Genomic DNA, 72,089 nt, shown 5'->3' on the forward strand with positions numbered 1-72,089 from the left:
GCACTTTCGGAGTGCGGTCCGATAAGTTGCTGGGGTTTATTGTAAGTGAAAAAGGAATCGAGGTTGATCCTGCCAAAGTAAAAGCGATACAAGAAATGCCTGAACCGAGAACAGAGAAGGAGGTTCGTGGTTTCTTAGGGAGGTTGAACTACATTTCATGGTTCATATCTCATCTAACAGCCACGTGTGAACCTATATTCAAGTTGTTGAGAAAAGATCAAACGGTCAGGTGGAATGACGATTGCCAAGCGGCATTTGAAAAAATAAAAGAATATTTGCAGGAGCCTCCGATTCTGATGCCTCCTGTGGAGGGACGACCTTTAATTCTGTACTTGACAGTCCTCGAGGGGTCTATGGGGTGTGTACTGGGGCAGCATGACGATTCTGGTCGAAAAGAGCATGCAATTTACTACCTTAGCAAAAAGTTTACCGACTATGAAACAAGATATTCACTGCTCGAGAAAACTTGTTGTGCTTTGGTATGGGCTGCTCGCCGACTGAGACAGTATATGCTGGTTCATACCACTTTGTTGATTTCTAAGATGGATCCGATCAAGTATATATTTGAGAAGCCAGCATTGACCGGACGGGTTGCGAGATGGCAAATGATTTTGACTGAGTACGATATCCAGTACACTTCCCAGAAAACAATAAAGGGGAGTGTATTGTCGGATTACCTCGCCCAGCAACCCATTGAGGATTATCAACCGATGAAGTTTGAATTCCCTGATGAGGACATCATGTTTCTCAAATCAAAAGATTGTGAGGAACCTATCCCGGAGGAGGGGCCTGACCCTGAGTCCGAATGGATTCTGATGTTTGATGGGGCCATTAACGTGAATGGTAGTGGAGTTGGTGTTGTTTTGGTTACGCCGAAGGGATCCCACATTCCTTTTGCCACCTGACTAACGTTTGAATGCACCAACAATGTGGCTGAATATGAAGCTTGTATCTTGGGTGTCGAAGAGGCGATTGATTTGCGGATCAAGAACCTTGTCATTTATGGAGATTCAGCTTTGGTTGTGAACCAGGTTAACGGGAAATGGTATACGCATCAATCCCACTTAATTCCACACCGGGATTATACGAGGAGATTGTTGACGTTCTTCACCAAGGTGGAATTACACCATGTGCCGAGAGAAGAAAATCCTTTGGCAGATGCTTTGGCTACTCTGGCCGCTTTGATTAAAGTGCAGTGGTGGAATCAATTCCCTAGTGTTAAGGTGGGGCGACTGGATAAATCGGCTTATGTGTTTGTTGTTGAGGCAGCGCCTGATGATGAAAAGTCGTGGTATTATGACATCAAACGTTATCTGGAAACCCAAGAGTATCCCGAGGGAGCATCTAAAAAGGACCGAAAGACTCTGAGGAGGTTGGCCATGGTGTTCTATTTGAATAAAGATGGGGTTTTGTACAAAAGGAATTTTGATTGGGTTTTGCTTAGATGTGTCGATGACAAAGAAGCAAGCCAATTGATGAAAGAGGTGCATGAGGGGTCGTTTGGTACCCATGCCAGCGGGAATGCGATGGTGAAAAAGTTGTTAAGAGTTGGTTATTACTGGATGACAATGGAGGCTCAGTGTTTCAACTTTGTGCGGAAATGTCATAAATTCCAGATTTATGCTGATAAGGTGCACGTACCTCCAAATCCGTTGAGTTTAATGTCGTCTCCGTGGCCGTTTGCTATGTGGGGCATTGATATGATCGGAAAGATCGAGCCTACGGATTCGAATGGGCACCGGTTCATATTAGTGGCTATTGATTACTTCACCAAGTGGGTGGAAGCGGCATCTTATGCGAACGTGACGAAACAGGTCGTGGCCAGGTTCCTCAAAATAGATATCATTTGCAGATATGCGGTTCCCGAAAGAATCATTACGGATAATGGTTCTAATCTCAATAATAAGATGATGGCAGAACTGTGCCGGGAGTTCAAGATTGAGCATCACAATTCTTCTCCTTATCGTCCAAAGATGAATGAGGTGGTCGAGGCGGCTAATAAGAATATTAAGAAGATTGTGCAAAAGATGGTCGTGACCTATAAGGATTGGCACGAGATGTTTCCGTTTGCATTGCATGGGTATCGAACCTCAGTGCGTACGTCTACTGGGGCAACGCCTTTCTCGCTGGTGTATGGGATGGAAGTTGTGCTACCGATTGAGGTCCAGATTCCATCGTTGAGAGTCCTGATGGATTTGAAATTGGAAGAGGCTGAATGGGTAAGGACTCGGTATGAAGAGCTGAGCTTGATTGAGGAAAAGAGGCTGGCGGCCATTTGTCATGGGCAATTGTACCAGCAACGAATGAAGCGTGCTTTTGACCAAAAGGTACGACCTCGTGTGTATCATGTGGGAGATATGGTGTTGGAAAGGATCCTTCCTCCTCAGAACGATCGTCGGGGCAAGTGGGCACCCAATTATGAGGGTCCATTCGTGGTTAAGAAGGTTTTCTATGGCGGAGCCTTGTTGTTGACGACCATGGATGGCGAGGATTTTCCATCCCCTGTGAATGCGGACGCAGTTAAAAAATACTTCGTATAAGAGACCCGCTGGACGAAAAGAATAAAATAGTCCAGGCAAAAATGGGCATCCCAGCGAACCAAAAAAAAATGGAAAAAGGTTCGAGCAAAAATTAGGGATAAAAAGGGAAAAAAACTGTACACCCGGCAAGTCGAAAACCCCACAAGGGCGGCTTGGGCAAAAAAGGGTATCCCGGTGGACTGAAAACCCGAAAGGGCGGTCCAGGCAAAAGAGGGAATGAAACGAACAACTGCGTCTAGCATGATCGTTTGTACTTTGGATATGACACATGGATAATCCCCGGCAGAGATCGGTCGGAAGCGTCTTGTTCAGAAGGCAGAAAGCGCGGAGAGTCTTGAGGACATATGGGTTGTAACCGGGTTGGAACTCGATGAGATCACGGTTTCACATTGCCATTAGGATAGATTTTCCTTTTGTGTGCAATTAATTCTTTTCAGGGATTGCTTCCTGTGTATTGCTCAGTTACGAGCCACCCTTTTTTTCAATCAATAAAATGCATATTCAATCAAATAATTTTGTTTTTGTTTTCATTTACCGCTTTGATTGCAAAAACATCAGTTTATTTTGATAAAGAATCTTTGCATTTTGAGACATAGGGGTCCCTTCCGATGCATGTTTATAAGATTGAAAACCTGAAATCTTATTTGGAAGGTTGAGTGACCTAGGTGTTGAAATTTTGGCACGCCTGGGGCACGTTTTTATCTAACGATCTCTTTTGCAGGTGCTGTTGGTTATTTTCACTCACTTGCAGGTTGTGACGTGAAGCGTTGTTGACAAAAGAATCCTTTGAGTCCAATCAGGGACGAGGAGTTGAAGAATGGTGTAGAGACGACGAGAGAATTACGACGATCCTAGAAGGTTAATCAAGAAGACTCTTCAAAGTCTGAAGAAAGGGAAAATTGACACCATGGTTAGATGGTGAATGCCAGTGTTCGACGAGTCGACAAGTGTTCCGCGTCAAATATTCTGTATCTCCCCAGCGGGTTCGAGGTCGGTGTTTCCTCGGCAGGCAGGTCTGAAGTTTGCTGTTTCCCCTAGCAGGGTGAGATTGTTATTTCCCCAGCAGGTCCGAAGGTTGTTGTTTCCCCGGCAGGGGTGTGTGTTGGAAGTTTTCCCCAGTGAAGTCCCCAAGCGGATCAAGTTCAGTGGAGTTCATCCCCAGTGAGGATTGTCCTTTCCCCAGCAGCAGTGTTATCCCAAGCAGGATTGGAGATTGGAGTGTTGTCGAGTTTCTCAGCAGAGTGGCTCGTGTCGTCCCCTGAGGGGGATACTTTTTATGCATTCATCATTTAGGGAATCATATTGCATTGCATCCTCCCAAATTGCGTAGCAATTCCATGGTTTTGGAGCATTACGCCATTGAAAAATTCAAACATACGCATATAAAGCATAAACTAGTCCCGAGCCGTGGTTACCGTTTGAGAATTGGTTTTGCTGGTTGGTGAAGATGTTACTCTGAGGAGTTCGGCATCGTGATTTTGAATCCACAGTATTCCCCAGTAGTGCGATATTGGGGGAAAATTTTCCGTCGTGCGGAGATGGAAATGAAGGTTGAAGAACGTTACGCGATCAGCGCGGAGATTGGGGTCCATCGGGAGAAAAGGAGACGCAGAGTGTCTTTTGGAGAGCGGGGTTCAAATGGAGAACGGGGTCCACTGTTCGGCAGTAAAAGCAAAGAATTTTTGGGGGGTTCAAGAAAGGCAAAAATAATAATAACAAGGAGAAAATCCCCCGCAGAAGTGGCATTCAGGCCAATTTTCCCGATGTTCAGATCGAAGAAGTTTCCGACGTTCGGGTAGAAGCACTTGTGGCATTCAGGCCAATTTTCTCGATGTTCAGATCGAAGAAGTTTCCGACGTTCAGGTCGAAGCACTTGTGGCATTCAGGCCAGTTTCCCGGGTATTCAGACCGAAGTGGCATTCAGGCCAGTCTCTCGGTGTTCAGGCCGGTATTAATCATCTCATATCTTCCGATACTCAGATCGAAGTCATTTCCAGTATTCAGACTGATGAGCGGCATTCAGGCCATGGTTATTTCTGTGTTACCATTTATTTTGGTATCCATGTTAACATTCTCTTTCGGTATTCAAACCGACTCTTACCGTACCATACGGATTCTTCTTTCAAGACCACCTCTTTGCCGATTCTGACAGGCATTGTTACTTAATTCCCAGCGGAGCGCAAATTGTTCGTCTGTTCTTTGTATTCAACCACTCTTCACCCTGATCATCTGAAAGCCGAGGCTGTTCATATCGACAGATTCACAGTGGATTGAATAGGGGCAACTGTAACACCTCAAAATTTGCCCTCCTCTTCTTGAGACTAGTTTGACACATTGCATTTCATGTTTTAGGACATTAGGCATTGCATTTTGCATATCATATGAAAATAAGAAGGTCATCCTCCAAAGTCTTTTCAAAAGATGGAGAAGTTACATGATTCAAGCCTGAGGGTTTCTATGAATTGATGATCAACCATCTGAAGGCATGGGCTTCAGTCAGGGTTTCTTGATTCTTCAAAGGTTTTGAGTATTATCTTGTTTGCAAGGGTATATCACCATCATCATGGTTCTATCATCATGGTTCTATCATCATCAAGGGTTTCATGATTCATCCTCAAGTTCCTTTCGATTAGGGTTGTGACCTCTGGTCAACCCTAATCAATGCCATTCTTCCACCTAGGGTTGCTCAAGGAGATGAGTATTTTCTTGGGATGAGGATCATATGATTGTTATGAAGAGCTTACATGAGCTAGGGTTTCATTTTTTAGCAATTTCCCCCAAGTGGTAGAGGCTCAAGCTGATCAGGCAATTTCAAGGTCATTTGAGGACAAAAAAGTCAACTGTGAAGTCAATTAAGGGCTATGAGGTGGGGAAATGAGTTGAGACACCTCAATCATGTTCAAAAGAGGTCCATTTGTCATTCTAAACATCTAGCTTGAAGATTTTGAACTCATGGCAAAAGTTTCCAAAAATGGAAAGTGACCTGTAATTTCAAGTTTCTGGTCCAGATTCAACTTAACTTATCAATATCAAAGAAGTTTTAAATGTATTTTTGGTGAACATGAAAGTTGAAGATCTTTGTCTCCCCTTTCCAAAAAGTCCTAATTCAGGTCCATATGATGAATGGTTGAGAAGTTATGGCCAAATGATCACAAGGTGTGCATGGAAGTTCAAAGTGACATAACTTTTGATACAAAACTCCAAATTGGTCCATTCTTTTTGCAAAGTACTCCTCATGACCAATACTTCTCAAAACAAGCCTTGCCATGCATGGAAAAAGTGTGTATGATCATCATTCCTCAAGTGTGCATTTTGGAGGGAAATTTCATAATTCAAAATTGGCTTAAGCTACAAGCAATTTAACCATTCCATCATGAGTATTGGTTAATTTTAAGTGAATTTCAGCCATTGCATGAGAAAGGTCACGTGCTACATGGCCATGCTAAGCTCACTTTGCATTTTTGCACTTCACTTCAATTCTCTCTAATTATGATTAGTACAAGCTTAATTGGATTAGCAGCATGATTAGTGCATCATATAAAAGCCAAACCCTAACTGCAATTGCACATAACAGAAAATTCAGATCGAAAATCTCAAATTCCCTCCATTTTTCTCTCTCTTCGAAACTCAAATTTCTTCACACAATTCCTCAAAACTCTTGCATATTCTTGATCGTGGAGCATCACTGAGCAAGATCCATCCCTTACTTTGAAGAATTCAGTCCAGTTTCGAGCAGAACAAGTGCATGAACATGTTAATGGATTTCTGAAATTGAAGTGAATCTAGGTGGTTTCAGCTGATGTTTCTTGCACAAAGCTTCTAGTCAAGCATAGAGGAGTAGATCTGGAGATTGTGAGAGCTTGATCACGCATAAACAGAAGCTTCCATTTCAAGTAAGTGAAATTTTCGATCTCTCCTTTTGATGATTAAAGGCCATAGAACCGTAGATCTCATTGTGTAGAACACGTAGATATGATTAGATCTTGATTTGGATGAGAAATGAGCATGTTATGTTGATTTAAAGTTTGGTTCTCAATTATATTCTTGTTCGATCTGGATAATCTAGAAGGTTTTAGGATGTTTCATCATGATATTTGTGATCTACGTGGCCTGGAGGTTCCAATGATATATGGCTCGATGATTTCTGGAAAAAAATCATGAATCTCCGCCGGAGACGGCCGGAGAAGACGACCGGAGCTACAGCTCCGGCGTCTGGTTTTATTTAGGGTTTATGCTGTGTTGGCATCCACGTATTGCCTTGCATGTGTGTTTGGTTGGTCCTCAGTTGTTTGACCGTGCTTATGTGTTGCGAAGAATGCTGATTATGCTGCCAAATCATTAGTGAAACGTTGCGTTTCACTTATGCCTCGCTGTATGCTGATGTGTTCGCCTATGTGTGCAATTGATTGACTTGTGTGTGTTTGACCATGCTTGCGTGCACCTTGACCAATGACATGGCTGCTGATTGTGTTTAGTGAAGTGATGCATTTTGATCATTCAAATAGGAGCCGTTGATGTGCTTTTCGCGCTAGATCTTATGGCTGAGATTAATGCTGATTTAATTTCAAACATTATTTTCCCTCCATTTCATTTTATTATTTCATATTATTTTGCTTATCTTTGAAAATTCATAGAAAATAGTAAAATGCTCCAAATTGAGTCCAATTTTTTTTCATAGTCTTGTTTTAATGTCTAGGCTTTTATAGCATTATTTTCATGAATTGTTGTTTGCTGGATTTATAATTGTGAATTTTTGATTGAACATGGTGCCAATTTGATATGTCATGATAAATGCTTTGTGAAATGCTATGTGTTGATCCAATTGATCTGATTTTTTTTGTGCTTAATCTTCACTTGTGATATGATTTTTTGAGCCTTGGTTTGGAATTTTTATCATATGCCATCATTATTTTTGACACATGAAGATGTATGTGACAATTTATGTCACATATTTGGCATTGCATTTGTGCATTTTTATTCATCTATCATTTGAACTCTTCTGGATTTGATATTTTGCATGTTGAACATTCATGACATGAGTAGCTTACATAAAAAATTTCATACCATTGCATGCTTTTCTGTTTTGATTTGGATTTTCTAATTTGGATGTCCATTTTGTGCTCATTTGTTGGTCTTTGCATAGCATGAGTCATTTGAGCTACTTGCCTTGTGAATTGATATTGGTCCTTTTGAGGTCATTTTCTTGATTGTTTGAATGTGCAATATGTGAAAGATTGACTTTTGTTTTGATCATTTGGTTTGGTTTTGGACTTAGTCTTTGCACTAATGTTTTGTACATGAATTAACCTTGACTTGTGTTTCAGGTTTGGACCTTTAGCATTAATGGTTGAGTTACTCACCTTTTGAGATGCAAATTGGATTGTGTTCTGACTTATTTGTGTTTTGTAGGGATTTAAGTTGATGTGTTGAGCTCACTGCTTCATTTGAATGCTTGACCATTGTACATTGAGTTGTGTGCAGTTGGATGGTTTCACTGTTTGTTTTCTGATTGGTTGTCTGAGATACTAACTGGTTAGCTTTTGTACAGGTACATTAGTTGCTTTCTTTTAGCTCTTGCTTGAGCTTTGGATTGTGGTTGATACACCACTTAGGTAGTTTTCTTCTTACTCCATGTAGTCTGGAAGTCCTGTCACCTTTTTGGTAGGCATTTTGCTGGTAAGTCCTCCTTAAGAGGCTCTGTTTGTGTTTGTTTACATTTGTGCCAAAGACCTCTAAGTGAGGAATGTTACTTGATAAGTCCTCCTAAGTGAAGAGGCAATTGACGAATAGAAGGTATTAGTAGCCAATCCCCCGTTATTTAGTGAGTCGTTCATTATGCTCGCACTACGTGTTGATGCTTCTGAACATGTACCCAAGATCTTTGTCCAGTGTCTGTCAAGTGGAATAGGATCCCTCTTTCTGGATCCCCACGCTTTCTTTGTCATGAGCTCACCCTGGCCAGGGTTAAGAGCTATGAGATCTCATCCTCATTACCATTTTGATCTGCTCACCCTGACGTTCAATGTCAGTGGTTAAGAGCCCAGTTAATCACCTTTACAATTTGGCTTGTTTGTCGAGGTTGATATGACCCCTCTTGACTAAAGCCTACCCATTGTTTGGGCCTCTTGTGTGGATATAGTGAGTGATGCTTGTTCACTTGTGTTGGTGTGGTTATTTGCTTTCCTCTGAACTGACTTGCTTCCTGTGTGAGTTAGGATTCTGATTAGAGACCTCAACTTAGTGATGTTTGATTGCATGACAACTATTAGGCTCGAGTTCCAGTCTCCCTATTAGTTTGTTCTTTCTCCTGTTAAGGGGAACTACGTCGCCCTGATTCTCATACCAGATGCGATACGTAGGCAGGAGATTGAGCGAAATCTCTCCGGGCAACCTTTTTGTTTCTTTTGACGTCTCAGCGTCTCTTTTTGTTTGTGTGACAACTATTAGGCTCGAGTCAGTCTCCCTATTAGTTTGTTCCTTCCTCTTTTAAGGGGAACTACGTCACCCTGATTCTCATACCAGATGAGATACGTAGGCAGGAGATTGAGCGAAATCTCTTCGGGCAACCTTTTTGTTGCTTTTGACGTCTCAGCATCTCTTTTTGTTTGTGTGACAACTATTAGGCTCAAGTCAGTCTCCCTATTAGTTTGTTCCTTCCCCTGTTAAGGGGAACTACGTCGCCCTGATTCTCATACCAGATGAGATACGTAGGCAGGAGATTGAGAAAAATCTCTCCGGGCAACCTTTTTTTTCTTTTGACGTCTCAGCGTCTCTTTTTGTTCGTGTGACAACTATTAGGCTCGAGCCAGACTCCCTATTAGTTTGTTGTTTCCCGTGTTAAGGGGAACTACGTCGCTCTGATTCTCATACCAGATGAGATACGTAGGCAGGAGGTTGTGAGCAATCTCTCCAGGCACCCTTTTTCTTTTTCACCCTTTTGTTTTGTGTGTGTTCATCCTTTCCTTTGTTTCTTTGGTGTGAGTACTTGTTTGTCCCGCGTGGGCGTGTGTGGTATGTTCATACCTTGGGGATTTTTTCTGTCATCTTTGGGGTTCATTTGTGATGATGGTTATCATCTTGGGGTTCATTTGTGACGGTTGTCACTCATTTGGGGTTCATCTTCGGGGTTCATTTGTGATGATGGTTATCATCTTTGGGGTTCATTTGTGACGGTTGTTACTCACTTGGGGTTCATTTGGGACGTTTGTGGTGACTGGCTGGATAGTTAGTTACTTTGTTGGGGTTCATTCTGATAACCTTTTTCTTTGGTGTTCACTGGTTAGCGTTTGTTATTGTTTGGAGTCGGATGTAAGTCCATGTATTGGCATTCTGTTTCCTTGTTATTGTTTGAAGTCGGATGTAAGTCCATGTATTAGCATTCTGTTTCCTTTTTGTTGCCAGGAGTCGGGTGTAAGTCCATGTATTGGCATTCTGTTTCTTGTTGAGTGTTTCTTTTGACGTCTCAACGTCCCCTTTTGGTGTTGTTTCGGCGTGCGTTAGCCAAGCTACGAGTGCTCTGATTCTTCTCTGGATAGAGAAGATACGTAGGCATAGGATGCGATATCCTAGCGAGCATGCCCCCTTTCCCCGAACTACGTTGACTCTGATGTTTGTTTCTGACAAACTACCTAGGCCCAGGATGTGACATCCTGCCGAGTCCACTTCCTCCATCTTCTTTCACCTGTTTATCATTCTAGTTTATGCATTTTCTTTGAGCAGTTTATTAGCAACCTTTTCCTATTCTTTTGAGTGTGGATCCCGTCGAGTACGGCGGATGTGAGGGGTGCTAATACCTTCCCCTTGCGTAACCGACTCCCGTACCTTGTAATCTCTAGTCGTAAGACCGTTCCTTTCCCTTTCTTAGGTTAGTCCCGCACTTCCTTTCCGTCATAGGATGAATAGTGTCGGTGGCGGCTCTGTATTTTCCCGCCGGTTGTTTTTCGCGTTGCGACAGCCTCAAAGCATCTCAATCTTCTTGCCTACATTGGTAGGACTTTGGACAACCAAAGAATCAATAGAATTGAGCAAGAATTTGAGAGAATCGAAGAGATCAAAATTTATGGAAAATACCTTCAATGGAAGTCTGGATTCAACTGATCTTGCTCTTGCTCGTGCTTGATCTCACTCCAAATGCTTGCAGCGGAAGGATTGAATGCTCAAAAGGTTGTGGATTCCTGGAGATTTGAATTTCAAAATAGTGGAAATTCAACCTCAAATTCAAATGAATTTCTCAGGTTTATCCTTTGCAACATGAGGGTTAGAGATGAAGGATCAAAGTTGGCGCGAATGTGTGTTGATTGCTGAGCATATGAGGCTCTATTTATAGCTGAATCCATTGCTTTTTGCACACTTGCATTCACTTTCCAAATTTGGTCATTGATGATGCATGGGTGCATGGGCGCGCATAGGCCCATAAAATCATTGCCATAAGTCCACAAATGAGTGTGAGATGATTTGAATTTAGCTTGGATTGCAAGGCAAGTGTACATTTTGATTTGAAGTTTGATCCTTTCCAAGTGATGACACCATGTTCATGCCATGCGCAACCTATGCATTCCTTGTCCAAAATGAATGAATTTGAGCTCTTTGGAAAGGTGAGATCAAGAGGAATAACTTTAATGTTCAACACTTTTCCATTTGGAGTTTGTAACTTGAAGAAATTTGAGGTAGAAGTTTGGAAATTTTGGATATATCAAAATTTTTCTAAGTGTCAAGCCATATGTCTCAATATTCCACCTTGCTTAACTTTTTATATGAGCTTCAAATGAGAAACGTGTATTCATCAAAGTTGTAGATCTCTCAAAGAAATTCAAAATTGTCACCAATTTCATGTCATTTGGATTTTAAACGATAGAGTTAATAATTTTTGAAGTTTGAAAAAATCACTTGATCAATGGTATAGGTCAAAAGTGACCTATAATGTAACCTCATATCACATGCTCAAAAAAGTTGAATTAGCTCCCACTCCAAACATAAACGTTGAAGTAGACACATTGAATTTGATTGTGCAACTTGGAAATATTTCATATCATAAAAATTGAGCAAGTTATGGCCTCGGGAAGTTGACTTTCAAATTAGGGTTTAGACAAAATGACCTATAATGTTTCAACATAGACAATGATTTTCCAAGAACAACTAGCTCTAGGTATCAACATGAAAGTTGTTTGGAATGTCATTTAGAGTAAGTTTTCTCTTGGAATCATTTTCATATGGTGAAAATTGTAGGAGATAGGGTCTAGGGAGGCCCAGTTTTGATCGGATGAATCCATCTGGCCAACCACCATCAACCAACTTGCTAACTTACAATTATCTTGACTTTCTTGGCTCATGGTAGATCATATATGCATAAGATTATGAATTTTGAAGTGTCCCTTGATAAATTTTATCAATTGGTGAGATAGCTTGTTGGAGAAGTTACTAAAGATACCTAGTCAAACTAGGGTTTCCAAGGCAAATCACCCTCAAACTCTTGAAGAAAACTTGATCAATATAACATGTAGAGAACATTGAGACTCATATATGATGCTCATAACCATTCTTGGATCAATTATTAGTTGTGCTCTTTGTTCATGGGGGTCTCAAACCCTAGATGTGAACTTGATGAATCAATGGAATCATGCCCTTCCTACAAAAGAGTTAGACAAATGCAAAGACATATTTTTGGTATTTTGGTTAGTGAAATGATAAAATACAAGTATGATATAATCACAAATTGCTTGGTGATCTCTCCCAAAACAAACCCAATAAAAGAGGGGTAAGGAGGATGCCAAGGTATGATCCCAATACTAATGCTTATGATGGAATTACATTAGGGATCTTAGGGTCAAAATTGGGGTCTTACAACTTCATGCTACAGATGAAACAACCATCATGGTCATGTTCACAGTTACTGATTAAACATAAAGTCTTATGCATCTCCACCAGAGATCTTCAGATACGTCTTACATCAAAAACTCGGAAATTCCCTAGACAACCGTCCACCATGTTGACATAAGCGTTACCATGAGCAGGCAACTGATTGGCTTTTACATTTGGCGCTCTATCCTCAAAGGATACCATACCACTCTTCACAAGCTTTTTAACTGCATATTTCAATAGATAGTAGTTCTATATATCACGACTAGGGGCTCCCCGGTGAAAAGCACAATGAAGATCAGGCTTGAACCACCATGGTAGTGGCTCAGGGATTTGCAGAGGATTTCTTGGCTGGATGAGGTTCTTCAGAACTATTGATGGGTATAACTCTGCATAAGTCATAGTAATAGGGTCAAAATAAACCTTCTTCCTCTCAAAATTTTGTTGGTGATGATTGGTGTTGTTGTAGTTGGTTCTTTGTAGCGGTTGTTGATGTTGTTGTTGCTGAATTGGAACTGATTGATTAGAATTGTTGGAAAAAACCGGAATTACTGAGGAAACTTGATGTTGATGTTGACGAGGTTGAGAACTCTTCCTGACACGAGGCCTCCTCTGCCTCCCTACCAACACTGAGTTAGCTTCTCCTTCCTTCCTTTTAGAGAAACTACCACCGTACTTCTTGTTGGATGATGCCTCTTCTTTAGACAAACATCCTTCACAGACTCCTTCTTCTAGACTTATCCTCATGTTTACCATTTTGATAAAACCATTGGGGGAACTTGCAATCATACATTCGTAATAAAACGAACTCAGCGTCTTCAAGAAGATCTTCATCACCTCTTTCTCTTTAAGAGGTGGACTTATCTGGGCAACCAGTTCTCCCTATCTCTGGGCATATTCTTTGAATGTATCTTTATCCTTCTGACACATAGACCTCAACTGGTATCTATCAGGCACCATATCCACATTGTACTTATACTGCTTGATAAAGGCGTCGCCTAAGTCATTGAAAGTACGTATGCTTACATTATCCAGACCCATATACCATCTCAAGGCAACTCCAGTTAAACTGTCTTGGAAATAATGAATCAACAACTAATCATTATCAGTTTGAGTAGACATTTCTATGGCTTACATCACAAGATGGCTTAGCGGGCAAGTATTCCCTTTGTACTTTTCAAAATACGGGACCTTGAATTTTACTGGGATCTTAACATTAGGGACCAAGCAGAGTTCAATAACACTCTTCCCAAACAAGTCTTTCCCTCTCAGAGTCTTCAACTCTTTGCACAGCTCGAGGAATTAATCGTTCATTTCATCCATCTTCTCATACACTTCTAGACCCTCAGACGGCTCAGAGTCGTAGATAGTGTCCGCAACACGAGGAAGAGTGTTAACAACTAGAGGTGGCACTGACATGACCGAGCTAGATTCCGAAAGAGAAACAAATGTGGGTGCATACCCTTTTGGCATAAAATTAGGTGGCATTCCCCAAGGGCATCCAGCAGGCATATAAGGAATGGATTGATTGGCACCAGCAACAGGAACAATTGAGGTAGCAACCTCAGAAATTACAGTCCTTTGAGGATGAGGAGTTGCAGGAGTTGGTGAAGACTGATTTTGGGACGCAATCATAGATTCCATCAGCGTCGTTAATCTGGAAATCTCGTCCTTCATCTCTCGGTTCTCTAGCTCTAAATGCTCCATGATCTTTGGTTAATTAGCATGAGTATTATAGTGGTGAGTCAGCTTAGCTGATGCACAGAAGAAGAATTGATAAGACATCTAGCGACAGAAACCTGTTATGCAAATGATGCATGAAATGCGATTTTTTTATTGTTTAATTTCAAAGAACATATGAAGTCCTGTTTGCAAATATATATATATATATATATATATATATATATATATATATATATATATATATATATATATATATATATATATATATATATATATATATATATATATATATATATATATATATATATATATATTCAAATAATAATAATAACAGTTGGATAAAATCCCTTTTTATTCATAATTTTTTTGGAAGGATTACACTGGGTACAATTTCAGAAACCAAAATACAAATACAAGAGAAAAGGAAACTATCTTCCTAAGGATCCCTAGAAAATGCATCAGATGATCTGGTTATGGGTGCATACTTCCTTTGGATGCTTCGAATCTCGGACTCAAAGGATGTGTTCATCTGAGCCTTCTCAAGAACAACTTGATCAACAATCTTCTTCCAAGCACCGGAAGGCTGAGGCATACTAGAGGAAGGTAGACCCTTTGGCTCTCTTTGTCTCTTCACTGCTCGGTCTTCAAGAATCTCAATAAGTGCATCCTTTTCTCTTGACTCAAGCTACAACTCTTCATGCTTTCGGCTCAAAGCATGGAACCGCTCTTCCCACGTATCTTTCTCTTGCATCATCTTCGCAAGTGCGTCTTCCAACTCTTCTAAATCTTGGTTATGGAAAGTTGATGGCTCAGCGACAACCATAGATATAGGTCTTTAATAGGTGTACGACATCTTCAGCTCTAGAGCTCTCTTCTTCACTCAAATGGTGTAAGCTTCTAAAGCTACACAGTTGCGTGGACCAAGCTCGGATCTTCCTTTCCTATGCACATTATGCCAATCATGTATCATCCTATGCTTCAAATGTTGGGTATCTTTACCCTCTTGATAGAATAAACCTTCTAACTGAGTGATATTAGTTTTATCTCTAAAGGGGAACCCAAGTTGATGACAGGCCAAAACAGAGTTGTAGTTGATTCCTCCTTGTGCACCATTGAGAGGCACATTAGAGAACTCACCACAACTATCAATAATGTCCAAGCTACTCAATACAGAATCATACCAAACAATATCATCATTAGTGATAGACATAAGTCTCTGAGACCACCGTAGACATTGCTTGTTCTCCAAAAAAGCATGCGTCTAAGGCACGTGCGAAATAAACCACTTGTACAAAAGAGGAACGCAACACACAATAGTCCCACCACCTTTAGAATTCCTTAAATGCAAAGAGAAATACATGTCACCCAATAGAGTAGGAACATGATTTCCAATCAAGAAGATTCTAATGGAGTTAACATCAACAAAACCGTCAATGTTAGGGAAAAAAGCTAGACCATATATGAGCAATACAAAGATGGCTTCAAAAGCATCAAAGCTACCAGCTTGAGAAAAAACAGTAGCTTTACCAATGAGAAACTCAGAAGTCAGCCCAAGACTTCCTCCCTTCTTCACCAAATGCGCATCAATCTCATATTTCTTCAAATGAAGAGCTTCAACCATGATATGAGATCTGGGAATCTCCTCCAATCCACTAAAAGATATCTTATCCAATACGGCTATTCCCAAGAGATGGGCATACTCCTCTAACGTAGGTACAAGCTAATAATCGGGAAAAGTGAAACACCAGTAGAAAGGAGCATAAAATTAAACCAAAACACTCAAAAGTCCCCCAACCACATCAGTAGATAACATAGACAAAAGGTTCTCATAATGTTGCTTGAAGTCCAAGGGATCTAATACAAAAGATGACAACTTCCTTAGCTCTTTCAAATCATGACATCTAAAATTGTATTTCTTAGTGTTCCTTCGTCCACAATCCATGGTCTGAAAATATTTGCAAACAAGACCTCAAGTTCTTTGAAATTTACTTTTCTGTTATGAATGTTATGATGCGCATGTATGCATGAATGCAATAATCATACACGGGGGATCACACACAAGGAAAACACAAACAAAGGTCAAGCGATAGATCAAGGCATCATCAAGATCAATCATCATTTTGGTGGATTATGGTTTTCACCTTATCAATACCCAAGTTCCATTAATATTGATGATACTTGATCGGATCAAAATCGAGAATCAAAGGGTTTGTTGTGAGTCATGAGCATAGATTCAGGTTAATAACCCTCTCAAAGGAGTCTGCTAAGGATAAAAAAACATGTAGGTCATGTTCTAAAAAGTTCCCAGAGTCTTAATTCCATCTATCAGATATTATAGGTTAGGATGACTGACTCATCAACCCATAATATTCTCAAGAGAAACTCGTTTGAGTGTAGTATCACGTAACAACTGTTATCAGGTCTACACCTGAACAGTCTCCGTAATACATCATAAATATGCCAAGTTGGGTTAAATGTTCTACGTTCCTCAACTTCTCGGACCCCAGATCAGAGAAAGTAATGCCAATCCACAAATAACTTGTGTGACATCAGTAACTCCAAAGAGGTTTCCACTAAGTAGATGGATCTCAAGTCAACTTGTTAAGGACTACTCCACACAAGTTGAACATGACTATACCATCCTCCTATCTTAATTGCATTCAAGTTCGGGTCTGAACTCATCTCACCACTCATAGATCACCAAGCACAACAGACAGATTATATCACACAAACAATATACAAACATCAAATATACAAATATATACACATATAAAAACTAGGCTAAACCCACTGAGGACTTTTCCCCAGTAGAGTCGCCACTTAATTTTTGTAGCGGTAAATTCATGATCATCAAACTATGGATAAGCTTAATATCAATAAACCCAAAGTCGCCACCGCACTTTTATTGTTTCCAAAGGAAAAGGGAAAAGTACGAACAGAATCCAAAGATAAGAAGTTTTCAAATCAAAACTAATATAATGCCAGAGATTTTAGGTAAGGGGGTTGGTTACACAGAGGGAAGGTGTTAGCACCTAAAGTGTCTCAAGTACTCCTAATGAGCCTTTTTTTATGTGTTCATCTGTTTTTGGTACAAAAGATGTTTGATAAAAATAGAGTGTGGGGGTGAGAAAAGAACTCATTGATTATATTTTTGTGTTTGACAAGACCTTCGGACTTGTGCCTACGTACCAACATAAAAATGAGGGATCAAAATGTCGTAGTTCGTGGTAAAATTTTTAAATAAGTTGGTGAATTGTTTTTAACAAAAGTTTAAATGAAAAGGCAAAAAGGGCCAAAAATTTGAGTGAAGTTGTTAGTTCTTTTTGTATTTTGAAATTTTAAGTCAATATGATTAAGTTTATTTACAAATTTGATTTAAGAAAAGAAGTTTAAAAATTCAATGGCATAAGGCCAAAGTTTCTAATCATTAAAACAAAGTCTAACTTTGAAATCACAAGTAAAGAAGTTTTTAAAAAAGGGGATAGATTTTTAAATTTAAGAAAGTGGGAGGAGATGAAAAGGCTATCCTAAGCACACATTTAAAAGTTGAGAGTTGAAAAGATCTGATCAATGGGACGCAATCCAACAGACAAGAATGTCATATAGAAACTCATTTTCCTTTGGAATTTTCAATAAGCAATGAGCAATATCCAATAAGCAATGAGCAATATCTAGACATCATGAAGATCAAGGCATCAAATAAAGATAACCACATCCAAGCAAGCAATTCCAATAGCTAACAGACTTCATTATCTTCCCATGTATCATATGAAATATCCCTTGATCAACTTAGAGCAAAGCATCAAACACAATATCAAAATAACAATTAAGCATAAAGACGTAGTAGCAAATGAATTCCAATAAATCCCAAGACTTGTATCATATGAAGGCTCAGTTCACAATGACTCGGTCTCGGAATGTTGGCATTGGCCAAGTCCTCTTTACATAGGGAATGTTACCTAATCCTAAGTCCAAAAGTTCAGTTCAAGTTCAATAGTCCACCAGATTTTTTTTAAGGTTTTTATTGTTATTAGATATTTTAAGGTCCTCAGACCACAAATAAAACCAAAACACACAAAATATATATACAACCACAAGATATGGCTCAGATGAGCAAAGTGAAAATGACATAAACATAAACAAGTTATATGAAACGTAAATGGCAATGAATGATAAATGACTGAAATTTAAATTGCATAAAGTAAATGACTTGAAAGTAAAGCAATATTAACAAGAGTTAGTCAAATGTTAGTCAAGAGTTAGTCAAGTGTTAATGGTGATTTTTAATTGATTAATTCATTCTTTGGAGAACACTTAACCATTCATTCACAAGTATGAATACTTAAACCAATACATCTTCCATGAGAAGGGCTCCAACTTGGATAATTCAACAAGTATGCCACTAGCTCCCATGAAAGGAAAAAAGGTCAAGTCTCCACACAATGCCATGAAGAATGGGAGACTTACAATCTCACTTACTAGAATGCTATGCCTTGAGGGTCAAATTTAACTCTATGTTAAGCAATCGTAATTAGACTTATGTAGAAGTCACAATTATCTGATGTCGGGCAATAAAAATACAGGTGTTAATGGATGTTAGAAATTTGGTATGAAGAACCAAACTCCTAAAACATACCACATACTAAAAGAAAATTCAAGAGGGAGTGAACTATCTCAGTCATACTTGTATTGATTCATCTGACACAAAGTCATTGATGAATCAATTAGCCTTTAGACATTAGATACTTCATTGGTCAAATGAGGGAATGAGAAAGAATGGGGATGAATATGAAGAGGGAAGGGAAGATAGAAACACAAATTATCATGGGAGGAATTTCATCAAATCAAAACCATTCATTCATTTTGGGAGATGAAATGTACATTTCATCAATCCCCTAAATCCAATGGTTTTGATTCAACAAAAGTCAAATCAACCTTGACCAAGGCCCAAACAGAAAGTCAAACATCACAAGACCATAAAAATGGCTCAATAACATTTTTAAACATTTAATCAATTAAACAATCAATTTAAAAATGAATTAAAATACATTTAAATTTGGTCAAAACCTAATATCCCTTCAAAACACCAAATAAATGGCCAAGGTATTTATCCTGGGTCAAACAAGGTCAAAGGACCTTAGACAAAAAATTTCACTATTTTTAAAAAGTCAGAAGTATTTTCAAACAATTAAAAATATGCATAAAAACATTTAATTCATGAAAAATATCAAAATTAATCCAAAAAATAATTTTAATTCAGAATATGGAATAAAAAAATATTTAAAGATTTTTTGTGAAAGTCCCATATTTTTTGGATTAAAAATGAAATTTCTATGAATTAAACAAAATAAATGGATTAAATGAAAAATCATAAATAAAAAAGAAAATAGAAAAAACAAGGGCCATCAGATCTCCCTCATTAATTGAGGTGGCATATCTGGTGGCCACGCGCACACTTCACACCATACACCTCAGTCAACGCGTCATAGGGATGGTATGCAAAAGCAAGGGTTCTGATTAAAATATTTTAAATGAATCTGAAGGTTGGAAGGGTGCTAACGCACCACCGGAGCCCTAACTCCAGTCTTCTTCTCTGGTGGACCTCACCGGACTGGTCCACCACAAACCTTCACCAAAATGAAAAACAAGGATATGGTTTTAAAGAAAAAATGCCCATGAGCTCGAATTTGACCTCAATTTCTTCCAATTCCATGTATATTGAAAGATTCAGAGATTTGAATTTTGAGGATCATGAATTGAGTTGCTTCGATTTGACCTCAAAGCAACTCAATCTTGTCGCCTACATTGTTAGGACTTCAGCCAACCAAAAATCAAAGAGAATGGTGAAGAATTGAGAGAGAATCGAAGAGAGAAAGTTTTTGAAAAATCACCTTCGAGTAGCTTGAGTCTGGCTTGAGTCTGGCTTGATCTTGCTTCCTACTGACCTTGGCTTGACTCCAGAAGCTTGCAGGAAGTGAATTAGATCAAAGAAGGGTTTGGATTCTTGGAGTTCAATCTCAAAACAGAAAGAGATTTTAAACTCGATTTCGAGTGAAATCTTCAATTTTATCCTTTAATGGAGGTTAGGGAGACAATGGTTCAAAGCTTGGGCAAACATGCATCCCTTTTCTGATCACAATGGCCTTGTATTTATAGTGTATCAAGTTGCTTTTCACACACTTCCATTTTTTTTTCAAATTTAGCAACTCTTGCTTGCATGGATGTTGGATGTGTACAAGACCCAATTCATGATGCCAAATGATCCAATATCCTGTGCTAATCAACCTGAAATGATGTCACATGACCATGCATAATGGAAATGAATTTTGAACATAAATCTTGCCAAATGAAGCCCTGTGAAGAACCCACGTGCAAATCCTTCAAATCTTATCTAAATAAGGTGATCTTAGACTTTTTGGAAAGGTGAGATCAAGGGGAACAACTTTCATGTTGGACACCTTTCTATTTGGAGCTTGGATCATGATGAATTTTGAGGCGGATGTTTGGAAAATTAAACATAATTGAAAATTTTCTAAGTACCAAGTCAAATGTTCACTTCTTCCGCCTTGAATAACTTTTGCTATGGGATTCAAATGGAAAGAGTTCCTTCATCAAAGTTGTACCTCTTTCAAGCCTATTCAATTTTGTCATAAATTTGACCTCATTTGGATTTGACATGTAGGAGTTATACATTTTAGAAGTTGAGAAAAATTGCTTGTTCAATGGTAATGACCCAAAATGACCTATAATATTTCCTCTTGGCACATGCCCTTGCAAGTTAAATTTGAAGTTTCTCAAAGAATAAAAGTTAGATAATACATATTTAATTTGATCATTAAACTTGGATGTCATTCATCTCATAATAATTGAGCAAGTTATGATCCTTGGAAGTTGACCTCTTAACTAGGGCAGAAACAAAATAACCTATAATATTTCACCATAAAATATGACTTTATAAGCAAACATAGCTCTTGACCTCAACATGAAAGTTGTTTGGAATTTCATAAGGAGTAACGTTTCTCTTGCAATCATTTTCATATGACAAACATTATAGAAGATGGGGTCTAGTGAACCCCAGTTTTGACCTGTTGACTTTCTCTGATCAACCACCATGAACCAACTCGCAAACTTGAAGTTCTCTTGATCTTTTGGACTCATGGAGGATCATATATGAATAAGTTGATGTATAATGAAGTATATCTTTATAGATTTGATCAAATGTTGAAGAAACTTGCTGAGGAAGTCACACAAAATACCTAGATGAATTTGGGCCTCCAAGGCAAACAAGCTTCAAACTCTTGATGAATTCTTGATCAAAATGAAAAATGAAGATCATGGGGACCCATATATGATGTATAGAACCAATGTGAACCATCTCTTTATTGATCTCCTTGCACTGAGGGTTTCAAACCCTAGTTGTGAGCTTGATGAGGCCTTGGTGGATGCACAAACTACCTACAAAAGAAACAAAGCTACATATAGACATATTTTTGGTATTTTGGTTAGTAAATAATGAAAAACAAAGTATGATACAATCAAATGTGCTTGGTGATCTCTCCCAATGCAAACCCAATGAATGAGGGGTAAGAAGGACGTCAAGGTGTGATCCCAAAGCCAATGCAAATGATGAGATAACATAAGGGATATTAGGGTCAAAATTGGGGTCTTATAGAGTGATCGACCGTGAGGATAATACGATAAACCCTTGCCATTCTACGTAAAAGAAAGGGCTTAGGGGAAATTGTTATGGGCTGACCACATGGATCCCCGACTGACCACTAGAAAGGAGTTGTAATCCTTCCAGATACATCCAACGACTCTTCGCAATTCACGCATAAAAAACATCAGGTTGTTATTTCTTCTCCACTTTATTTAGAGAGCATGCCAATTCAGATACTTAATTTCAAATTCATTGTCAATTCACTCTTCTCTTCACATACTGACTTGAGCATTGAAGTGTTAAACTTGCAGGTCAGTCCTCTCTCCGTCTTATTGGAACCTCAGATCCCCAATTATTTTCGATTCTCAATCTATTTATGGTTCCACAATAGAACAAATGTCAATAAATTCAAGATCTCGTTGATATGAATAATTTTATTATGCTAATCCAAAATGTTATGAAATTCTGGTCTGATTAATAAAAAGTTATTGAAACATTTTAATCACAGTTAACCAATCTGGTCTGATCTAGTCCCTTAACAAACTTTAAGGCTTCCCTTTAATTTTTTAACTAATTCATGTTCACATATTTTAGTGCCTTAACTAACACAGTTTAATCCAAAATGTTATGTCATACCATTTTAATCAACACAATTTGTTTAAATAACATAGCTTAAACAAGTTTGTTTTATCAATACAATAAGTAATGCCATTTGAATCAACGTAGTTTGTTTAAATCAGATTTTGTTTAATCAAAATTGTTTATAATAGTGTTTTATAGCAAACTTTTATAAAAACTTGTTTATAGGAGAGGTTTATAGCAGATTTTTGGAACATAGTCTATTTTAATTAACCACTTTCATTAAACTAACACAACATTTACATAATTTGCTCATGAAATTAAACAAACACAACTTATACTTAATTATCTCATTATATTAAATTAATACATAGAATAAACTAATCCTATTTAAAATACATTGTTAAAATAATTAGATTTATCCCTGAACTAAGAATCTCAGATATTATTGTTATTTTCAACCATCCTTTTATGTAGAAAATCTCATTATTCAATTTGATTTTGTTTTTCAATCTTGATATCTCTTTCATCAATAATTTTATCATCTAATCATTTTAAAAAATTACAACCCTTTTTCATGCAATTTCTATAATCACTACAACTACAATTTTTTTTCCAAAGTTCAAACTCTTCATATCCGTTATAATACGGAGAACACATTCATCTTTTTAAAAAGACTCTCTCATCTTATTTCTTCTAAGTGTAGATCCAACAGTCCAAAATTCTTTGTTATTTGACATTGAAGAATTTTTTTTGATGAAGATGAAAGATGAAGAAGATGAAATTGGAACCCTAGAGAATGAAGGCCAACATGATTTTCTCCTGAATGAAAGATGATTATACATTTATAAAATGTTTGTTGACTCACTATTTTGATTTTACTTTTGTCATACTAACATGCCACATCATCATAACTTAACATTTTTTTTCTCAATATTTAATATAAAGAATTAATTTGATTGACATAAAGGTTTTTAATGGACTAATATGTTACTTTATTAGATAAGAGACTAAAGCAAAACCTTAAGGTAAAGAACTTCGTGACTAATTAAGTTCTATAACTGAGATGAGAGTGTTATATAATTCGTAACTCGTTATATGTTATGTTTTGCTGTTATGAAAATTAATTTTTTAAATAATTAACTTTAATTAAAAGTGAGTTGAAAATAAATTAATTTATATTTAAATAAAATATGTAAAAATAAGTTAAGTAATAAATATATGTATAAAAATTAATATAAAAAATTACAAATTATAACTAATAACTTCAAATAAAATGAATTCTTGAAAAAGGATGAATTCTACTTTTAATAAACTAAACAAATCAAAATTAATTCTTGTCTTTTTCAAATTTAAAACCAAACCTACACTCAATATATTTTATAAATAAAATGTTCTGAATAGTCATTAATAATCATTTTTTAAAAGTAGCCTTTATTATATTCGATTCTATCTATCAATACACAATACATTTGATATATTGTCTAAAACAATACCTAACAATATCTAGGTAGGTTCTATAGGGGGACCTCTGGTCATTTATATACCCTCCTTGTCTATTGTTTTTCTCATTTTATTTCATACATTTTTTCTAGGGTTTGCTTCCTTGAAAGTTGAGTTGGTATAACAAAAGATTCTATTGTTTGCTTCGAAATATTTGTCAGATTTGATTACTTTCTTTCAGTACTAACTTTCTATAATTGGAAAACAACAATAGTTTTCTCCCATTTGTATTCTAATCTTTGGTGAACTAGATCTCATTTTCTGTCTCTTTCAATTTTCAACTCAGATCTTTTCCCTAAAGAGTTGATATCAGAATGGTGAGGGGAAAAACTCAAATGAAGAGAATCGAAAGTGAGTCAAACAGACAAGTAACTTTCTCAAAGAGAAGAAATGGGTTGCTTAAAAAGGCTTTTGAACTCTCAGTGCTTTGTGATGCTGAAGTAGCACTCATTGTCTTCTCTGCCACAGGGAAACTCCATGAGTTCTCCAGTTCAAGGTATGTCACAAACAAAATTAATCAATTTTTGTTTATTTCTATACTATTTTATTTTGTACTTCTACTACTACTTGCTTGAAAATGAATGTACTATTGTTTATTTTAATATTTGAAGAACCCTTTTATGGAAAAGATAGATGATATATACACACAAAGAAATCAATCATATCAACCTGTAAGTATAGGACCGTATTCGTACCAAAATTAAGCTCAGTTCTTACATTGAAGAGAGAAAATATGTTCCTATAATTTAATAGAATATTTTGTAAATAAAGAAGATAAGTTTAATGGGTTAAATGGAGTTATTAATGACTTAACAGAAGAGAAAATTTATTGCATGTTAAGAAAAATTATAAGTTTGTCAAAGTTGTTGCAGATTCAAACACACTTAAGAATCTTTAAATGAACATCAAAATAAGAGCCTATTCTTGATTTATAAGAAAGTACTTGTACTATATTAATTATTTATATTTTTTAATTACATTTTTAAAGCACGGCTTCTCTTTCTTGAGCACGAGCATAACCTGTTGGAAAAAGTTAATCTTGTGGAAGTGTCAATAGTACTTATATTTTTTGTTCAATCGATGATCTTCATGTTTCTGAACTATTTGTACTATAAATCCTACCCAATATGATCTTAGCTGTAAGTTTTCATTCTCTTTCATACACACTCTTTGGTTTGTTAAGAATCAGATTGACGTATTTAGTTACCGACATAACCTTTACGGAAACAATTTAGTTATGGCATGTATATAAGGTTCTAATAGATTTTTTAGATTAGCGCATGAGAATAATTTAAGTAAGCTAAATCTCTCTATTGACATAAACTTGAATTTAAATTAGATTTTATTTGATTTTGCATTTGAATTTCATCTATCTTGAGCTTGTGTATATAAGCTAAAATTTAGTTTAGTTTGTAATAGAATAATGTAATATTGTTCTATCTCTCTCATAATCATCGTCATCTTCTTCTTCATTCTTGTGCACCAATAATTGCTATCTAGAGCTCCGGTTCAGATTCAGGAACGGGAAACACGAGTTTACGTGAGACGTGTGTTATTGATTTCGTTTATAAAATTCACAGTGAATTGAAGTTCAAAATCGAAATAGAATCACATTTCTTGATTCTGAGGGATCGGAAAACACGAATGTTAGTGGGATTTGAGTGAATTTGCATAAGAACGAAGATGAACGGTAGCCTGAACACAAAACTTCCAGTATTTGATGGAAAGAATTGGAATTGATGGATTATTCAGATACACGTACTGTTTGGAGCTGAAGATGTTCTTGATCTTGTCAATGACGGTTGCAACTGGAGCACAAAGAAACACGCATAGAGAAACAAGGAAGAAAGATCAGAAGGCGTTGTTTTATATTCATCCGTGTGTGGATATGAATGTCTTTGAGTAGATCGTTGATTCAATGACGACGAAGGCTGCGTGGGACACACTGGTACGGTGTTACAACAATGATGTATAAGTGAAGCAGGTGAAACTTAAATCTCTACGTAAGCAGTGTGAAAATCTCAACATGAAGAATAATGAAAAGGTACCTAATTACATCTCTAGAGTGATTCTAATCACAAACGAGATGAAATCTTGTGGAGAGACTTTTTTTGAACAAGTAATCATTGAAAAGATACTGAGATCACTTACTCTCTAGTTTGATTACGTTGTTGTAGCAATTAAACGCTCCAACGACCTTAGCACCGTGAGAATTGAAGAGTTGTAGAGTAGTATAAAGGCACAAGAGTTGTGTCTGACTGAGAGAAACTCTGTGAGAGAGGCAGAGCAGGCTCTTAAAGCATCTTCAGGTATAAAAAGTTAGAAGCATTCTTGGTCATAGGTCAAGAAGAGACATGGTGATGGTTATCAGAAGTCAGAAGCTTCCAACTCTGATGAGAAGAAGCCTCAAAAGGGAAATGAGAAGTTTGACAAGAAGAATGTTCAATGCTACTGTTGTAAGAAGTTTGACCACTTTGCTACTGACTGTTGGTCGAACAATGAAAGGAAATCAGAAGAAGCAAACATCTAGAGGAGATTCTGATGATGAACATGTGTTATTGATGGCTTCTGAATCTGATGATGGATATTTGGTAGACTGGTGGTATATGGACATTGACTTCTCAAATCACCTAACTATAAATAAACAATGGCTGATTATTTTTGAATCTAGAAAGAGGACAAAGATCAGATATGCTGATGATAAGTATCTGAATGTTGAAGGAATGAGAAATGTCAAAGACAGAGTGAAGAATGGAAAAATTATTATGATCAAGGATGTTTGCATGTCCTGGGCGTGAAGAGTAATCTGATGATCCTATAGGTTAGCTAATTGAGAAAGATTTCTTAGTTAGTATGAAGGACATATCTTGAAGTTGTATGATTCTGATCAGAAGCTGATTATGAAATCTGAACAGGGAAGCAACAAAACATTCAAAGTTAATGTGTAAACAACTGAAACTAAATGCCTTAGTGCAGAAGGTGCTGAAGGTGACAATGAGATGTGGGCACAAGACATTGGGGCATCTGAACTTTAAAAGCTTCAGGCATATTAGTTATAAGAAGATTGTAAATGGCATTCCTAAGGTTGTAAAGCCTGAGAAGTCATGTGAGATATGCATGAAGGGCAAGCAACCTAGATTTCCATTTGCATCAGAAGTAGCTCCAAGAGCAAAACATGCTTTAAAAGTAGTGCATTTTGATGTATGTGGACAATTTGAAGTACCTTTACTTGGAGAAAACAAGTATATTATGTCATTTGTGGATGAGTTCACAAGAATGACACGGGTAGCACTCATCAAGTTTAAGCATGAGGTATTTGTTGAGTTTCATAAGTTTAAGGTGAATGCTGAAAAACAGAGTGGTAAGAAGCTGAAGGTTCTCAAAACTGATGGTGGAGGTGAGTACAACTCATAAGAGTTCAAAAGGTTTTGTGAAGAGAATGGAGTTGAACATGAAGTGACTACCCCATATACTCTACAACACAATGGTCTTGCTGAAAGAAGAAACAATAATTTACTTGATATGACAAGGAGCATGCTGAAGAAGAAGAATCTCCAACCAAGAAGCTGAAGGAAACTGTTCTATTTTTTACAAACATGTTCCATGTGCTACTAGAAATAAGTTGGATGATAGAAGTACAATGTTACTGATTGGATACCACAGTACATGTGCTTATAAGCTTTATTGTCTAGTCACTAATAAGGCGGAAGTCAGCAGAGATGTCATTGTGAAGGAAATAGAAGCCTGGGATTATACCAAGTCTCAATCCAACTCTAATTCGGTGTTAACATTTGAGTTAACTTCTGAACATATTTCAGACTCTGAAGGAGATTCTGCCTCTGAAGATGAGTCAGAGTCTGAATGTGACTCTGATGGTGAAGTAGAGTTTGACTCTGAAGGTTAACCTGATTCTGATCCAGATTCTGATGATGATTCGAACTCTGGTGATAATCATGCCTCTAAAGGTGGTCCAACCTCTGAAGGTAGTCCAACATTTGATATTGTTCCAACATCTGAAGAAGATTCTGAACAAGTTTAGAATCCACAAAGAATCAGACAAATACCAAGAAGATTTGCAGAGTTTGATATGTTGCAAGATACTAAGATAGACTCTGAAAGGGAAGTCTTTCAGTGTGCCATATTGGTAGAATTTGAACCAGTTAGTATTGAAGAAGCTCTCAAGAAGAAAGTGTGACTAACGGCCATGAAAGAAGAACTTGAGGCTAGAGAAAGAAACAAGACTTGGTAGTTGACTGGGCTTCCAAAGAACAAAAAAGTCATTAGTGTGAGATGGGTTTACAAGTTAAAACTGAAGCCAGATTGATCAATTGGCAAACCCAAAACAAGGTTAGTAGCTAGAGGATTTCTACAAAAATCTGGATTAAATTGCTTTGAGGTGTTTGCACATGTAGCTAGGCATGAAACAATCAGATTGGTGGTTGCAATAATTGCTAATAGAAATTGGCCTCTGATGCATTTAGATGTAAAATCTACCTTTCTGAATGTTCCTTTACAAAAGGAAGTTTATGTATCACATCCTCCTGGATTTATGAAAAATAATCAGGAAACGGTGGTATACAAGTTGCATAAAGCCTTGTATGGGCTGAAACAAGATCTTAGAGCTTGGAATCTAAAATTTGATTCACTTTTTAAGCTCCAAGGATTTAGAAAATGTGATATGGAGTATGGTGTTTATGTTCCGCATACATCTGATAGAAATATGATTTTGGTGTGCCTCTATGTTTATGATATATTTCTAACAGGGAGTTGTTCAGATGAGATAGCTAAGTTCAAGAAAGTGTTGATGAATAAGTTTGAGATGACTGATATATGAAATATGTTATATTTTATAGGGATGAAGATTTTGTACTCTGATAAGGGTATAACTTTGCATCAGCTGAAGTATGAACGTGAGCCTCTGAAGATATTTGAGCTAAAAATTGCAAGTCAGTAATCACACTTGCTGAAACAAATCAAAAGTAGGATTTTGATGTTAAGGGTGATGATTTATATGCTACAACTTTTAAGCAGTTGGTGGACGCATTGGGATATCTCTATAACACCAGACTTGACATTTGTTATGCATTTGGAATAATGAGTAGGTTTATGAACAAACAAATGTGGTCACATTATCAAGTTGTTGTCAGAATACTGAGGTGTATTAAGGGGACTCTAGGGTATGGAGTTTTGTCCCTTTCTGGTGCTAAATCTGATTCAAAGCTGATATGATATTCAGACTCTGATTAGTGTGGAGACAGAGTTAACATAAGCAGTACTTCTGGATATTTCTTCAAGTATCTAGGAGGTTCGATTTCTTGTTGCTCCAAGAAGCAACCAATGCTTGCATTGTCAATCTGTGAAGCTGAGTACATTGCAGGTGCTTTGTCTCTGTGTCAAGCTGTTTGAATTATGAACTTATTGCAAGATCTGAAGATCAAGGTAATCAAGCATGTGAGGTTGATGATTGACAACAAATCATCTATAAGCCTTGCCAAGAATCTAGTGCTTCATGGAAGGATCAAGCACATTGACATGAAGTTCCATTTTCCGCGCCATCAGGTTCAGAATGGAGTGCTTGAAGTTGTTCACTGTAGCACTCAGAAGCAACTTGCAGATGTGCTGAACAAAGCAATCAAGACTGAACACTTTATCCATTTGAGAGATGGAATTGATGTTTTAATCTTGAATTTGGATTAATGGATGGTGTTAAAGTGTAATCCAGATTCACATTTGAGTTAGATTTCATTGGTTTTGCATTTGAATTTCATCTAGCTTGAGCTTGTGTATATAAACTAAAGCTTAGTTCAATTTGTAATAGAATATTGTAACTCTTTTTCATTTTGTGATCAATAAGTTAGTTACAACATTTTCACTCTCTCTTCCATCACCATCATTCTTTATCGAAGAATATATAAATATTAATAACTATTTTTTAATAGTAATTCATTTTTAAGTCATTATTTTATGTTCGAAAAATAATCAATATGTACCAACCGACAACAAAGCATACATTAAGGGAGCATTAAAAACGGTAAGTCAAAACCACCACCACTAACTCATCAATGGGAAGAAACAACTACATTCTAGCACCAAAAAACCACCATTGACATAATTGAATTGTCAACCGCATCAAGAACGCTCATCCTCGAAAATAAGAATGAAAACGTTACTGCCATTATTAACTCGAGCAGAGATAAGGTTCTTAAGCCAATCAGATAAAAGATATGAGCAACCCAAAGACCTCCCAAGATATCATTTATAAGAGGTGAAAATATTTTTAACCTCTAACTCATCCACATTTATAGACGATCTAGAAAAAAATACATCATTTCAGAATTTCCATAATGACCACATTACTGAATGTCAAATCAAAGTTAGATCACCTCTAGTCCTATACAAATTCCCCCTTTTTTTTTTAAAAAGAGTAGACAAATTCCTTCAGAGCACAAGCTTCCATCCAAGTCACCTAAAAAATTTATACACTCTAAAGACCGAACAAACATCCCATAAGAAGTAACCCGTTAGTAGATAAGACACATATCTTACTAAGATTTTCTCTCGTAGGAATTTTATTTTGGAAGAGTTGCCAACATAAGACAATCACTATCAAGAGGGTCTAACTATCACAAATTAGGGGGACGATCGAGTCTTCTTTATACATAGAAGCACCGACATCAATATCATCTTTTAGAAGAACATTATAAGTAGAGACAATTGAGAAATCACCCTTCTTCCCATGTATCCACTATAAAGTGTCGACATCTAGGGATAAGGTAATACATTGAATTTCATGTAAAAGGTCATAAACCAATGACAGCTCTAAATTTAAAATGGTTCACCTCCATTCAAGATCTCAAAGAAAAACCCCATTAACTCAACAACCAACCCCACCCACTTTCCTACTACCATTTTGGTTAAAGATCAGATAAAACCTAGTTGTGTTCGATCCTAGTTTTATGATATTTACCGACCAACCGATCACATTTAAAATCTGGTGCTTGACTACATTGAATTAGCTCTTTTAGATGGTTGTCGATTTTAATTTTTGAGTGTTGTTGCTTAGAGTTGGGGTCTTTTGGGGCCTTGACAGAGTTCTGGTGATGTTGCTTGTTGTTGTTGTTTTTTCTTTGTCTAGATTTGTTCGTGTTTGTTGTGCTCCCTTCTCTTTAGTGTTTTTGTTTATGTTTTTGGCTTTCTTTGACAATTAATGGATACTTTTACATTAGTTTTTGCCTCTTTTACCTTTCCTTTATTGAACATTTATTATATCTTCTTTATTTGATTTATATATAAAACAATAATCAATCCTTGTCCCGTTTAAAGTGAGAGTAAAACTCTATATGTACCTCACCCAATACTGAAGTTGTTTATATTTAGTGAAATTCTAACCTATAACCTTGAGAGAAACATACTTTCAAAACTCAAACTTTTACCACTAGACTAAACCCTAGAGGTTTACATACATATTCCATTAAAAAGACCCTATTTCTAAAGTGTGACTTTGCAAGTATATTTGTCACAGTCCTACTTCAGGATTGTATTTTTTTAATGGGAAATAGATAGATTAAGAAATTAAGAAAAAGTTAATCACTTACAAGGAGTATCAAAAGTGCTCAGGAAAGTTAAGCGAGATCATCCGACTAAAGGATTAGGAGGGACTGTAGTTAATTTAGCATTCAGTGTTTTGGAGGATATGAGAACACGGGTACGGGAATAGTTTTGCAGAACATGAGGATTATAAAGACCAACTCCTTGATTGAATCCTTGTAATTTCTTGGAAGTCGTACTTGAGTTTTAGAATAGGTTAAGTGTAACCTATCTATTTTGTTCTAAGTTACATAAAATCATCCTGGTGGAATCATTAATTAGATGTTTTAATTTGTTGTTTGCTTTGGTCTATGGAAATGCTTCAGTGTAAACAAAACAGTGGAACGCTATCAACGGAGAGTCAAGGACTTGGCTCTCAGCACCAAAGAAATCCAAGAAAATACACAGGTTATTCCTCCATCAAGTTTCAATTAAATTTCTTTTCTTATAAAAAAAAGTTGGATATCATATATGCATTTTTTAAATTAATTTTTGATGATATGTAGATCCTAATGGAATGTGATATCAACACAACAAAGAAGTTGGAGCAACTAGAACTTTACAAAAGGTTTTCATAACCAACTTTCTTTAATTTGAGATTTTCATGAATCATTAGTCTTAGCATTGGTGATTTTCATGTATCATAGGAAGCTGCTGGGATATGAATTGGATACATGTGGTATTGAAGAATTACAACGGATTGAAAATCAACTTGAATACAGCTTAGGCAAAGTTAGGGCAAGAAAGGTACCCTTCCTTTCAATAAAGTTTTCCTGAGTTTTAATTTATGTAAAACCAACACACCTAATTGAAGAACTTGGCATTGTCTATACTCAGGATCAACTGTTGAGGGAACAAATTGAAAAGCTAAAGAAACAGGTAATTGATAATAATGTTACTACAATGATTGTACCCTTGTTCTTTCATTCAATTTATTCTTTGCTTCCACTTTAGGAAAGGTGCCTACTTGAAGAAAATAGACGCTTACGTGAACAAGTTAGTCCCTTTAACCACAAACACGTCACACTAAAACTGATTTGTGCTGCATATTTCGTTTCTTGAATATTTCAAGGTTAATTTTCACTTTACTTCTAACATTTTTTCATTTTTTTAGTGTGGAATTATACAACAAGATATAGAACTCTTAACAGAAGGTGAGCTCGGTGAGGAGGTGGAGACGGAATTGTTCATAGGGCGACCTCATAAACAAATGATTTGAGAGCTGAAACTAGCAAATATACGTGAGGAAGCATAATCTTATGGAAAAGAAGATCTTCTGCGTTTCGAGAAAGTATGTGTGGGAATATTAGAAGCTTGAATAAATTTTTGATAGGTAAGAAAATTATTTATGGAAGAAAAAACTTTGTATTTTTACTTGAAACAAAAATGTATGATTACATATCTATTTATTGTTGGAAATAGACCCTTTTGTGTTTAGAAAAAGTGTGTGGGAATATTAGAGGCTTGAATAAAAATTTGGTAGATAGGAGAATTATTTATGGAAGAGAGAACTTTGTATTTTTGCTTGATTCAAAAGTGTTGGATTACATCTCTATTTATAGTACTCTAAGGAGAACTCTATACACACTAATTCTAGAGAGTTCTCAACTCTAGATATTCAAAGAGTATTCTAGAAAGTATTACAATCTTAAGAAATATCTAGATACTCTAAATACTACAAGACTTTTCTAGAAACATTATCTAATATAAACTAAGCCCAAATAACTAAGTCCAAAATCAAATAATAAAATTAGACCCAAATCAAGTTTAATATTTCAACATCCCCCTTAAACTTGATTTGTGACCCCAAGCATATTCCTTAGCTTCACGAATGTTTCCAATTTGAGTGGCTTGGTGAAAATGTCGGCAGCTTGATCTCTAGACATCACATACTTCAATTTCACCTTGTACACCCATCTTATTCCGATTTCTTTATGTCCTCGTGGAAGTGTAGTAAGTTCCCATGTATCATTCTTCGTGATTGACTTGACTTCTTCTTCCATGGCGTCTCTCCACTTTACGTTTTCAACTGCTTCTTGATAGCTTAGAGGCTCGCAATTACCCAAAAGGCAAAAAAGGTTAATGTCATTTATGTTTTCGGTTACCTCATAAAGCTCTTCAATACTCCTTAGTCGTGGTGTCCTCTCACTTGAGCTTGTTTCATCCAACCTTGGTGTCGGTGAGACCGGTGGTGTAATATTTTCTTCTATCATTGGTTGTTCCATTTCGTCTTCTTCTTCAAAGTAAGGAAGAAAATCGTACCTGTCTTCTTAAAGACTCCAATCCCAACAATCTTCTTCTTCGAACTCCACGTCACGACTTATGACGATCTTTCCACTATTTGGATTATAGAGCTTGTACTTTTTGGAGCTTGAGTCGTAACCAACGAATACATACTTCTCACTTTTATCATCGAGCTTTGTTTTCATCAGGAACGTGAGTATAGGCAATGCTTCCAAACACTTTGAGGTGAGAGATCCCAGGCTTCCTTCCACTTCATGCTTCTTGTGGTGTCTTCTCATGCACGTTTCTTGTTGGGGAACGATTTGTCAGATAAACCGCACATGCCACTGCTTCGGCCCAAAACTCTCTTGGCATCTTCTTGCTCTTAAGCATGCTTCGCACCATGTTTAGTATGGTCCGATTCTTTCTCTCTGCTACTCCATTTTGTTGTGGTGATCTTGGCACTGTTAGTGGGTGGAGGATTCCATGGTCTTCACAATATTTTTGAAACTCATTTGAAATGAACTCTCCTCCTCGGTCAGATCTCATGGCCTTAATGGAAAGACCACTTTCTTTCTCCACAAGGGCTTTGAACTTCTTGAAGTTTTCAAACACTTCTGACTTCTCCTTCAAGAAATAAACCCATGTTTTTCTAGAATAATCATCAATAAAGAGGAGAAAGTATTTACTCTTACCAAAAGAGTTTGGATTGATTGGTCCACATACATCAGTGTGTATGAGCTCTAGCGATTTTGTCGCTCTTGACGTTGATTCCTTTGGAAAGCTTTTTCGAAATTGCTTCCCAACTAGACATCCTTCACATAGTTGGTCTGGGTGGTTTATACTAGGCAAGCCTCTCACCATTTCCTTCTTTGACAAACATTTTAGACTATCGAAGTTGAGATGTCTGAATCGTAGATGCCATAGCCACGAAGAGTCAGTATAACAAGTCTTGAGACACTTTGCAACATCATTTTGAATGTTCAAGAGGAACATTCTATTATTTGACATAGGCACCTTAGCAATCAAGTTATGTCTACAATCTCTTAAGAAAAGACTATGTTCTTTCAAGTGGATGTCATAGCCTTTCTCTAATAATTGTCCCAAGCTCAAAATATTATTCTTCATGTTAGGAACATAATAGACATTGGATATGAATTGACGACTCCCATTCTTTAAGAGTATAAGAATTTTACCTTTGCCTTTGACCGGTATCTTTGAGTCATCTCCAAATGAGACATTTCCAGTTGTCGCTTCATTGATCTCTACGAACATGCTTTGATCGCCACACATGTGATTGCTTGCGCCGGTGTCGAGGTACCATTTGTTTCTTCTTCTCTGCCTTTTTCTTCTACAAAGTTAGCTTTCTCCACAACTTTCTTCGAGAGTCTACACTCAGATGCATAGTGACCGATCTTGTTGCAGTTGAATCACTTGATTTGTGATTTGTCACACCTCGACCATGAATTTCCTCTTCCACGACCTCTTGTTGCTTGTGGATTCCAACTTCTTTCTCCATTATTAGAGTAGTTGTTGTAACTGCCTCTTCCTTCTCCTCCATGTCCTCGTCCACGCCCACGATCTTGGCCACGACCTCGTCCTCTTTGGCTCTTGTAATTCGTATAATTTGCTTCCTTTATGTTGAGTTGTAGTAGTTGCTCCATAGCCTCCTTTTGTTTAATTTTTCTCTTTTGTTTTTCTTCGTATGCTTGTAAGGAACCCATGAGTTGCTCAATAGTCATGGTCTTTAAATCCTTGTTTTCTTCAATGTTGGTAACAATGAAGTCAAAACTTGGATTTAAAGTGCGAAGTATTTTCTCCATGACTTTTACCTCATCAACATATTCACCATTTCTTTTAAGTTGATTGACTACGGTCAATACTCGAGAAAAATAATCAGAAATCGACTCGGACTCTTCCATAAATAAATGTTCAAAATCACCTCTAAGAGTTTGAAGACGAATCTTTTTCACCTGTTCCACTCCTTTGTTGCAAGTTTGAAGTTTGTCCCATGCTTCTTTGGCCGTCGTTGCGTTGGAGATCTTCTCAAATGTATCTTCATCCACCGATTGATAAATGAGGAAGAGAGCTTTCTTGTCTCTCTTTCTTGACTCCCTCGATGTCTCCTTTACACCTTGGCTTAGCGAGGCTTCATCTTGCTCATTGAAGTCTTTCTCAACGATATCCCACACATCTTGAGCTCCTAGTAGCGCCTTCATCTTGATACTCCAATTGTCATAGTTGTTCTTTGTGAGCATCGGCATTTGAAAAGGGAAACCTCCATTTACCATTTTTTAGGACCTTGAAGCTCTGATGCCACTTTGTTGGAAATAGACCCTTTTGTGTTTAGGAAAAGTGTGTGGGAATATTAGAGGCTTGAATAAAAACTTGGTAGGTAGGAGAATTATTTATGGAAGAGAGAACTTTGTACTTTTTGCTTGATTCAAAAGTGTTGGATTACATCTCTATTTATAGCACTCTAAGGAGAACTCTAGACACACTAATTCTAGAGAGTTCTCAACTCTAGATATTCAAAGAGTATTCTAGAAAATATTACAATCTTAAGAAATACCTAGATACTCTAAATACTACAAGACTTTTCTAGAAACATTATCTAATATAAACTAAGCCCAAATAACTAAGTCCAAAATCAAATAATAAAATTAGGCCCAAATCAAGTTTAATATTTCAACATTTATAGTATTTTAAGGAGAACTCTAAACATTCTAGTTATAAATAATTCTCAACGTTAAATATTTTGTGATTGTAATTACTACTATTTGTTTCAATTATTAGTAGTATGACTTGGTATATAGTCTCTACATAATAAAGAGTTGTAACATGGTGGCTTCTATTTTTAAGTTTTCTATATTTAAGTCAAATGTAATGCTATATATATATATATATATATATATATATATATATATATATATATATATATATATATATATATATATATATATATATATATATATATATATAGTAATTTCTTATTCTTAATAATAACAAGGCATTCTCTCTTATATTTAGTAGAGTAGTTATTAGTTTATAACAATTGGTAACAAAGCTTCGTTATTGGGGTTGGATCCATAGTGTGTGTAAGAGAAACCATTGGAGTGAAAAAGAAGTGTATCAAGAAAGAAATTGCAATTTTCTTTAAAGCAGAAGGAGTTTAGGAGAATGGCGGAAGGTGATAGTAATAGTTTTGTGTAGTCCGTAATTTTCTCCGTTCAAAAGAATATTGGGATCTCATTGAGAATGAGATATTGGTTATGGTAACAGGAGTAGAGCCAATAGAGGAGCAACACAAATTGATTGAAGAGCAAAAGTTAAAGGACTCGAAGGCAAAAAATTATCTTTTTCAAGCAACTTCTCATGATGTGCTTGAAATAATCCCCAATAAGGACACATCGAAAAGTATATGGGATTCATTGAAGCAAAAATTGCAGGGTTCAAACTGAGTCAGAAGGGCACAACTCCAAGCTTTACGAAAGGATTTTAAGATTCTTCGTATGAAAGAAGGAGAAACCATTAATGCTTATTTCTCTCACACTCTAACCATTGCTAAAAAAATGAAAGCTCATGGTGAAAGTATGAGTCAAATAATCATCACCGAGAAGATTTTGAAATCAATGGTCTCAAAATTTAATTGTGTGGTATGCTCAATTGAAGAATCCGACAACTTGGATACAATGACTATTGATGAATTGCAAAGTAGTCTTCTTGTTCATGAACAAAGGATGACAAGTCATAGAGAAGAAAAACAAGTTCTTAATATATCTCATGAAGATAGAACTGTAAGAGGAAGAGGTAGAGGCGTGTTTTGAGGAGGTTGAGGAAGGGGGCGAAAAACCTATAATGAAGTTGTTGTAGAGTGTTTTCGGTGTCATCGGTTAGGACACTATCAATATGAGTGTCCTAATTGGGAGCAAAAGGCCAACTATGTTGAACTTGAAGAGAAAGAAAAAGAAGAGATATTATTGATGTCCTATGTTGAAATCAAACATGGCGAGAAGGAAGAAATATGGTTTCTTGACTCTGGTTGCAACAATCATATGAGTGGAAACAAAAAGTGGTTCTCAAATTTAGACGAAGGCTTTAGAAATACTATCAAACTTGGAAATCAAAGTTGTCATACCCTCAAATTTACCATATCCTCATACAATGTCCATAACCCTAATTCATGAGCATACATCTCACATATATCATCTCATATGTATTTACACCCACAATGATCCACAAACCTAAACTCAAGGCATGGAGTTCATCTATCAAGCTTCAAAATCTAATCATGTTGAGGTGTGCACAAGCCACCTTAATCCTAATCTCCATCCTCAAGGTATCCTTGGACTTTGTATGATCATTCAAGTCATCTCACTCACTCTCCAAAACCCTAATTAGATTACGAGTCCTCATTGAAGACATGTGAAAATTCATTTGGTCATCCAAGGACCTCAACCCTAGTTCTTACCCTTAGTGGCTTGTACAAGTCATGGTTTACTTTGTGCCTTTACCATACCATTGAAGACCCCTAATATCCAAATATTTGTTCATGCCACAACCCTTTGAATCACCTCAATACATCTCTTGCACCACAAAACCCTATTTTGACTGGCCTTGGTTCTTGATGAAACTTTTGTCCAAGAATTCTTAGTTTTAGCAATCTCTTGATTCTATGCCCTGCCTCACTTGATCATCCCATGATTCATCTCTTCATTTACCTTCAACTCAAGTCATTTACAACCATTTTCTCATCAAACAAACATCCATTTCACCATGGGACAATGCATTTGTTTTGGTTTTGATTCATCATTTCCAATGCATTGATTTCACCCATGGACTTGACGTAAAATCATCCCACAAAGCTCTAAGCCTCATTTGCCATCATGATATGATCATATGAGCTCCAAAACATCCATCATCATGCCTTAAAAAGCAAGAAATCTCAAAATGGCATTTCTAGGTCATGTTGGTTGGTCACATTTTGGTAAGAATGACCTACCAATTGGTCAAAAGCTCATAACATTTTCACCTTTCAATATTTTCAAGATCTTCTTTAAGCCAAATGTCCTAATTTAATCCCTCTTCAACTTTGTTTCAAGGTCCAATACCTAATTCATTGAGCAAGGACTTTAATTTTTGGATTGGACAAGCTGGTCAAGATGCCTAGCCAGACCTAGAATCATACTCATGATCCCCACTTTACCTCATTTCCATTTCCAAACCACAACTCTTTTTGACCTGGTTCTTTTTGCATTTTATCAAGGACGTGAAAAAGAACATTTGTCATAAGTTTCATGCAAAATGCACGAGCCAATTTCATTTGTCCCAGGCTCAAAGTTGTTGACTTGCCATGTTGCACAAACTAGACCAGACATGACAAAAATTTGCATTTTGATGCACCAAGCCCCCCAAACACATTGTTTTGATTCCTTTTGACCCATAACATATTTCATAATATTGTGTGACATGCTTAGAAGTCAACTTGGTTTCAACAAGAGCTCATGTGATCAAACTCGAAGCCATGTGCAAAAGTCAAAGTTTCCCCAAAACGGATAAAAGACAAAGCCATAACAATTCAAAGCAAAGCCCTTCGTTGCACCTATCTGATGCTAAGGAGAAAAACCAACTGGGTTGGAGTGCAAACAAGGTCATAAACAACTAACTCTTGTCCCAAAAATTCCACCTTCGAGCATGCTTTGAGTCTCATCCCATTTCTGAGAAAACTTCCCTCTTTCTCTCACCAAACACTTCCATCACCTTCTCTATATATAGGGGACGGTATGCCATACATTTCCCAAGCTTTTCAAGCCAAAATCACCATGCCTTGAAACCAACTTCCTCCATTGAAAACATAGTTGCACTTTTTGAGTTATGAACCATTTCAATCCATACTAAGCACCCAAAAACCTTCCCTCAACATCACTTGAGCTTTCTGAAACACTAACTCACCTTGCAAACACTTCCCCTAAGTTGCCCATAGTCATCGGAGTTCCTATCTAAAACTAATTTTGATCAGGTAGTTCCACTCATGTCCTTCACTCATACAAGTTAACCTCTTGCTCGAAACCACTCACTGATGCTTAACCCCATGGTCTAAACCTTGATTACTTTGTATCCACCATTTAATTTAATTTTTAGGTCAAATCATTTTTATGAGTTCTTGAGAAATTCTCCACACTCAAAGGCAATCAATGGCTCATGAGTGTAAAGATGATAACGATGAAGTGTGGGGAGGTTGAATCCATGGGTGATTCCCTCTAAAAACACGAGTTTTGGAAGTTGGTTTTGGATGGTATGAGGTTGAAGATGACTCTGTGTTCGTTGCTTCGCGCATTTTTTGAATTCAAATATTTACCGTGTCTTCCTCTGATGGACGGATGCGCGCGCATGTTTCATTTAATGATTTTAATTAATATTTTATTTGTTGAAGTGTGTTCTTTAACACCAAAGGGCGCTTGGCCCAGTGGATGGGGGTTGACCCCATGACTCCAAGGTAAGGGGTTAAAACCCTAGTGCGCCCATTATTTCTAGCCTATTTTCTTTCTTTTTCTCTTTATTTTAAACTTATTTTTCTCACCCTTTATTTTTATTCTGATCAAATTATTTTCAACACACATTTGACTTATTTTTGTCCCTTTAAATTAACCCAACTTAACCAATTATCCTAACTGTAAGACCCCAATTTTGACCCTAAGATCCCTCATGATATCTCATCATATGCATTAGCTTTGAGATCACACATTGGCATCCTCCTTACCCCTCATTCTTTGGGTTTGCATTGGGAGAGATTACCAAGAACTTTTGATTGTATCATACTTTATTTTTCATTATTTACTAACCAAAATATAGAAAATATGTCAAAGTAAAGTTTGTTGCTTTTGTAGGTAGTGTGTATGCTCACCCATGCTCCATCAAGCTCATATCTAGGGTTTGAGACCCTCAATGCAAGGAGTTAAATTAAGAAATATTTCACTTTGGCTCTAAGCATCATATTTGGATCCCCATTATCTTCACATTTCATTTTGATCAAGAAATCACCAAGACTTTGAAGCTTGTTTGCCTTGGAAGCCCTAATTAATCTGAGTATCTTGTGTGACTTCCTCAACAAGTTTCTTCAACATTTGATCAAATATTTAAAGTTATACTTCATATTACGTAATCCTACACATTTATGATCCTCCATGAGTCCCAAAAGTCAAGATAATATCAAGCTAGCAAGATGGTTCATGGTGGTTGACCAAAGAAAGTCAACTGGTCAAAACTGGGGTTCCCTAGACCCTATCTCCTATAATTTTTGTCATATGAAAATGATTCCAAGAGAAACGTTACTCAAAGTGAAATTCCAAACAACCTTCATGTTTAGGTCAAGAGCTAGTTTTGCTTGGAAAGTCATTTTTTATAGTGAAAGATTATAGGCCATTTTGTCTGAACCCTAGTTTGGAGGTCAACTTCCCAAGACCATAACTTGCTCAATTCTCATGATATGGAAGCCATTAAAATTCAATGATCAAATTCAAGATATCTACTTCAACTTTTATGTTTGGAGGAAGTTCAAATTCAACTTTCAAATTCATGTGCCAAGGGGAAACATTATATATAGGTCATTTTGGGCCAATACCATTGAACAAGTGATTTTCCTCAACTTCTAAAATGCATAAATCCTTCATGCCAAATCCAAATGAGGTCAAATTTGTGACCAAATTGAAGATGATTGAAAGAGATACAACTTTTATGTAGGGACGTTTTTCATTTCAAGTCCATAGAAAAAGTTATTCAAGGTGGAAGAAGTGAACATTTGACTTGGGACTTAGAAACTTTTCAAATATGTTTGATTTCCCAAACTTCCAACTCAAACTTTATCATGATCTAAGATTCAAATGAAAAAGTGTTTAACATGAAATTTGTTCCCCTTGATCTCACTTTTCCAAAAAGTCCAAGATCATCTCATTTGGATCAAAATTGAAGGACTTGCATATGGGTGCAATGTGAAGTACCATTTGGAAGAATTTCATGATCCAATTCAGTTCAACAATATGGTTTAATGCAACACCTTCAGCATGACGTGTGCAGACTCTTGGACCTTTTCCAATCATTCTTTGGGATTTGTACACGCCCATGCAAGCTCATGATGAAGGTTGCTATTTTTGAACATTAAAATGAAAGTGTGTAGAAATCAATTGCATTGGCTATAAATACAAGACCAATGAGATCAGAACTTCATGAACACCCCGCCCAAGCTTTGCTAGACTGATCCAAACCCTCATTTCGATAGAATTTCTGAAGATTTCTCTTGAAATCGAGCTTGAACTTCATCTTCTGTTTGGAAGTTCAAACTCCACAAATTCACTTCCCTTTTCATCTCAATTGGTTTCTGCAAGTAAGAGGAAGAGAAAGCAAGCAAATCCAGATCAAGATCAAGTGAAATTGGATCAACTCGAAGGTGATTTTTCAGAAACTTCATCTCTTCGATTCTCTCTCAATTCTTCACCATTCTTTGTGATTTTTGGTTGGCTGAAGTCCTACCAATGTAGGCAACAAGATTGAGTTGCTTTGATGTCAAATCAAAGCCACTCAGTTCATGATCCTCAAAATTCAAATCCCTATATCTTTTTATATACTTGGAATTGGAGAAAATTGAGGCCAGATTCGAGCTCCTGAGCATTTTTTCTTTAAATCCATGTCTTTGTTTTTCATTTTGGTGATGGTTGATGGTGGACCAGTCCGGTGAGGTCCACCAGAGAAGAAGATCGTGACCCTAGCTCCGGTGATGTGTTGTCACACCTCTCAACCACAGGATCTATTCAAAATGTTTTAATCTTTGCCCTTAGTTCTGATTACCACGCGTACATCGCATTTGACTTGGTGCATGGTGGAACGCACGCGTGTGGCCATCAGATCAGCCACCTCAATATATGAGGGATATCTAATGGCCCCTGATTTTCCATATTTTCTGATTTTTTATTTAATTATGTTATTTTGATTAATTCATATTAATTTCATTTTTAATCAAAAAAATATGGGACTTTCACCAAAAATCTTTAAATATTTTTCTCTTTCATTTTCTAAATTAAAATTATTTTTTGGATTAATTTTGATATTTTTCATGAATTAATTGCTTTTGTGCATATTTTAAATTGTTTAAAAATACTTCTGACTTTTCAAAAATCATGAAATTTTTTCTCTAAGGTCCTTTGACCTTGTTTGACCTAGGATAAATCTCTTGGCGATTTATTTGGTGTTTTGAAGAGGTTTTAGGTTTTGACCAAACTAAATTTAATTTAAATGCATTTTTAATTTTATTTTGAATTGATTAAATGTTTTGAAGCCATTTTTATTGACTTGTGATGTTTGACTATTTGTTTGGACCTTGTTCAAGGTTGATTTGACTTTTGTTAAGTTAAAATCATTAGATTTAGGGGATTGATGAAATGTACATTCCATCTCCCAAAATGAATGAATAATTTTAATTTGATAAAATTCCTCTCATGACCAATTTGTGTTTCTCTCCTCTCCCTTCCCTCTTTATCTTCAATCTCATTCTAGCCCGTCCTTTTCATTGACCAATGAAATCTCAATATCCTAAGGCTAATTGGTTCATCAATAACCTTGTGTAAGATAAACCAATACAAGTATGGATGAGATAGGTCCATCCCTTTGATCTTTTTCTTTTAGTGTGTGGTATATTTTAGGAGTTTGGTTCATTATACCAAATCTCTAACATGCATTAGCACCTAAATTTTTATTTCCTGACCTCAGATAGTTGTGACTTCTACATAAGTCCAATTATGATTGCTTAATATAGAGCTAAATTTGACCCTAAAGGCATAACATTCTAGTAAGTGATATTGTAAGTCTCCCATCTTTCATGGTATTATATGGAAACTTGGCATTTTTTCCTTCCTTTGGAAGATGTCTTGGTTCAAGGATCCATGCTTGTGAATAGATGGTTGAGTGTTCTCCAAAGAATGACTTAATCAATTGAAAAGCAAAACTCCACTAACATCTAATTTAACTTTGACTAACACTAACTATTATTAACTTTGATTTACTTCCAAGTCCTTTACTTTATGCAATTTAATTTCAAGTCATTTACCATTCATTTGTCATTTACATATCATTTAACTTGTTTATATTTATGTCATTTTCACTTTGCTCATTTGAGCCATATATTGTGATTGTATATATTTGTTTGTGTATTTTGCTTGTGTTTGTGGTCTTAGGACCTTAAAATACTTAATAAACAACAAAAACCCTAAAAAATGTTTGTGTGGACTGTTGGGTTTGATCTGAGCTTTTGGACTTAGAATCAGGTAACATTCCATATGCAAAAAGAACTTGGCCAATGCCAACATTTTTTAGACCAATTTATTGTGATTTGAGCTTTCATCTAATGCAAGTATTGGGATCCACTGAGTTCATCTACTACATGGCCTTGATGCAACTGTTATTCTAATCTCATGCTACACCTTATTCTCAGAAAAAATCAAGAAGTATTTCATCTGATACATGAGAAGACAAAGAAGACTGTTAGCTATGAATTTGTCTGCTTGGATGTGGTCATTTTTATTTGATGCCTTGCTCTTCATATTGCTAATGGCTTGCTGATTATTGCTTGATTCAAAGTCCAAAGGGAAAATGGTTTTTCTATATGACATTCTTGTCTGTTGGATTGCATCCCATTGGTCAGATCTTTTCAACTCTTAACTTTTAATTTTATGCTTAGGATTAGTCTCTTCATCTCCTCCCACGTCTTAAATTTCAAAATATCTCCCCCTTTTCAAAAACTTTCTTTGCTTGTGATTTCAAAACTTAGACTTTATTGCAAATTAGAAACTTTGGCCTTATGCCATTGCATTTTTAAACTTTTTTTCTGAATCAAAATTGTAAATAAACTTAACCATATTGACTTAAAATTTCAAAAGAGAAAAATAACTAACACTCATGCAAACTTTTGGGCCCTTTGTGCCTCTTTTGAACTTCAATTTTTATTAAAAGCAATCCACCCATTTTGAAATTGATACCACGAATTACGAGGTTTTGATCCCTCCATTTTATGTTGGTACGTAGGCACAAGTCTGAAGGTCTTGTCAAACACAAAAGTATAATCAATAGATTCTTTTATCATCCCCACACTTTATTTGTTGCAAACATCTTTTATACTAAAAACACATACATATATAAACAAGGGCTCCCTAGGAGTACCTAGGACACTTTGGATGCTAATACCTTTCCTCTGGGTAACCAACCCCCTTACCTGTAACCTCTGGAATTTTATTAGTTTTGATTTGAAAACTTTTTATCTTTGGATTTTGTTCGTACTTTTCCCTTTTCCTTTGGAAACAATAAAAACGCGTTGGCGACTCTGGTTTTATTGACGTGAAGTTTATCCATAGCTTAATGGTCATGAATTTACCGCTATAGAAATTAAGTGGCGACTCTGCTGGGGAGTAGTCCTCAGTGGGTTTAGCCTACTTTTTTATGTGTACATATTTGTATATTGGATTGTTTGAATACTTGTTTGTGTGATATAATCTGCTTGTTATACTTTGTGATCTCTGAGTGGTGAGGTAAGTTCTAACCCGAACTTAAATGCAATTAAGATAGGAGGATGGTATAGTCATGTTCAACTTGTGTAGGTTAGTCCTTAACAAGTTGTCTTGAGACCCATCTACTTAGTGGAGACCCTTTTGGAGTTACTAATGTCACATAAGTTATTTGTGGTTAGGCATTACTTTCTGTGATTTGGGTTCCGAGAAGTTGAGGCTCGTAGAACATTTAACCCAACTTGTCCTATTTAGGACGTAGTGTGGAGACTGTTCAGGTGTAGACTTGATAACAGTTGTTACGTGATACTACACTCAGACGAGTTTCTCTTGAGAATATTATGGATTGATGAGTCATTCATCCTAACCTACAATATTCGATAGATGGAATTAAGACTTTGGGAACTTTTTAGAACATGATCTACAAGTTTTTATCCTTAGTACACTCCTTTTGGATGGTTCTTAACCTGACTCCATGCTCGTGACTCACAAGAAACCTTGTGATTCTTGGTTGATCCAATCAAGTCTTGTCAATATCAATGGACCTTGAGTGTTGATAAGGTGGAAACCATAATCTACCAAAATGGATGATTGATCTTGACAATGACTTGATTCACCCTTTGACCTTTGTTTATTTGCCTTGTGTGTGATCCCTTATTTGTGATTGTTGCATTCATGCATTCATGACATTCATCACACAAAAATAACTTCAAGGAGCTAAGGTCTTATTTGCAAATATTTTCAAACTATGGATTATGGACGAAGGAACACTAAGAAGTACAGTTTCAGATGTCCTGATTTGAAAAAGCTAAGGAAGTTGTCATCCTTTGTTTTAGATCCCTTGGACTTCAAGCAGCATCATGGGAAGCTTCTATCTGTGTTATCTACTGATGTGGTTGAAGGACTTATGAGTGTGTTGGTTCAGTTTTATGACCCTCTCTACCGTTGCTTTACTTTTCCCGATTATTAGTTTATGCCTACGTTAGAGGAGTATGCCCATCTCTTGGGAATACCTATTTCTGACAATGTGTCTTTTAGTGGATTGGAGGAGATTCCCAGATCTCATATCATAGTTGAAACTCTTCATCTGAACAAGTCTGAGATTGAGGCTCATTGGGTGAAGAAAGGGGGAATGTTTGGATTGACTTCTGAATTTCTCATAGGAAAAGTTATCGTCTTTACTCAAGCCGGTAGTATGGACGCTTTTGAAGCCATCTTTGTGTTGCTCATATATGGTCTGGCTTTGTTCCCTAACACTGACGGTTTTATTGATGTTAACGGCATTAGAATCTTCTTGATTGGGAATCATGTGCCTACTCTGTTGGGTTATGTGTACTTCTCTTTGAATTTGAGGAATTATAAAGGTGGTGGGACTATTGTATGTTGTATTCCTCTTATGTACAAGTGGTTTATTTCGCACTTGCCTCAAACGCCTGCTTTTTTGGAGAACCAACAATGTCTACGATGGTCTCAGAGACTCATGTCTATCACTAATGATGATATTGTTTTGTATGATTCTACGTTGAGTAGCTTGGATATTATTGACAGTTGTGGAGAATTCTCTAATGTGCCTCTCATTGGTACACAAGAAGGAATCAACTACAACCCTGCTTTGGCTCGTTGTCAACTTGGGTTCCCCTTGAGAGATAAACCTAATAACACTCAGTTAGAAGGTCTTTTCTATCAAGAGGGTAAAGATCACCAACATTTGAAGCAGCAGAAGATACATGCTTGGCATAATGTGCAAAGGAAAGGAAGATTCGAGTTTGGTCCGCACAATTGTGTAGCTTTGGAAGCTTATACTACTTGGGTGAAGAAGAGAGCTTTGGAATTGAAGATGCCGTATGCTTGTGAAAGACCTATGTATATGGTTGTGGTTGAGCAATTAACTCTCCCTAACCAAGATATAGAGGAGTTGGAAGATGCACACGCCAAGATGAAGCAAGAGAGAGATATGTGGGAAAAGCGATTCCATGCTTTGAGCCGAGAGCATAAGGAATTGTAGCTTGAGTCAAAGGACAAAGATGCACTTATTGAACTTCTAGAAGACCGAGCAGTGAAGAGACAGAGAGAGCCAGAGGGTCCATCTTCCTCTAGTATGCCTCAACCATCCGGTGCTTGGAAGAAGATTGTTGATCAGCTTGTCCTTGAGAAGGCTCAGATGAAGACATCTTTTGAGACCGAGATCCGACACATCCGAAGGAAGTACGCGCCCGCAGCCAGATCATTATACACTGTTGTTAGGGGATCCTTAGGATGATTAGCTTCCTTTTCTCTTGTATTTGTACTTTGGTTTCTGAAATTGTACTCAGTTAATCCTTCCAAATTTTATGAATAAAAGAGATTTTATGGTCAATCAAATTGTTATTACTATTATTATTTGAATATATTTGCAAATAGAACTTCATGTATTCCTTGAAATTAGAAACAAACAAAAACATTGAATTTCATGCATCATTCACATAGCAGGTTTTCTTCTTCCAGATGTCTTATCGATTATTCTTTTGTGCTTCAGCCAAGCTGAATCACTGATACAACACTCGTGCTAATCAACACAGAATTATGGAGCATTTGGAACAAGAAAATAGAGAGCCGAAGGATGAGATTGCCTGAATGTCTGCCATGATGAAGTCTGTTCTTGCTGCGCAAAATCAGTCTTCACCAACTCCCGCAACTCCTCCCTAGAGGACTGTCATCTCCGAGGTTGTTACCTCAACCGTTCCAGTTGCTGCTACTCAATCCGGTCCAACTATGCCTGCTGGATTCCCGTGGGGGATGCCACCAAATTTCATCCCTGAAGGGTTTGCGCCTACATTTGCTTCTATGCCTGCATCTAGCCCGGTCATGTCCGTGCCACCTCCAGTTGTCCATACCTTGCCTCGTGTTGAGGACACCATCTACCATTCTGAGCCGTCTGAGGACCTAGATGTTTATGAGAAGATGTATGAAATGAAGGATCGGTTCCTTGAGTCGCGCAAGGAATTGAAAACATTGAGAGGAAAAGACTTGTTTGGTAAGAGTGTTGCTGAACTCTGCTTGGGGCCGAATGTAAAGATCCCGCTGAAGTTCAAAGTCCCTGACTTTGAAAAGTATAAGGGAAACACATGTCCCTTGAGTCACCTTGTGATGTACGCCAAAAAGATATCAACTCAAATGGATAATGATCTATTACTGATTCACTACTTTCAAGACAGTTTGATTGGTGCTGCTCTGAGATGGTATATGGGGCTAGACAGTGCAAGTATTCGTACGTTCAACGATTTGGGTGAAGCTTTTGTGAAGCAGTACAAGTATAATGTGGATGTGGCGCCTGATAGATACCAGCTAAGATTTATATCTTAGAAGGATAAATAGACACTTAAAGAGTATGCTCAAATATGGAGAGAACTTGCTGCTCAAATTAATCCTCTATTGGAAGAGAAGGAGATGACGAAGATTTTCCTGAAGACCCTGAGTTCGTTTTATTACGAACGAATGATTTCCAGTTCCCCCAGTGACTTTACCGAGATGGTAAATATGGGGATGAGATTAGAGGAAGGAGTCCGTGAAGGATGTCTGTCTAAGGAAGAAGTGTCATCCAGCAAGAAATATGGGAGTGGGTTTGCCAAAAGGAAGGAAGGGGAAACCAACTCAGTATTTGGGGGAGGAAGAGGAGGCCTCATGTCAGAAGGAACCCTCAACCACGTCAGCATCAACATCAAGTTTCATCAATAATTCTAGTGTTTTCAAACAATTCCAACAATCAATCTATCCCGATTCAGCAACAACAACATCAAGAATACCCACAACAAAGAACCAACTACAACAACAACAATAATAATCAACACCAAACTTCGAGAGGAAGAATGTCTCTTTTGACTCTATTCCTATGTCATATGTTGAACTGTATCCATCTTTGGTTCTCAAGAACCTACTCCAACCAATAAATCCACCTCAAATTCCCGAGCCACTTCCATGGTGGTACAAGCCTGACTCTGCGTCGTCTTTCACCAGGGAGCTCCTGGTTATTGTAAGACCCCAATTTTGACCCTAAGATCCCTCATGTAATCTCATCATATGCATTAGCATTGGGATCATACCTTGGCATCCTCCTTCTCTTTCATTGGGTTTGTTTTGGGAGAGATCACCAAGCATCATGTGATTGTATCATACTTTTATATTATAATTTCACTAACCAAAACACCAAAAATATGTCTTTGTATTTGCCTAACTCTTTTGTAGGAAGGGCATGATCACCATTGATCTATCAAGTTCACATCTAGGGTTTGAGACCCTCATAGCTAAGAGCACAACCAAGGAATGATCCATAATGTCTCTAAGCATCATATATGAGTCCCAGTGATCTTTTCATGTTATTTTGATCAAGCATCCTTCAAGAGTTTGGAGTTGGTTTGCCTTGGAAACCCTAGTTTGTTTGGGTTTCTTGAGTAACTTCTTCAATAATCTTTCTCATCAATTGATCAAATTTCTCAAGGGTCACTTCAAAATTCATCACCTTATGCATATATGATCTACCATGAGCCTAAAAAGTCAAGAGAATTGCAAGTTAGCAAGTTGTTTGATGGTGGTTGGCCAGATGACTTCATCTGATCAAAATTGGGTCCCCCTAGACCCTATCTCCTACAATTTTCACCATATGAAAATGATTCCAAGAGAAAAGTTACTATAAATGACATTACAAACAACTTTAATTTTGAAATCTAGAGCTAATTTTGCTGGGAAATTCAGCTTCCATGTTGAAATATTATAGGTCATTTTGTCTAAACCCTAATTTTGAAAGTAAACTTCCCAAGGCCATAACTTGCTCAATTTTTATGAGATGAAATATTTCCAAGTTGTAAACTCAAATTCAAGATGTCTACTTCAACTTTTATGTTTGGAGTGAAAGCTAAATCAACGTTTATGAGCATGTGATATGAGGATACATTATAGGTCATTTTGGACCAATACCATTGAACAAGTGATTTTTCTCAACTTCAAAAATGCATAACTCTCTCATTCTAAATCCAAATGATGTCAAATTGGTGACAATTTTGAAGGTCGTTGAAAGAGATACAACTTTGATGAAGACACTTTTTCTCATTTGGAGCTCACATAAAAAGTTTAGTAAGGTGGAACATTGAGGTATATGGCTTGACACTTCGAAAATATTTCAACATGTGGAAATTTCCAAACTTCCACCTCAAAATTCACCTTGATCTAAGTTCCAAATGGAGAATTGTTCAACATAAGAGTTGTTCCTCTTGATCTAAGCTTTCCAAAGAGTCCTACTTAATTCATTTTGGACAAGGTTTGCTAGGGCTGCTCATGGTTTTAACAGGCCTGCATCAAGTGGAAAAATCAAAAGTGCAAATGACCATTTCACATTGCCTTGCCATTCAAGCTTCATTTCAATCTCATTTATGATGCATTTGGACCTAATTGGATTGCTCCATGGGCCTGTACACGCCCATGCAAGCATGTGCATGACATTGCCAAATTTGGAAGAAACTTGAAGTGTGCAAATAAAATTCCCCATTACTATAAATACAAGCCCTCTGAGCTCATTTGAGAAGATCCTTGCGCGCCAGCTTTTCCCCCTCTCTTCAAACCCTCACAATTCAAAGGAAAACCTGAGAATTTTCATTTTGAAAATTGAGTTTGAATCTCACTATTTGGAGATTCAAAATCTCCAGGATCCAAAGCTTTGTTCCATTTCCAAACCACTTATGCAAGCTCCTTGAGTGTGATCAAGCAAGGATTGAAGCAAGCAAGATCAAGTTTTGCACATCATTTAAGGTATTTTCCAGAAATTTTCTTCTCTTCGATTCTCACTCAATTCTCATCAATTCTCTTGGATCTTAAATTGTCTGAAGTCCTACCAATGTAGGCAAGAAGATTGAGTTGTTGTGAGGTCAAATCGAAGAAACTCAGTTGACACACCTCAAAATTCAACTGCTTATATCTTTCTATATATGTGGAGTTAGTTAAAATTGAGGTCAGATTCGTGCTCTACGCCATTTTTTCTTTCAGATCATATCCTCCTTTTTCATTTATATGATGGTGATGACTGAACCAGTCCGACAAGGCTCGCCTGAGAAGGTGACCGGAGGTTTAGCGCCGGTGATGTGCTGGATAGGTTCAAAGCCATTGATCTTGTTCAAAATGTTTTAATCTCACACGTTGCTTGTAATTACCACTTGTGTTACGCGTTGACTAGTGACTATGGTGGAAAGCGCGTTGATGGCCACTTGATCTGCCACCTCAATTAATGAGGGAGATCAAGTGGTCCACGTTTTTTCTGAATATTTGAATTTCATTTTATTTATTTTATTTTCATTAATTCATATTAATTTTAATATTGATCCAAAAAATATGAGAGTTTCACCAAAAAAATTTAAATAAAATCCTTTTTCATATTCTGAATTAAAATTATTTTTTGCATCATTATTAATATTTTTCATGATTTAATTGATTTTGTGAATATTTTTAATTGTTTAAATATACTTTTAAGTCTTTAAAAATTCTGAAATTTTTTCTCCAAGGTCATTTGACCTTGTTTGACCTAAGATAAATCTCATAACCATTTCTTTGGTGTTTTGATTAGGTTTTAGGAATTTGACAAACCATATTTAATTTAATGCATTATTTTTATTATTTTTAAATTAAAAAAATGCCAAATAATTGTGTTGAGCCATTTTGATTGTTTGTATGAGTTTGACTTGTGTTGTTGGGTCTTGGTCAAGGTTGATTTGACTTTGCTAGGTTAAGATCATTGGATTTAGGGGATTGATGGAATGTACATTCCATCTCCCAAAATGAATGAATGATCTTAATTTGGTAAAAGTCCTCCTTTGTCCAATTTGAGTTTTGTCCATTTCCCCTCCCTCTTCATCTTATTCCCTTTCTTTATGCATTCATGTCATGGTCCTATGAAATCTCAATGTCCTAAGGCTAGTTGATTGAAAATCAACATAAGTATGGATGAGATTAGGTCACCTCTTTTGCATATTCTTTTTGTGTGTGGTATGTTTCATGAGCATAGTCCATTATACTATGTCTCTAACATGCATTAACACCAAAATTTTATTGCACGACCTCAAATAGTTGTGACTTCTACATAAGTCCAATTACGATTGCTTAACATAGCGCTAAATTTTTGACACAAAAGGCATAGCATCCTAGTTAGTGAGTATATAAGTTTCCCCTCTTTCATGGTATTGTGTGGAAACTTGGCCTTTTTTCCTTCCTTTGGAAGATGTCTTGGTTCAAGGATCCATGCTTGTGATAAGTGGGTTGAGTGTTCTCCAAAGAATGACTTAAAACCAAAAAAAAAGCAAAAGCAATACTAACTTCTAATTCATTAACAACTAACATTTACTTTCAAGTTATTTACTTTAATGCACTTTATTTTTTAAGCCTTATTCATTTGCCATTGTTCATACCATTCTAATTGTTTATGTTTATGTCATTTTCACTTTGTCCACTTGGACCATATTTTGTGATATATTTTGTTTGTGTTTGTTTGTGTGGTCTTTCACTACGCCAAATAAGGGAAAAGAGGGCGCTTATTTTGGCCTATAACAGCGCTTTTAAGCGCCCTCTAAAGTGGCGCTGGCATAGGTAAAGACAGCGCTTTGTTTTCCTGGAGAAAGCGCTGTCTAAAGTGGCCCTTTAAGGGCCACATTATAGTGCGCTTTAAGAAAAAAGCGCCCTCTGGAGTGGTCCATAAAGAGACACCTTAGAGGGCGCTTTCAGGAAAAAGCGCCCTCTAAAGTTGTCAATGTAAAGTGTTTAGAGGGCGCTTTCAGGAATAAGCGCCCTCTAAAGTTGTCAATGTAAAGTGTTTAGAGGGCGCTTTCAGGAAAAAGCGCCCTCTAAAGTTGTCAATGTAAAGTGTTTAGAGGGCGCTTTCAGGAATAAGCGCCCTCTAAAGTTGTCAATGTAAAGTGTTTAGAGGGCGCTTTCAGGAAAAAGCGCCCTCTAAAGTTGACAATGTAAAGTGTTTAGAGGGCGCTTTCAGGAAAAAGCGCCCTCTAAAGTTGTCAATGTAAAGTGTTTAGAGGGCGCTTTCTGGACAAAGCGCCCTCTAAAGTGTTAGTTATTTTAAAAAAAATTGTTTGAAAAACAGTGGATATTTAATTGGTAACCTGTTCGCATGCTGCAAAAGTGTAAAATTCATATTGATTTCATCCTTTAATCCAATGTTATACACCATTAATCCATTGATATATACAACATGAATCCATTTATATACAACATTAATCCTCCATATATACAACATTAATATATGATTCTTTGATCAAAAATATACAACAACATATTCATGATTTAGTAAAATTACAACAACAATATACAACATATATACAACAACAGCATACAACAACAACATTCCATACATATATGTACAACAATATACAACCTAGCTATATGATTCTTTGATCAACAATGAATTGACACAATTCATCCTTGATTTCATCCAAATGAGCTCTTGAGTAAGATTTGTATTCCTCAAAGTACTACAATTAAGAGAATAAAACATATTCATGATTTAGTAACAAATTAGATGAAATATCCGATAATATTAAAATAAACCCTAAGTTATTATTCCATACCATTTTTGGGATGTCTATACGATTCAACGCAATGATGTCTCTCATAAATCTCATTACAAAAAATCCGCAATCGACCGAATTATTTTGCTGAGGACACTACACAGAAAAACAAACAATATATATATAGTTAATTTCTTACAAACACTATTATAAGCAAAAAAACAAACACTATTATAAGCAAAAATAAGATACTTAATATATACCTGAACTCTGATCCAGGTAATGTCCTTCCTATTGCGGTATTTCTTTTTCAATCTAAATTTTATTATTGCCCTAACAAAATAAAAACGTATATTGAGATCAATCTGACAGACATAATTAAATATACAAATACACACGATTATTTAGGGGAATTTTACTTACGCGTCAACCGTCTTCTTCATACTCGGATATTTACTCCAATCACCCGATAAAGAATCGAGATAATACACTATTAGTCTCGAAAGATCCATAGCAACCAACACCCAGTGACCACTGTAAAATAAAATAAAAATTTAGATGAATGAAAATTTTCTACGTAAAAGATATACATAGATTAGAATGAAATTATTAGAAAGAAAATCTAACCCGTTGCCAGAATTAAACGGTAAAAAATACAAACTGGGTGTAGACTTATCGCCGGCCGCCATGAATATATCGACTAGATCATTCTTTACGGATGTTGAATTATTCGTTATTAACGTTGCGTTGATACGGGAAGCAACAATAAAATTGAAACGGTTACACAATTCAGTTCCCCGCATCAATGTTACATACATATACCTTAAATAGAAACATAATAAACATTAGACTACTCATTGAAATGTGTAAATAAATTGTTCAACTAAGTAAATTATAGATTGATCGGAGTACCATATGTATGTATGAATGACAGCGATGCCCAATTCGGTGTGTTCAAAAAGTTGTTGGAAGTCCTCCTTTCCAATTATTTCGAAATGAGTAGCTCCGAAAACACCTTCATCAAAATTTATAGTACGAATGGCCCCCCCATGCATAATATCGGACTCCTCCACCATTTTCTCAAGACGCATCAAAATTTGAGATTTTGTCCCGGACGTCGTTGGAATATCCTTAGCAGCGCTTTTCAACTCTCGACCGGGAACCTAAAAATTCATATAAAATAAATCATGACTTTTTGTGATGCAACAGAATCGTTGCGTATATAATTCAATGGGTATATATATTTGTACCTCTTTTTGAGATGCAACCGACTCGATGCGTCTTGAAATCCCTTTACCAACTTTATGTGTGGGTCTTGTAGGAGTCTAACATTACCATATAATTGATTAAATATCATAATTGTAGCTTAATTGAAATGTGAATACTAAATATTCATAATCATTTAGAACATATATACCTCGGCATCAGGGAAAATTAGCTCTGACGGCCAACCAACAAAGGATCCGACTGCATCTCGCATCAACGTTGTCTCTGAAACAACGTCAGGTAATGGTAGACGGGCGTCCGTATCGAATACGAGGTCAACCGAAACTTTCATAAATCCCACCGGGAGGGGATTATGGTGAAGTAATTCACCCGAAGTATTGTGCACTTTTCCCTTGCCAACCATGCGATAAGTTGGTGACGATAGATACAGCTGACAAGGTGAAATGCCCTAAACCAATAATAAATGTTATTGTTAACTTGTATATGTGTCAAGTAAAAAAGTGCTATTTTAATTTCATAATAACATATATAATTACCTCGGGAAATTTCGGTTGATGATTGATACTAGCTCGGTCACTAGTATCTTTTGCCTCGGAAGCGCACCTTTCCTCTCTATACCTTGCATTCTCATTTTGCAGTTCGAGCACTTGTGCCCTTAACTCCGCCAAGGTCTCCATCACCTCTTTGTTGGTAGGATTTTTTGTTTTTGTTTTTTTATAAAATGACGACGGAGTCACACCAAAACCCTTACCCCTCACACGACCGGAATACTCAGGAACATTTAGTACTCGACTAAGTACGCTCCTGCAATCCTGGACCTCGGTTGAAGGTACGGTTTGGGATAAAGTCTCCTGAAATATTATTAGAGGAGATTAAAAATGAATTATATGTCTAACAAAATTTTCGATATAATTAAAGAAATAATGTTACATATACTTACACATTCGTCATAAACATTTTGGACCGCTTCAACGACAGCCCCATCCTTCCCAACCCGAGCAGCCTTCCATAATACGTGATCCGGAAGAGATGTTGCGTCACTTTTCTCCTCGGCTAGCTACACATTGAATTAGATTATAAGATCATCAATTATAACATATTGTGACAATGTATAAGCTCATAGTATTTGAATATACTCACAATTCTTTGTTGTAACCGTGCATAACCCATACGCCCTTTTTTGTACGGATACGCGGGTTTTGATGCCCTTTTCCTATTTATGTCGCTTACTTCCTGGATAAAAAAGTTTAAGGCATATTAGAACTTAGTAACTTAACAATTGTATAATAGCATAATTAATAGACATTACATGGAATTTTTCGTTTCTTCGTTTGGCGACAAAGTTATTCCATTCATCGGCTGAAATAATCTCGGCATACTTCATTGGCCGTTCTCCTTCAACAAATTTTCCTTCCTCATCCTTGAGAAATTTGTTGCACAAAAAGGATCGAAATCCTCGGAGTCTTTTTCCGGCCAATTGAATACAATATTTTTGCCGGCTTTCATCGATGTGAAAGGATCTCTAAAAAACATACAAATGGAGTGTGTTATTATAAAGTAATATTATAACAATATATGGTTAACAAATAGTCAACAAAAAAACATATAACAATATATGGTAAGTACCTTTATCTCCGACCATATTTTTTCCTTGCCAACCTTCAAGTCCAGACTTCTCCAATTATCACATGTAATCGGAATATGTTGGCGAACAAGGAAACCAATGTAACTTGCCAACATTGAACCGTTAGGCTCAATTAGTTGGTCTTCAGCACTCCGATGTACTTCAAATTTTACACCCTTGTCTCTTGCACGAATGATTGACTTCATAACAGTCAATCCTCGTTTGATTTCTTTTTCAACATTATTACGTGATTCATTCGCGGCATTGGTATCGTCTTGGTTAGCCATTTTATCTGTAATATAGAAATGATTCAATAAGACCCAAGTAAGACAATGATTCAATACGTGAACACATTCATATACCTTCCATTTCTCTCATGTTACAACAATCTAAACTCTTTTTTTTATCATTATTGAATACAAACTCACACACACCTACTGCATGCAAAAGACCAATGCAAACTTATGGTGTTTGGAACATGAACAAACTTGTATCCATAATCATCAAACTTCCAAAAACAAGCTCAAACACACTTCAAATATATCAGTTTTCAATCAGAAATAAAAAACTCAGTTTGCCCTAAACAACATTAATCAACATAATGCACAAAATGAAAAACTAAGTTTAGAAAATGCCATAATCAAACACATGAAGAAAGTGAACGGTAACGATGGAGAAGAAAGTGAACAGTGACGGTGGAAGAGGATAACGCAGTGAACGTGAACGGTGAGGGAGGGAGAACGAACGGCGACGATGACGGTGAGGGAGGGAGAACGAACGATGAACGGTGAGGGAGTAATCGCAGTAGAGAGTAATCGCAGTTGAGAGAAAACGAAATAGCTTATAGAGAGGGAAAATAAAGAGACATGCAGTATATGTTATATTTTTAATGTTTACTAAAGGGGACCTTAGAGGGCGCTTTTTTAAAAAAAGCGCCCTCTAAAGGGGGCCTAAGAGGGCGCTTCTGAAAGCGCTCTCTAAGGCTTTCCAAAAGCGCCTTCTAAACTGGAAATGTACATGGACTTAGAGAGCGCTTTTTCAAAAGCGCCCTCTAAGGGTAACCTTAGAGGGCGCTTTCACAGAAGCGCCCTCTATTGTTGTCCCTCCATTTTTTTTTTGGCTTCACTTTAGAGGGTGCTTTGTTACAAAAGCGCCCTCTAAAGGGGGTCTTAGAGAGCGCTTTAAGCGCTCTCTAAGGCTTTCCAAAAGCGCCTTATAAACTGGAAATGTACATGGACATAGAGAGCGCTTTTTTAGAAGCGCCCTCTAAGGTTACCCTTAGAGGGCGCTTTCAATAAAGCGTCCTCTATTGGTGTCCCTTCATTTCCTCATTATTTTTTCGCTTCACTTTAGAGGGTGCTTTGTTACAAAAGCGCCCTCTAAAGTGCGTTGTCTATCCAAGTTGTTCGCTCCTTATTTTTTCTCTTCACTTTAGAGTGCGTTTTTGTAATAAAGCGCCCTTTATAAAGGGGACATTAGAGGGAGCTTGTGGAAAAAAAGCGCCCTCTAAAGGGGGCCTAAGAGGGCGCTTACGAAAGCGCTCTCTGAGGCTTTCCAGAAGCGCTTTATAAGCTGGAAATGCACGTGGACTTATAACAGCGCTTTATTAAAAGCGCCCTCTAAGGGTAACCTTAGAGGGCGCTTTCTAAAAAGCTCCATGTATTGTTGTCCCTCTATCTCCTCCTTATTTTTTCGTTTCACCTTAGAGGGCGCTTGTGGAAACAAAGCGCCCTCTAAAGGGGGCCTAAGAGGGCGCTTATGAAAGCGCTCTCTAAGGCTTTCTAGAAGCGCTTTATAAGCTGGAAATGCACATGGACTTATAACAGCGCTTTATTAAAAGCGCCCTCTAAGGGTAACCTTAGAGGGCGCTTTCTAAAAAGCGCCATGTATTGTTGTCCCTCTATCTCCTCCTTATTTTTTCGCTTCACCTTAGAGGGCGCTTTGTTACAAAAGCGCTCTCTAAAGTGCGCTGTCTATTGCTCCTTATTTTTCGCTTCACTTTAAAGAGCGCTTTTGTAGTAAAGCGCCCTCTAAGGTGCGCTGTCTATTCCAGTTTTGGTGTAGTGTTTGGACATTAATGTACATAATAAGAACAAAAACCCTAAAAAACATCTTGTGTGGACTGTTGGTTTGATCTGAGACAATTGGACTTAGAATTTAGGCAACACTCCCTATGCAAAGGACTTGGCCAATGCCCATTTTCATGTAACCAAGTGCTTGTAATCTGAAACTTCATCTGATATATCCTTGAAAGATCCATTTGAGTTCATCTGCAACATGATAATTGTGAAGCTGTTATTTTGAACCTGTGGCTTATGGCATTGTGGAATTCATCTGCTACATGGACTAATTTGAAGAAGATCATGGGATGGCTAAGCTTGGATGTGGCTATCTTTATTTTATGCCCTGCTCTTCAAGTTATTATTGTGTGTCTTGTTTGTTGCTTGATTCTAATGTCCAAGGGAATTTGGGTTTCTATATGACATTCTTGTCTATTGGATTGCAGCCATTGGTCAAATCTTTTCAACTCTTAACTTTTAAATTCATGCTTAGGATTAGTCTCTTCATCTCCTCCCCATCTCTTTAATTTCAAAATCTCTCCCTCCTTTTAAAAACTTCTTTGTTTGTACTTGTCTTTTTTTCTAAACTTAGACCATTTTGCAAACTAGAAACTTTGGCCTTATGCCATTGCATTTTAAACTTCTTTTCTTAAATCAAACTTGTAAATAAACTTAACTATACTTGACTTAAAATTTTCAAAAGCCAAAAAGAACTAACTCATTCAAACCATTTTCTAGGCCTTTGTTCCTTTCAAACCTAATTTTTGTTAAAAGCAATGCATCCACTTTGAAATTTGTATCACGAACTATGAGGTTTTGATCCCTCATTTTATGTTGGTACGTAGGCACAAGTCCTAAGGTCTTGTCAAACACAAAAACATAATTAATGAATTCTTTTCTCATCCCCCAATTCTATTTGCTTGCAAACATCATTTGTACAAAATACATATGCACACAAAAAAGGGCTCCCTAGGAGTACCTAGGACACTTTGGGTGCTAACACCTTCCCTCTGTGTAACCAACCCCCTTACCTGTAATCTCTGGCCTTTTATTAGTTTTGATTTGAAAACTTCTTATTTTTGGGTTTTGTTCGTACTTTTCCCTTTTCCCTTGAAAACAATAAAAGCCTGGTGGCGATTCTTGTTATTTGATGTCTTGCTTATCCATAGCTTGATAATCATGAATTTACCGCTACAATCATGATATTGAGAACTGCTACCCGCTGAAGTATGAGGTGTAGAAGCTTGTGAAGAGTGGGATGGTGTCCTTTTAGGATCGTGCGCCGAATGTGAAAGCCAATCTGTTTCTTGCTCATGGTAGATTGTTGTCTTGGAGAGTATAAGGTTTATGATGTTTTCCATATCAGACAGTCTTTGGTTGCAATTCATAGGGATATCTGTTTGGTCAGTGATTGTGAGCATGAGCATGACCATGATGGTTGTGTGGTATGCAGCGTGAACCCTCGAGGATGTGTCATTCTCAAGAGGGACATTCATAGGTTGATGGATGAAAGGCTTATCCAAATCTGTCAGTCAAGGGAAGTAGATGATATGAATGTGATATTACCAGTGTTCAAGACCCCGGAGCGGGTAGTAATTCAGCTTGACAGCAGCAATAGTAACAATGTCAATAGATCGGTATCGCTATTGGTAATATGGTTAGCAGGCCCTGTCCAATATGCATCTGATAAAGTTATTCCCTACCAATATAATGCCACCATGGTGGAGAATGGTCAAGAGGTTCCGTTCCCTGTGGCAAATTCTTTGGTGAATATAGATGATATCGCGAAGGTGACCCGTAGTGGTCGTGTATTCGGTCCAGTCTTTCCGAAGGAGGTAGAGGATATTTCAATCAGTAAGAAAGTGGATATGCCCATGGTAAATCCAGTTAGTGCTCCAGCGTGTTAGTCTGGTGAGTCCAGCAAACTGAAGCCTAACGATGATGATGGAGTGTTGATATTAATTAAGAGAAGCAAGTTTAATGTGGTGGAGCAACTGCTCCAAACCCCGTCAAATATTTCAGTGTTGTCTCTGTTGATGAATTCTGAAGCATACATAGAAGCATTGCAGAAAGTATTAGAGCAAGCCTATGTGGAGCACAACGTGATTGTGGATCAGTTTGACCACATTGTGGCTAACATCACTTCTTGCAATAATCTGAGTTTTTGTGATGAAGAACTTCCCAAGGAAGGCAGAAATCACAATCTGGCACTACACATTTCGATGAATTGCAAGGGGGATGTGTTGTATAATATGTTGGTTGATCCCGGTTCTAGACTTTCCTATCAAGGCGCCCCAGTGAGGTATAGTGGCGTGATTGTCAAGGCGTTTGACGGTTCCCGTAAAACCATCTTTGGAGAAGTGGACCTTCCAGTCAAGATAGGTTCGAGTGATTTTCATATTACTTTTCAAGTAATGGATATCCACCCGACCTATAGTTGTTTATTGGGAAGGCCATGGATTCATGAAGCTGGAGCTGTAACATCCACTATACACCAAAAGCTTAAATTTGTGAAGAACGGCAAGCTTGTCTTTGTTGATGGAGAGAAGGCGCTCTTAGTGAGCCATCTGTCATCCTCTTCGTATGTTGAAGAAAACTGGGGCACCCATGTCTTCTTTCAAGGATGCCTACAAAGCTATTGAGGCGGGCAGTACAGATCAGTGGGGTCATATGATAGAGATTGCTGAGAACAAGAATAGAGCCAGATTGTGATTTAAACCAAGGTCGTTCAACGTCAAAGCTGGAGAAGTGCAACCGAGTTTCCGCAGTGGAGGGTTCATCCATGGTAATGAACAACACTCAACTGCTGTGATCGAAGATAATTAAGATGAAGGTTGTGCCAACTTTGTGATGCATGACGAGACTTGCAACAATTAGGTTGTTGTCGATATTCCTATTATCGTTCACCGCTCTAAGTAATTTGTTTTCATGTTTTAAGAAAAATACTTCTCCTATGCCTAAGGGAGAAGTGAACATTGTTAGGCATTTCCAGTTATCATTAATAAAATGCAATTCTATTCATCCACATCTATGATGTTTTATTTTTACTTTTTGCTTTTCTGAAAATGGTAATCACAAAAAAACATAAATAAATAAATAATAATTGTCCATCTGCATAATATTTGGTCACAATTCACTTCTCTAAAATCAAAACATCAAATCATTATGCAAGTTGGTTCCCAAACCCATTGAATACAATGATCCTACTCCTTCTCCAAACTTTGATTTCCCTGTGTTTGAGGCTGAGGAAGAGACTGATGAAGAAGTATCTGATGAATTATCTTATCTACTTGAGCATGAGGAAAAAGTCATTCAGCCGTTCGAAGAGCAGATTGAGTTAGTCAACTTGGGTTTCGAAGATGATGTGAAGGAAGCCAATATTGGGTCTCAACTGTGTCCAAAGGCTAAGAAGGGGTTGATTGATCTTCTTTGAGAATATTAAGATGTGTTTGTGTGGTCCTATCAAGACATGCTTGGTTTGGATTCTGAGATTGTGGAGCATAGATTGCCATTGAATCCAGAATGCCCTTGGGTCAAGCAGAAGTTGAGGAGGACTCATCTTGATATGGCAGTAAATATCAAAGTAGAAGTGCATAAACAAATTGATGATGGTTTTCTTGTTACCGCTAAATATCCGTAGTGGGTGGCCAATATTGTGCTTGTTCCGAAGAAGGATGGAAAAGTCCGTATGTGTGTTGATTATAGAGATTTAACCAAAGCTAGTCCGAAAGATGATTTCCCTCTGCCACACATTGATATGTTGGTAGAGAATACAGCTAAATTCAAAGTCTTTTCATTTATGGACAGATTTTCCGCTTATAATCAAATCAAGATGGCACCCGAAGATATGGAGAATACCACATTCATTATGCCCTAGGGAACATTTTGTTATAGAGTGATGCCTTTCGGTTTAAAGAATGATGGTGCAACATACCAGAGAGTTATGTCCACTTTTTTTCATGATATGATGCATAAAGAGATTGAAGTCTATGTTGATGATATTATTGCCAAATCAAGTGATGAAGAAGAACATGTTGAGCATTTATTGAAGCTATTCCAGCGTTTGAGGAAGTACAAACTCCGCTTGAATCCCAATAAGTGTACTTTTGGTGTTCGTTCTGGTAAGTTGTTGGGCTTTATTGTCAGCGAGAAGGGTATTGAAGTTGATCCCGCCAAGGTCAAAGCAATACAAGAGATGCATGTGCCCAAAACTGAGAAGCAAGTCAGAGGTTTCCTTGGCCGCTTGAATTACATCTCAAGAAGTATATCGCATATGATGGCCACATGTGCACCTATATTCAAGCTTCTTCAGAAAGATCAGTCTTATGATTGGATCGAAGATTTCCAGAAAGCTTTTGACAATATCAAGAAGTATCTGCTTGAACCTCCGATTCTGTCTGCGCCTGTCGAAGGAAGACCATTGATCGTGTATTTGACTGTGCTTGAATAGAGTATGGGTTGTGTTCTTGGTCAGCAAGAAGAAACTAAAAAGAAAGAATATTAGATTTACTACCTCAGTAAGAAATTCACCGACTATGAGACTCGGTATTCTATGCTTGAAAAGACTTGTTGCGCATTGGCTTGGGCTGCTAAGCGTGTGCGTCAATATATGTTGAATCATACTACTTGGTTGATATCCAAAATGGATCCAATCAAGTATATCTTTGAGAAGCCTGCTTTAACTAGGAGGATTTCCCGTTGGCAGATGTTGTTATCCGAGTATGATATTGAATCCCGATCTCAAAAATCTATCAAAGGTAGTGTCTTGGCTGACTATTTGGCTCACCAACCGATTGAAGATTATCAGTCAGTGCAGTATGATTTCCCTGATGAAGAGATCTTGTACCTGAAAATGAAGGATTGTGATGAACCATTGCTTGAAGAAGGGCCATAACCTGGTTCCCATTGGGGCATGGTATTTGGTGGAGTTGTTAATCAGTATGGTAATGGCATTGGGGCAAGTGATTATTACTCCTCAAGGAACTCATTTTCTGTTTACAGCTAGATTGACTTTCAAGTGTACGAACAACATGGCTGAGTATGAAGCTTGCATTATGGGGCTTGAAGAAGCCGTTGATCTCAGAATCAAGTATCTTGACGTCTATGGAGATTCGGCTTTGGTTGTAAATCAGATCAAAGGTGAATGGGAGACGAATTAACCCGGTTTGATACCATATAGAGATTAGGATAGGAGGATTTCAACTTTCTTTACAAAGGTTGAGTTTCATCATATCCCTCGAGATAAAACGGGATGGCAGATACTCTTGCAACGTTGCCTTCAATGATTATGGTGAAATTCTGGAATGAAGTTCCTAATCTAACTATGATGAGTCTCAATAGGCCAGCTCATGTGTTTACTGTTGAAGAGGTCAAAGATGAAAAACCATGGTATTTCAATATCAAGTGTTTCCTCCAAAGTCAGATTTACCCGCCTGGGGTATCTTTGAAAGATAAGAAGACTTTGAGAAGATTAGCTGGCAATTTCTACCTGAACGGTGATGTGCTTTATAAGAGAAACTTCGATATGGTTTTGCTCAGATGCATGGATATAAACGAAGAAGAATTATTGATGATTGAGGTCCATGAAGGTTCCTTTGGTACTTATTCCAATGGACATGCTATGGCTAAGAAGATGTTGAGAGCAGGTTATTATTGGCTGACAATGGAATCAGACCGTTGCAAATTTGTGAAGAAATGCCACAAGTGTCAAATTTATGCAGATAAGATCCATGTTCCTCCGACACTATTGAATGTCATTTCCTCTCCATGGCCTTTCTCCATGTGGTGAATTGATATGATTGGCATGATTGAGCCTAAAGTTTCGAACGGACATTGTTTCATTTTGGTGGCTATTGACTACTTCACAAAGTGGGTTGAAGCGGCATGGTATGCAAATGTAACTAAGAAAGTTGTTGTAAGGTTTATCAAGAATCAAATTATATGCCTGTATGGTGTGCCAAGTAATATCATTACTGATAATGGATCAAACTTGAATAATAATATGGTGGAAGATCTTTGTAAAGACTTCAAGATAGCACATCATAATTCTTCTCCCTAAAGACCTAAGCTGAATGGGGTTGTTGAAGCTGCAAATAAGAACATCAAGAAGATCATTAAGAAAATGGTTGTGGCCTATAAGGATTGGCATGAGATGCTCCCATTTGCTTTTCATGGGTATCGTACATCCATCCACACTTCAACAGGGGCAACCCCTTTCTCACTTGTTTATGGAATGGAAGTTACGCTCCCAGTAGAGGTTGAGATCCCATCATTGCGTGTTTTGACGGAAGCCAAGTTAACAGAAGCTGAATGGTGTCAGACCAGGTATGATCGGCTGAATTTGATTGAAGAGAAGAGATTGACGGCCATGTGTCATGGCCAGTTATATCAGCAGAGAATGAAGAAGACATTCGATAAGAAGGTCAGGCCTCGTGTGTTCAGAGAAGGTGACCTTGTGCTCAAGAAGATTTTATCTTTCAAACCAGATGCTAGGGGCAAATGGGCTCCTAATTATGAAGGACCATATGTTGTTTAGAGAGCCTTTTCAGGTGGTGCTTTGATTCTTACAACTATGGATGGTGAAGAGTTCACGTGTCCTGTGAATGCTGATGCAGTCAAGAAACACTTCGCCTAAAAAGAAAAGAACAACTCGCTAAGTTGAAAACCCGAAAGGGCGACTTAGGCAAAAATGAGCGTCTCGGTGGGTTGAAAACCTGAAAGGGCGATCCAGGCAAATATTAGAGACATAAAACAGAAAATTTATCCTGATAGATTAAGTACCCCACCTTGGGGAAATCTATGCAAAAATTAGGGATTATGGCAAGTAACTGAATTCGGTCGATCTTCGGTCTTGAGAACAGTCTTGAGCAAGTCAGTCAACTTTGATTTGTCATCCTCAACCGAAGCCAAGAGCACATTGGATATTGAAGTTGGTAAAAGTATTAGTGATCATTGTATTCAATGTAACCCTCTTCCATGTAAATTAACATTTTTCAACTTTTGTAAAGATCTATGGAGTCTTGTCATTTATAGACTACCATTCTATTAAATAAAGTTGAGCTTTTTATCCAATTTGTTTCTACTCTTGTTTATTGTTCAACTAAATAGAATTGAATTTTTATGATGATAATTTTGAAAATTTGAAATAATAATAAAAATCATTTTTCTTAAAATAATAAAAGCAATTACTTTTAAAAGCAATCGATTTCAGTAAGGAATATCAATAGCAGCCTAAGAACAGGTGAGTCCCAAAGTGCGGAGCATTGTTGGTCTTCCCCGAGCAGTTGGTTTGATCATTTTTTCCTCCCCAATGGCAAATCAGTTTCCCCAACTGAGTTGGTTAATCGCCTCCCTATCTGAGTTGTAGGCGCATATTCTCAACGGTTTGTATAGATCCAGCACATAGTTTTATTCCCCTCAAGTCCCCAACGTAGTTCGCTCCTGTTCCCCGCCAGCACTGATTCTTGAGCAGTATTTTTTTTGGTCCTCTGCAAGGTTGTCTACCATTTGGTATGGTGTTGACCTAAAATTCCCCACAGAGTTGATAATTCGGGTCCTCAGTTGATCTTTTATCCTTCCCCAACAGTGTTTGAGATATTCAGAGATGGAGGATTTATATCCATCCCCAGTTTTTTTTTCTAGTTGGTGCTTCCATACTGTCGAGATTAGCCGAGTGTTGTAGAGATGATTCAAATCAGTGACATTTGTATCCTTTGTGATTGTTTTGTCAGCATAATCATCAATATATATACATATACATTCATACATCAGATATTTCATTATGCATTGTTATTGCATTTGATTCCTTATTTTCTGATCCTCCGCTATGGTGATATTATATTTCTCCATACAGGTTTAGTGCATTTGTCCTCCCTCAATTGTAGAGTGTCAGCCCCTTAAGCCGAAAGAATTTAACCTGTCTCATTCCCCACTGAGTTATTTCCTTGTGGATGATTATTATTTCAGTTTCCTCCCCAGTTAATTGTCTGGATGGAACCTTTCCCCCTGAGTTATATCCTCATCGGGTCGAGTTTTTGTTTGGCCGTTTCTTTCTAGCTCTTACCTAGATAGATGTTTTTGGCCCCCCGAAAGTTTATTACCCAATAATTAGTAATAATCTTTTTTTGGTTTGCGAGTACTTTACTTTTACCCAATACCAAGTAATAATAATCTACTTCCTTTTTCCCTAGTGGATTTGTTTGATGTTTCCCCAGGTAGTCTATCCTTGATATGCTTATCCTAACCGATGACGGAAATTCTTCCTTTGAGTTTATCCTTGATATGTTCATCTTAACCGGTGGAGGATATTCTCTGTGGTTTTCTACCCAGTAAAAAGGTAGTCGTAATCCCTATTTCATTCCCCAGAGATTTAATCCTTGATATATTCATCCTGAATGATGACAAATTTTCTCCCCTTTACGGTCTTATGTCCAGTAACCGGTAGTTGTAAATCCCGTTTTCCCCTGCTGAGTCTATCCTTGATATGTTCATCTTAACCGGTGACGGATATCCTCTTTTCGGTATTCTATCTAGTAACTGATAGATATAATTCCTACTTTTCTCTAGCAGTCTATCCTTGATATGTTCATCTTAATCGATGACGGATATTCTTCCCCTTTAGTTTATCCTTGATATGTTCACTTTAACCTGTGACGAATATTCTCTTTCTTTGATCTTCTGCCCAGTAACCGATAGTTTTAAATCCTATTTGATATTTTCCCCGAAAGGTTGTTCTTACCCAGTAACCGGTAACGAACATACCTCATTTTCCTCAGTGAGTCATCCTTGATATGTTTACCCTAACCGGTAAGGGATGCCTCTCTGTCAGGGTATGTTATCTTCCTACCCAGTAACCAGTAATGGATAATATACTTCTGGTACTCCTATGTTGAAGTTCATTCTTCCCCAGTTGAGTTTGAGTGTGTATTTCCTCGATGAAGTCGTCAATCCTCTGTTTGGTTCAGGTATTTCAGTTTTGTTCTGACCTACCCGTTACCCCTGCAGATGTCTCCTTTACCCCCGGTCGAGTCCTTCCATTGATTTATTTTCATGAAATTCCCCTTGTGTCTCCAATAGTTTTAAGTCGTAGTCTGGCCTACACACAACCTTTTATCCCCAGAGTATTTGTCTCCCTAGTGAGTTTTCCTTATGGAATGCATTATGCTCTTGTGGACTTTCAGTCTCTCCAGATTCTTTTCCTTTGTGGAAATATTTCCCCCACAGAGATTCCTTTTAACATTCATATCATATGCATCATGAGGTCTCTTAGAGACCAAAATTTGTCTCTATTGTTGTTATTTAAGTCCATTCTACTGAGTCGATATAGAGATTTTAACCTCCATCTCCTCAGTTAGAATGTCCTTAAATAGGGGCAGCTGTAAGGCCCCAACTTTGACCCTAAGATCCCTCATGCCATCTCATCATATGCATTAGCTTTGAGATCACACATTGGCATCCTCCTTACCCCTCATTCATTGGGTTTGCATTGGGAGAGATCACCAAGCACTTTTGATTGTATCATACTTTGTTTTTCATTATTTACTAACCAAAATACCAAAAATATATCAAAGTATAGTTTGTTGCTTTTGTAGGTAGTGTGTATGCTCACCGATGCTCCATCAAGCTCATATTTAGGGTTTGAGACCCTCAATGCAAGGAGTTAAATTAATAAATAGTTCACTTTGGCTCTAAGTATCATATTTTGATCCCAATGATCTTCACATGTCATTTTGATCAAGAAATCACCAAGAGTTTGAATCTTGTTTGCCTTGGAAGCCCTAATTAATCTTAGTATCTTATGTGACTTCCTCAATAAGTTTTTTCAACATTTGATCAAATAGTTCAAGTGATACTTAATATTACATCATCCTACACATTTATTATCCTCCATGAGTCCCAAAAGTCAATAGAATATCAAGCTAGCAAGATGGTTCATGGTGGTTGACCAGAGAAAGTCAACTAGTCAAAATTGGGGTTCCTTAGACCCTATCTCCTACAATTTTTGTCATATGAAAATTATTCCAAGAGAAAAGTTACTTAAAATGACATTCCAAACAACTTTCATGTTGAGGTCAAGAGCTAGTTTTGCTTGGAAATTCAATTTGTTTGGTGAAAGATTATAGGTCATTTTGTCTAAACCCTAGTTTGGAGGTCAACTTCCCAAGACCATAACTTGCTCAATTATTATGAGATGAAATTCATTCAAATTCCATGATCCAATCCAGTATGTCTACTGAAAATTTTATGTTTGGAGGAAGTTCAAATTCAACATGCAAATGCATGTGCCAATGGGAGACATTATAGGACATTTTGGGCCAATACCATTGAACAAGTGATTTTCCTCAACTTCTAAAATGCATAACTCCTTCATGAAAAATCCAAATTAGGTCAAATGTGTGACCAATTGAATATGTTTGAAAGAGCTACAACTTTTATTAAGGAACATTTTTCATTTGAAGTCCATAGAAAAAGTTATTCGAGGTGGAAGAAGTGAACATTTGACTTGGGACATAGAAAATTTTCAAATATGTTTGATTTCCCAAACTTCCACCTCAAAATTATCATGATTCAAGCTTCAAATGAAAAAGTGTTGAACATGAAATTTGTTCCCCTTGATATCACGTTTCCAAAAAGTCCAAGATCATCTCATTTGGATAAAAATTGAAGGACTTGCGCATGAGTGAAATGTGAAGTACCATTTGGAAGAATATCATGATCCAATTCAATTCAACAATGCATTGCTTAATGCAACACCTTCAGCATGACATGTGTAGACTTTTGGACCTTTGCCAATCATTCTTTGGGCTTTGTACACACCCATTCAAGCTCATGATGAAGGTTTCTATTTTTGAACATTGAAATGAAAGTGTGTAGAAATCAATTGCATTGGCTATAAATACAAGAGCAATGAGATCAGAACTTCATGAACACTCTGCCCAAGCTTTGCTAGACTGGTCCAAACCCTCATTCCCATAGAATTTCTGAAGATTTCTCTTGATATCAAGCTTGAACTTCATCTTCTGTTTGGAAGTTCAAACTCCATAAATTCACTTCCCTTTTCATCTCAATTGGTTTCTGCAAGCAAGAGGAAGAGAAAGCAAGCAAATCCAGATCAAGATCAAGTGAAATTGGATCAACTCAAAGGTGATTTTTCAGAAACTTCATCTCTTCTATTCTCTCTCAATTCTTCACCATTCTTTGTGATATTTGGTTGGCTGAAGTCCAACCAATGTAGGCAACAAGATTGAGTTGCTTTAAGGTCAAATCGAAGCAACTCAATTCCTGATCCTCAAAATTCAAATCCCTGTATCTTTTTATATACTCGAAATTGGAGAAAATTGAGGCCAGATTCGAGCTCCTGAGCATTTTTATTTAAATCCATGTCTTTGTTTTTCATTTTGGTGATGGTTGATGGTGGACCAGTCCGGTGAGGTCCACCGAAGAAGAAGACCGGAGCCCTAGCTCCGTTGATGTGTTGTCACACCTCTCGACCACATGATCCATTCAAAATGTTTTAATATTAGCCCTTGGTTCTGATTACCACGCGTACATCGCATTTGACTTGGTGCATAGTGGAACACACGCGTGTGGCCATCAAATCTGCCACCTCACTTAATGAGGGAGATCTGATGGCCCCTGATTTTCTATATTTTTTGATTTTTCATTTAATTATGTTATTTTGATTAATTTATATTAATTTTATTTTTAATCCAAAAAATATGGGACTTTCACCAAAAAAATTTAAATATTTTTCTCTTTCATTTTCTGAATTAAAACTAATTTTTGGATTAATTTTGATATTTTTCAAGAATTAATTGTTTTTGTGCATATTTTAAATTGTTTAAAAATACTTCTGACTTTTCAAAAATCATGAAATTTATTGTCTAAGGTCCTTTGACCTTGTTTGACCTAGGATAAATCTCTTGGCCATTTATTTGGTGTTTTGAAGAGGTTTTAGGTTTTGACCAAACTAAATTTAATTTAAATGTATTTTTAATTTGATTTTTAATTCATTAAATGTGTAAAAATTATGATGGGCCATTTTTATTGACTTGTGATGTTTGACTATTCGTTTGAGCCTTGGTCAAGGTTGATTTGACTTTTCTTAAGTTAAAATCATTGGATTTAGGGGATTGATGAAATGTACATTTCATCTCCCAAAAAGAATGAGTGCTTTTAATTTGATAAAATTCCTCCCATGACCAATTTGAATTTCTCTCCTCTCCCTTCCCTCTTCATCTTCAATCCCATTCTATCCCATCCTTTTCATTGACCAATGAAATCTCAATATCTTAAGTGTAGCGATAAATTCATGATCATCAAGCTATGGAGAAGCAAGACATCAAATAACAAGAGTCGCCGCCGCGCTTTTATTATTTCCAAGGGAAAAGGGAAAAAGTACGATCAAAACCAAAAAATAAGAAGTTTTCAAATCAAGCCTAATAAAATGCCAGAGATTACAGGTAAGGGGGTTGGTTACACAGAGGGAAGGTGTTAGCACCCAAAGTGTCCTAGGTACTCCTAGGACACCTTTCTTGTGTGCATATGTATTTTGTAAAAGTGATGTTTACAAACAAATAGAATGGGGGATGAGAAAAGAATTTATTAATTATATTTTTGTGTTTGACAAGACCTTCGGACTTGTGCCTACGTACCAACATAAAAATAAGGGATCAAAATCTCATAGTTCGTGATACAAATTTCAAAGTGGATGCATTTCTTTTAATCAAAAATTAAGTTTGAAAGGCACATGTGCCTAGAAAATAGTTTGGATGAGTTAGTTCTTTTTGGCTTTTGAAAAGAAGTTTGAAAATGCAATGGCATAAGGCCAAAGTTTCTAATTTGCAAAGGGTCTAAGTTAAAAAGACAAGCACAAGCAAAGAAGTTTTTTAAAAGGAGGGAGAGATTTTGAAATTAAAGAGATGGGGAGGCGATGAAAAGACTAATCCTAAGCATAAATTTGAAAGTTAAGAGTTGTAAAGATCTGACCAATGGGCTGCAATCCAATAGACAAGAATGTCATATAGAAACCCCAAATTCCCTTGGACATTAGAATCAAGCAACAAACAATACATACAATATTAACTTGAAGAGAAATGCATCAAATAAAGATAGTCGTATCCAAGCCTTAGCCACTCCATGATCTCCTTCACATTTGCCCATGTAACAGATAAATTCCACAAGTCACGGGTTCAAAATAACAGCTTCACAATGATCATGTTGCCGATGAACTCAAAGGGATCTTCAATGATGTATCAAATGAAGTTTCAGATTACAAGCACTTGGTTACATGAAAGTTGGCATTGGCCAAGTCCTTTGCATAGGGAGTGTTGCCTAAATTCTAAGTCCAATTGTCTCAGATCAAACCAACAGTCCACACAAGAAGTTTTTTAGGGTTTTTGTTCTTATTATGTACATTAATGGTCAAAGACCACACAAGCAAACAAAATATACACAAGCAAAATATATC

General features: G+C 37.0%; 1 protein-coding gene across 3 annotated transcripts; it reads left to right on the forward strand.

Moving 5' to 3' along the window:
• Window positions 1-23,773: 23,773 nt before the first annotated feature.
• On the forward strand, window positions 23,774-32,956 carry LOC127074094 (agamous-like MADS-box protein AGL19). Of its 3 annotated transcripts, none has more exons than XM_051015376.1 (8): window positions 23,774-23,827; window positions 24,107-24,316; window positions 31,734-31,815; window positions 31,914-31,975; window positions 32,055-32,154; window positions 32,245-32,286; window positions 32,362-32,403; window positions 32,522-32,956. In XM_051015376.1, exons 2-8 carry the CDS (start codon window positions 24,135-24,137, stop codon window positions 32,624-32,626), a joined length of 615 nt encoding a protein of 204 aa, XP_050871333.1. In that variant the 5' UTR covers window positions 23,774-23,827; window positions 24,107-24,134; the 3' UTR covers window positions 32,627-32,956. The 3 variants fall into 3 exon arrangements, with proteins under 3 accessions (XP_050871333.1, XP_050871332.1, XP_050871334.1); XM_051015375.1 differs by having other exon boundaries at window positions 23,816-23,938; XM_051015377.1 differs by lacking the exon at window positions 23,774-23,827 and having other exon boundaries at window positions 23,945-24,316; window positions 31,920-31,975.
• Window positions 32,957-72,089: the final 39,133 nt, after the last annotated feature.

Source organism: Lathyrus oleraceus, chromosome 4 (genome assembly GCF_024323335.1).
Source record: "Lathyrus oleraceus cultivar Zhongwan6 chromosome 4, CAAS_Psat_ZW6_1.0, whole genome shotgun sequence".
Classification (NCBI taxonomy): Eukaryota; Viridiplantae; Streptophyta; class Magnoliopsida; order Fabales; family Fabaceae; genus Lathyrus; species Lathyrus oleraceus.

Coding starts and splice junctions, on each gene's coding strand:
- LOC127074094 (XM_051015376.1), top strand. CDS start 24,135: ATGGTGAGGGGAAAAACTCAAATGAAGAGAATCGAAAGTGAGTCAAAC. Junction 24,317..31,733: donor CATGAGTTCTCCAGTTCAAG/GTATGTCACAAA, acceptor GAAATGCTTCAG/TGTAAACAAAACAGTGGAAC. Junction 32,287..32,361: donor TTGAAAAGCTAAAGAAACAG/GTAATTGATAAT, acceptor CTTCCACTTTAG/GAAAGGTGCCTACTTGAAGA.